Consider the following 72,089-nt stretch of genomic DNA (forward strand, 5'->3'; position numbering starts at 1 on the left):
TAAAGGCCCAATTGGTCCCTAATTAAGTTAGTGAGATTACCTCCCAATTCTAACTTAATCTATACTCTAACTATGACAAATACGACATGACTATTACAATTCTATGTTCCGGTGCATCAATCGCTCTTCCGGTGAGCTTCCGACAAACATCCGACAAACTCTCAGCGATTCTCCGACGGACTCCCGGCAGGCTCCTTGACTTTGCGACGATCTTCTTGGTGAGTTTCGACAAGCTTCTTTGGCAAGCTCCTGGACTTCTCGGATGGTTCCCGCAGAACTTTCGACGAACGTCTAGACTTTCGACGAACTCTTGAACTCCCAACATGATCTTGGTCTTGACTCCGGCTCAACACCTGCTGCATGTTTTTACTACCATCGCAGTTAATCCTGCACACTTTTCTCAATATATAGATTAGATAAACAAATGTCAATTGACTTCATCATTAAAATCCGAGATTCAACAATATCCCTCTTTTGTTAAGTTTCCTTTAATCTCTTATTTAATTACTTTTGGCTAACACAAGGGTTGCAAGGTTGCAAGGTAGCAAGCATGCATGAAAGGGGCTAGGTGTCATCTTTAGAGCAAACATAAGTGGCACCAACCTTAGGTTAGCTAGTGACACATGTCAATCATTTTTTTTTCTTTAACTTAAATCTGAATCTTTCCTAAATCATATCAAATTTCTAATATTTACTCTTAGGTCTCTAGCCATAAACTTTTAATATAATATCATTTAATATAAAAAATATTAAATAATCCTCATATTTACAAACAAGTATTTACTAAATTTTCAAAATTAGGGGATGTTATAGGTACCATCGCTTAGCACCCTTTCACTAGGTGGTACCATCACCTACTCTAGTGGTTGACAGCCTTGGAGATTGAGTCTGGGTGGTACCACCGCCTAACATAGTCTCGGAGATTGTGCCACGATGGTGCCACTTGTTGGGTCATTGTTTGGGCCCAACATAGTCCATACATGGGCCTAACTAGCCCCTAATTAGGTTGGTCCAATTTCAATCCCAATTATGTGCTAACTACGAATTCTAAGGCACAAACTAAGCAAATCCATTCCAGTTAGTCTTGGTTTCTTCTAACAAGCTTCCGACGATCTTCCGGCGAACTTCCGATGATCTCTCGACAATGTTCCAGTGGACTCTTGGCAAGCTCCTGGACTTCATGATGATCTTCTTGGCGAGTTCCGATAAGCTTCTCTGGCAAGCTCTTGGACTTCTCAATCAATTCCAATAAAACTTCCGACGAACTCTCGAACTCTCAACGAAGTCTCGTTCTTGACTCCGGGATTTCATTTTTCTTTATGCCTTGATCACTATCGTAGTTAATCCTACATAAATAAAACCTACATCAATCTAGATAATTATTACAAAGCTTGAATCATGTTGTCTGGCATGTCATTGGTTCATCGGCGCTTCATTCGAATCTTTGGCCTGATGCCCGAACTCATGGCCCGAAACTTTCTATCGATACATCGACCGATCCTCCAACTCAACATCCAATCTTCTAACATGTTCTATTCTGGCCCAAGAAGATTATTCCTATTTTAATTGTCTCTCCTTGATCGAAGCTTCCAGCATCACTCATACACACATTAAATCATCAACACATATCAAGTGGTTTCATCATCAAAATCTGAGATTTAATAATCTTTCGCTTTTTGATGATGATAACCAATTAATGACGGAGTTAACCTTAACTCCCCGTATCAAGATGACATATGTGAGATGAACCTTGAATTCAAAATGAATTCAAGTCAAAGAAAATTTAACAAGAATATTTACATCATGTCATCATAAAATCATGCATAATCAAATTTACAATATATCATTTCATGCATGATCATTATCATAACTTCTCCCCCTTTGTCATCAACAAAAAGGAGAAGTGCATTTAGCAAGTTTTAAATCATTGCATTATAAATATAATCTCAAGTTTTATCATCATGCAATCAAGTAATTTTCTTTCTTCTCTTTTGAGAAGTGCAATGTTTTGCTTTTCTTTGCAATGTTTAAGCTAGCAAGTTTTCAAAAAAGAATGCAAGATAGAATTTTTGCTTCTTCTTGAAGTGTGCAAGCTAGCAATTCTTGCTTTCTTTTGGAATGTGCAAGTTACAAATTTTGCTTCTTGAGATAGGCAAGATAGTACTTTTAATTCTCTTGAGATTGCAAGCTAGCAATTCTTGGTGATGTTCAAGATAGCAAATCCTTTCTTCTCTTTTGAGAAATGTAATTTTTTTCTTCCTTTGTAAAGAGCAAGCTAGCAAAATTTTACATCATTTTACAACATGCAAGCTATCAATTTGGCAAGTGTTACTTCTCTTTGAAGTATGAAGGCTAGCATGTTTTTAAAAAGAATGCAAGATAGTAAGCTAGCAAGATAGCAATGAATCATTTTAGAATATGCAAGTTAGCAAATTTTATATCATTTTAGAGCATGCAAGCTAGCATATTTTACACATATGAAAGTTGGCAAAAAATTTTTGCATCTTTTGAGATGAGCAAGCTTTTTGCTTCTCTTTAGATATGCAAGTTAACAAATTTATCTCCCCCTTTGTCATTATCAAAAAGAAAGAAAGAATACAATTTTGTAATTTTTTTTCCCTTTACAATAATTTTTAAATCATGACAAAGATAAAGTATCAATCTTATATCAATATGTTTGTGCATCATTATAGTTTCAAATTAAAACATGTACAATTTCAAAACTTTACATTTCATCCTTACTTCATGCATAATACCAAATAAATCAATCATCACTATGGGCATATCATACATGATACTAAGACATTAAAATTTTTAAGCATTTATCACTTCATGCATTAAATCAACAATTTGATCATAATACCAAACATTCATCATTTATTTTCTCATGCATGATACTAAAGCATTCATGATACCAAACATTAAATCAACATTTATTAGCATTTATCACTTCATGATTGTTGGTACCAAACATTCATCATTTATTTTCTCTTTAGTAAATCACAAAAAGAAATATAGAATATCAAATGATATAATATCTTGATTTATGCATAAAAAAATTTAAATTATAAATCTCGAAAAATCAAGATAAAGCTTATTTAGATTCAAATCATCAAATTAAGATCATTTTCAAGAGATTCATAAAAAAAGATATAGATAGATTCATTAATCTCTCCCCTTTTTTTTTTCATCAATGATTTAATTATATTATGAGATATACAAATAATAATTACAAAGGAGTCATATAAAAATCATGGCATAAAGGATATTGATATGAAAGATCAATTCGTGAGTAATTTATCTTGACAAATCTCCTCTTAAATAATCAAAACGAAATCTTAGGAGATCAAATAGCAATGATACCAAGATTCATTTTTATAAATATTTTCTTTAATAGAACAAAAGAATCATGGTGAACGATCTTGATTTACATAAAGTTTTAAAACGTAATTATTAAGATTATTGTTAGTTTCATAAATCTCCTCTTTAGTAAGAAATATAGGAGATATAAGATTTTGATTCATAAATCTGAAGAAAATGTGAAAGATTTGGATAAAAGTCATGCAAATTTAAATCATCAAAATCATTTTCATAGTCCAAGAGATTTATAAAATAACATAAATAGATTCATTAATCTCTTTTTTGAAAAATCGATAAAGTAGTGAAAAAAAAAAATTTCAAGAGGAAAGCTTTCTTCTTTTTAGTGTTTCAATTCATATGATTGATTTCATACAAGCATGCCCAAATTTTTATACAAAATAAAAATATGCATCAATGTTTAAAAACGAAAAAGAACTTTTATTATGGCAAATATCGATAATCCATAAATCATAAGAATTATCATGCATAATTTCAAAGGATAAACTCATTAAGCATGATCATTATGCATTATTACTTTGGGCATAATATCAAAACAGTACAAAATTTTAAAACATCATTACTTGGGTATGCATGATACCAAAACATGGTTTTGAGTTTTCACACATTTTTAACTATAAACTCATTAAGTATGATTTTAAATCATCAAGCATGGTTTCGTTGAACAAAAAACATTTTCAATCAAAATCAAAAAACAATATGGAAATCATCAAGATACACATTATTACTTCATTACATCATTAAAACATCAAGCATGATTTCATTAAATATAAAGCATTTTCCATCAAAATCATTTTGTTTGTTGTAGTTGTGCATTTTTCTTTTTAGGTGAATCTAACTTTTCATGCTTAGTTTTCCATACAAAAGTCATGCATCATCATTTATAATCGAAAGGTAGTATGAAAATCATTATTGCTTTTTAAAACATGCAAAGAATTAATATTTTATTATATTTTCATAAAACATACAATTATCAATTTTAAAATTAATAGCATGATCCCAATAATTTTTTATTTATTTCTAAATTAAAAAAATAACTCATGAAAAGCATTCTGTAATTTTGAAATAAAGTAAAGGGGTTTCGTTTGAGTTGTTTACCTCGTTGACGAAAGTTATCAAAGCGTAGTTCGCCACTTTGCACTTGTCGGTTTGCGCCTCATCTTCGGAGATATTCGTTTCGTCCCAAAGTGCTTTCTTCTTTTTACGTTCATAGCAAGTAGTTGCATTCTTTTTAAGTTTACTTTTAATTTTTTATTCTTATTTTAAAAACTTTTTATTCTTTATTATGAGAAGTTCAAGTTCACCATCACTTGAGCTTTTGCTTGAGTGGTCTTCTTTTATTTTAAGTATAAAATCCTTCATGTTCTTTGGAAGGTTATTCTCAAGTTCGTCATGTGCCACATTGGTCATTTCGTAGGTCATCAATGACCCAATAAGTTCTTCGATCGAAAAAGTATTCAAATCTTTGGTCTCTTGAATGACCATTACTTTAGGATCCAAAGTTTTAGAAAAATATCATAAAATTTTGTTCACAAGTTCAAGGTTTGAAAAACTTTTACCAAAAGCTTTTAGACTATTGATGACATCTGTAAAACGGGTGTACATGTCTCCAATAGTCTCGCTTGGTTCCATTCGAAACAACTCAAAATCATGTATCAAAATATTAATCTTCGAATCTTTAACTCTACTAGTGCCTTCATGTGTGATTTCAAGAGTGTACCAAATATCGAAAGTCATTTCGCACATAGAAACCTGATTGAATTCATTTTTGTCTAAAGCATAAAATAGAGCATTCATAACTCTAGCATTTAAAGAAAAAATTTTCTTCTTCAAATCATTCCATTCTTTCATTGGAGTAAAAGACTTTTTAAAACCGTTTTCGATAATATTCCATAAATTCAAATCCATTGAAAGTAAAAAAAAAGCAAGAAAACTCATTCGAGTTTTCCAATAAGTGTAGTCCGTCCCATTGAACATGGGAGGACGAACGATTGAAAAACCCTCTTGAAATCCGAAAAGTGCCATTTCTCTTAGGTGTCAAGCCAAATGAGAAATAACGTGGCTCCGATACAAGAATGAGTCAGCACTAAGAGAGGAGGGGGGGGGGGGTGGGGGGGTTTGGGTGAGGGTGAGGGTGAAATAGTGCAGCGAAAAAATTATGTCGATTTAAAAATTTCTTCATACAATTAAAACCGATTTCGACGAAAGCCATTTCGGAGAGATGTTAACTTTGAAATCATATTCGTAAGCATAATGAAAGTAAAGCAAGTAAAACAGTTTGTAGTAAGGGAAAATAGCAAGAACAGAAATGCAAACCGTTTTATAGTGGTTTGATCATCGTGACCTACATCCACTCCACTGATTCCCCTTCCGTCAAGGCCACCAGTATCCACTAATGATCTTTTTTCAACGGGCGAAGATCAACTGCCCTTTTACACCCGTCTTCTCCTTTTCACAGGTTTAAGAATCAATCTTTTACAAGCACTCACTCCTCCCTAAAAAGAATTCTAAACTTCAAATTAAAGGAGAGATTCTCTCAAGTGATTTCTAAAGTGTTTTCTCACTTTTAAGCTCTCTATGCTTATATATCTTAACCAGGGATAAGAGAGGTATTTATAGGCCTTAAGTGGATTCAAACTTAGAGCCTAAAAATATATAATCCCGGGTCCTTTGAGTACTGGTGGTACCACCGCTTGTGCTGGCAGTACCACTGCTAATGCTTTTTGACACTAGGCGGTACCATCACCTGACAAGGGCGATAGCACCGCCTCGCACCTTGTCACTGGGCGATACCAATGCCTGACAGCCTCGAAGACTAAGTCTCAGTGATACTATCACCTAGACTAGTGGTTCCACCGCTTGAGTCTTGGAGACTATGCCACGTTGGTACCACCTATTGGGTCATTATTTGGGCCTATCATTGGGCCCAACACAATCTATATATGGGCCCAACTAGCCCCTAATTGGGTCGGCCTAATTCCAATCTTAATTATATGCTAACTACGAATTCTAAAGTATACACTAAGTAAATCTGTTCTAGTTAGTCTTGGTTTCCTCCGGCGAGCCTCCGACGATCTTCCGATGACCACTCGGTAATATTCCAACGGACTCCCGGCAAGCTCTTGGACTTCACGATAATCTTCTTAGCGAGTTCTGACAAGCTTCTCTAGCAAGCTCCTAGACTTCTCGATCAATTCCGATAGAACTTCCGACGAATATCCGGACTTCCGACGAACTCTTGAACTCCCAACGAAGTGTCGTTCTTGACTCTGGGACTTCATTTTGCTTTATGCCTTGATCACTATCATAGTTAATCCTGCATAAATAAAACTTACTTTGATCTAGACAATTATTACAAAGCTTGAATCATGTTGTCTGACATGTCATTGGTTCATCGGTGCTTCGTCCAAATCTTCGACACATCGTCCTCTCTTGCGGCCTATTGCCCAATCGGCCAATTGACCTTCGCAACTCCGATATCCTTGGCACAATTTTCGCTTTTCTTGGCTCAATGCTCGAACTCATGACCCGAAGCATTCTACCGATATGTCGACTAATCCTCCGGCTCGACGTCCAATCTTATGACATATTCTACTCCGGCCCAACATGATTCTTCTTGCTTTAATTGTCTCTCCTTGATCGAAGCTTCCTGCGTCACTTAAATGCATATTAAATCATAAATATTATCAATTGGTTTTATCATCAAAATTGGAGATTCAACAAAGAGCGAGCTTAGTACAGCCCACCATATGAGCTGGAGGGAGAGAATTGTTGGGTCTAGCCCTAGGTGGGCTTGGACTGGACAATAGGAGGATTGAGCCCAAATCTGATCAACTATTTAAAAAAAGAAAAAGGAAGAAAAAAAGTAGGGTCATGTGCGACATCAAAGGTGGGTGAACAGAAAAAGAACGGTATAGAAAACAAAACAAAGAGAGAGAGAGAGAGGGGAGAGAGAAAGCTAGGGTTTTGAGGATTTTGCTAGATGATCAAGAGGCTAAACTTCGTCGGTTTTAACCCAAATTTTATGTGAAAAATCCTTACAACAAGCTCTACAATCCTAATAGTGCTAATCTACGATTTGTCCTCCCTAAGGTTCTTTTTTGATATACCTACTTGGTGAGACCTAAACCTTTTCTTTGATGAAATATATGGTGATGATGATATGTTATTGTTGAGTTAAGATTTATATTCTTGATGTTATTGTGATTTTTTATTAGTGATAGTGGAGGTTTGAAGTGGACTACGATTTCATAGTTTTTCCCATGGATTTTTTATATAAAAATTTATCTTACTTTGTGATTGATTTATTGTTCTATTGTTTATGCTACTTTGGTTAATATTATTTTTGGTAATAAGTTGATATTTTGGTTAGGAATCCATTTTGATACACAAAGAGGAAAAATAATTATTCCACTATAATAGTTTTTCTTAACAAAGTGGTATCAAAGCCAGGTTTTTTTATTCTAGTTTTTCTTATATGATTGAAATAGAAGAGTTAAACAATGTGATTAAATTGAAACATACTATCATGTCATCTATAGACACTTCAATATTCCTCCTAATCTAGTACTTAAACATCTTGTTCACTTCCTTTGGTATGCCGCCCTTACATTTTTCAACCCAAATGGTATGACTCAATAATAATACGTGCATCGGTTATGATAAAGGAAGTTTGTTCTTGATCCTCTAGTGTCATTAGGTTATATCTCAAGAATGCATCTATAAAGGTAAGGAGCTCATAACCTAAGGTAGCATCAACCAACCGATCAATATAGGAAAGAGGATAGTTGTTCTTTGGGCATGCATTATTGAGGTCAGTATAACCAACACACATCCCCTATTGAGGATAGAGATACTGTACATCATCTATAAACCTTGCTTCTAACAGCTTGTCTACCTCCTTATCAATTGCTTATTGGTGATCAAGAGCAAACTTGTGGGGTTTTTGTTTCACTGGCTGTGCCTACGAGAAATGTTTAATTGGTGCTAGGCCATGTTTGGTTTGATTCCTGGCATATCTTTTGACAACCATGTGAACACCTCGGCATTCTCCCTAAGGAAATTGATGAGTTGCACTCATTTCTCCTCGAGAAGTATTACCCTAACCTTGACAACTTAATCATGACGGGCTTTATCTAGGGGTGCCTTGATCAATGATTCCACTAGCTTCGGGTGCAGGAGGGATTTGACAAAACTTCAAGGGTCCATAGGTAGGCCTCAGATCGTGCCTTCTTTAGTAAGGAGACCACCATAAGGTAGCACTAGCATGACTCCCTTAAGTTGCTTCTTAGCTCTCTATTACCAATTCTAATTGAGAACTTCATCATTATATGGTAGGTCGACACCATTGCCCTTAGCCTATTCAATATAGGTTGACCTATGATTATGTTGTATACCAAGGGGATATCAACCATAAAAAAATTTGATCATCACCATTTTGGAGTATGGCTCATCTCTAAATATGACATGTAGGTTTACAGTGTTGAGAGGGGAGATCAAATCACTAGTGAACCCTATCACCGAAGAAGTCATAGGGGTGAGGTCATTAGTTGAGAGTTTGAGTTTTTAGAAGTATTAAGATACAGGACATTAGCAAAACTATATATATCAATCATGACACTTTTTACTTGAGCAATGGTGGACATTAGCAAAACCTTTGGCCTATGGGTGTTTGGTTCTCTCTTATTTATAGAGGCCCCTATCAACTTAACCCTAATGGATCCTACCCTATTGGGTACTGGATCTTCATCCAACTATCCAAGCCTCTTAGATAAGTGGATCTCTATCTAATAATCTCTCATTGGCTCTTGTTGGATCTCATCTATAGGATCCAATAATTCAGGGGCTTATTAGATATCCCATAAGATAAGGGGTCTGGCGGATATCTCATATTTGAACCTCTACTCGTCATAATTCCTACCATATGTGTATGACCCTCTAGGCCTAATATCGAGCTGGCCATGAGTCATACTTGTTAGAACTCCTTCTAGCACAGTGAATTATTATCTCCATAATAATTCACTCAACTCATCGATTGAAGACGTACTAGGCCACTACGCCGCAGTCCTTAGACGATATAGGAAAATCCAATCCTTTGGACCTATCTGTCCTCAATTACCATGTATCTAAAGTCCATCATCTATCTAATAGGCCAAAGACCATATATCGGGTATGGTACTGTCAAGCCCATACAGTTTCTACTCGGGTCTCGCTCTAATCGGATTCTTACATATAACTCTCTCTCTCTCAATTTGAATGACCCTGGCTAGGGATTTGTTTGAGCAAGAATACATAGGATATTTCTCTCATAACACCGAAAGCGGATGATCTTCTATCGATACTCAAGAGCCCTCGTAAGGTTGACTACCACTCCTGATGACCAATTGTGCTAGATTTGAAACTTCCAAAACTATAAGTCTGGTATCAAAGAGTGGAGTACTCATATAGGACATCTTTGGTGTCTCAAGTCTAAGGACCAGGTACACCACTAGAACAACGGAATCGCTATTTGACAATAAGGCATCATCAACCATCCAGCATTCTATGAGTAAATCAATTAGTGAACTCATTCTTCAATGAGCACCTACATTGTATCCCTAGTGTCCCCACATGAGCAGCTATGAGATCAGTTGCCTCTATCATATGGACGAGTATACGGTATACTAGTATGTCCGGTTATCTCGATATCCTTTTTGAGTAACTAATGACTAGGATTATTTAGGGTTCATGTTTAAAGGTGAATCTGTCTCATTATCGTGATCTTATCATGATCTGATTGTCATTACATAGATCCATGGACATCACAATATATATATATATATATATATGCAATAAGCAATATAAAGTGTTAAAATGTCATAATATAATAAGAAAAAAGAATGCATATCATGTCACATGTGCCATCACTCACATGATTGACTTGTAGGGCACCTATAACTAGCAGTTGACTTGAGCCTCGAATGAGGTAACTCGGGTAGGTCACTTCTTCGCCACGACAACCTTGGGGTCGATGCGAATTGTAGCTTATCTTATATCGGTCTTTTGCATATCTCTTCGTATTTACCCGGGACCATTGCCCTAACAATAATGTATTGATTAGCCCACTAGAGTATCTCGAGTACTATCATTAGTGGCCTCTCTACTAACAACTAAAAAAGATTAGAGGACTTGAGTCCCATCATAAAGGTCTATATTATAAGTAACGGATAAACATCTTTGTACACCTCAGATCTCGTTGGTAAACCAAAAAATATCATTACCCACTTCAGAATCCCAAGGGCCCTTATCACCAATAATAAAACACTATTTAATAATATGAGGTTCAAGGAATTCTATCAATCTTATAAGATTTAACTAAGGTTTAGCTTGGTAGCTCATTCTTAAACTAACAATCTTATTGAAGTCACCAACCGAGTCATTTTTTAAGGGTTAAAGATGTGGGTAGACGGAGCTAAGGGTACTTGAGTGGACGAACTATTGAGTATCCTATGGGCCTCCCAGATGACACCTAAGATTAGATTGGGAGAGTCACCATTCAACTTAACCTTTAGCACCGAGGCTATCCTACCACCCAAAATAGTCTTCTTGATACCTCGGGTTGAGAGCTTTGACAAGAAAACCTCCAAAGAAGGACTTCGAGTCGGACTTGACCTAATCAACGAAGTCAAAATATAAGCACATACACAAGCACTAAGATAAAAAAGGTGGTAGCTAAGTTATATAACTAAAGTGTTTGCTCTCGATGAGTTGTATTATGGGGCTTGGTGGTCTATAAAGCTGAAGTTAGTGACCCAACCAGGTCTCGAAGAAAGTTATCATCGAACTAGGAAGGGCTATATCGAATCATCGAAGTCATTCAAGATGGAACATATGCGTCAGACGTTTGAGAATGTGGCACATTACAAACCTAAAGAAGTTTTACCCCTAAGACCTATCTCGGGATCAGGTTGGGGAAGACTATACCTCGAGTATCAAACGTTGATCTACAAAGCCCAAGACACCAATTGTTGAGTGTATCTTCTATTGAGAAACTACAGAGAGCATCACATGCACAACAAAAAAATAAAATAAATTTTTTTTTTCAAAAGAATCATATCTGATCTTTATGCGACAATTGGGAGTAAAAAACTAAAAAATAAAAAACTGATAGGATCGAGTCGGCACTAAGAGGGAGGAGGGGGTGGGGGTAAATTAGTGTATTGATAAAAATCACGTCGAGTCAAAAATCTCGTTCAATAAAATCGTTTCGGAAATATATTAAACTTGAAAACACACGGAAGCATAGTGAAAGTACGAATTTAGTTTGTAATTAAAATGAAAAGCTTAAAGTAAATGCAAACCAGATTTTTATAGTGGTTTGGTCGTTGTGACCTATATCCACTCTTGATTTCTCTTCCATCGAGGCCACTGACTTCCACTAACGATCTTTCTTCAACGGGCGAAGATCAACTATCATTTTACACTCTTTCTCCTTTTCACGGGTTTAGGAGTCAACCCTTATAAGCATCTCTTTCTTAGACCTCATTTCTCCCTTTAGACGAACTTCTAAATACTAGGAAGAAGTGATCCTAAATCCTAATAGAGTTTCCTTTTTTTTTTCTCAAGTATTCTTTCCCCCTTTTTCAACTCAATTTTGTACTCAATTCTTACTACTCCATGCAAGAATAGCTGAGGTATTTATAGACCCAAAATGATTTTAAAATTAGAGCTAAAAAAGTTCTCATCTTAGGTTTCCTGGGTCCTGGCGGTACCAAGCCCAAACAATGATCCAACAGGTGGAATCTTCAATGGCACAATCTCCGAGATTGTGTCAGGCAGTGGTATTGCCAATTTGGGTGATGGTATTACCCAGACATAGTCTCCAAGACTATGTTAGGTGGTGGTACCGCCTAGTGTAAGAGAATATTTATCAAATCGTGAAAAGTTGAGATTTTCTTTATGTGAATCAAGATTTTTTATTATTCTCCTATGATTCTACTTGTTATATATTAAAGAGAAGCTTTATTGAAGTTATGATCTAGATTTCTCGCAATTATAATTTAAATTTTCTATTGAATGAATCAAGATTGTTTTCTATTTAAAAGGAGATTTATTAAAATGATTCATGGACTTTTGGGTTCATGACTTGATTTCTCATTTATGTGATGGTTAAAATATTTGTACCTTTGAATTCTTCCCTTCTTTCATTTTTTCCTTTAATAACAAAATGGGGGAGAAAAATTGCTAGCTTGTACATTTCAAAGAGAAACACTTGCTAGGAAGCAAAATTACTATCTTGCCCATCTCAAGAGAGGCAATACTCATGATGTATGAATATCTCAAAAAGTTGCTAGCTTGCATGTTGTAAAATTATGTAAAATTTTACCGGCTTACGCTTTGCAAAGGAAGTAAAAATTTACACTTATGATTCTGCTGCTTTGATAATTTACCCTTCAATGGTTTGAGTTTATAATCGAAGTATTTTTTACGTTACTTATCTTAAAAATATATTAGTTCATAAACTCATCAATTGATTTCATCATCAAAATTTGTAATTCAATAAGGAAGACCGAACTACTATAAATCAATTTTCATTTCTTCTCTTGCTTGTGACTTTTGTTTGTGATTGCTTACTTATTATTATTCACTTTACTTACAATCCTTACTTGCAATCAATATTTGGTTAGTTATGTTTTTGATACAGATTTTACGATCAAGCCTTAAAATCGGTTAAAAATTTCTATAGCCCTAATTCACCACTCCCCCCGCAAATGCCGTTGAGATCCTAACACCTATTTCACTGTCAACTACTAGAAGGCCTAAAAATCTTCCTACCCCTCTATCATAGCCTCAAGAGGAGGTCTTGATAATGAAGATCCCAGCAAAGTAGCACCCAGGCCAGCAATAACCGATTCTATCAAGAGATTACTTTATTTAGTAGTACTTCATCTTCATCTCCAACGTCCAAAGACACAAAAGCAACTTTGATGTCCAAAGACGCAAAAGCAACCTTGATAGAGGACATCCCTTTTATAGCCCCTGTTAGAGATGCTATTAGATTGGTGAGAGGAGGAAAGAAAAGAACGGATAGCAAGCATTTTGTTATGATCTATCTACATATGTCGAACGAGAACTTTCGAGCGATTATCGCTTGAAAACTCTTTGCTTTAGTTTTTTTTTTATTTTAGGTGTTTTTAAGTTCATAGCAAGAGTGGATTAATTTTTCATTCTAAGTTATTTTTATTGCAAAATAAGTTTAACTTCTCTGTCTAAAATTTTCATTTAAGAGATGGTATGAATCATCGAACCTAAACTCCATATGAATTAATGAAGATAACTTAAGCTTTTCCATTTAAGGGCTACTTAGTCCATCTATGATAGTTAATTATGACAAGATAGTGAGAGGAAACTAAGAAGCTAACATGATTCAGGGCATGTTTCATGTAATATTATAGAAACCATCGTGACCTACTTTTCTAGTCTCTAAGGGTTTCTTATCACCACTCTTCATCTAACAATATATTGAACATATTATATTTTAATTTCTTTTTGGCTCGAAAGATTAAGTTTGAGGTGCTACAAAACTACAATCACTAGCTAATTAAGTTCACCAGGATTTCTGCCAGGAACTTGACGATGCTTAGATAAATTTCAAGCTTGAGAAGGCACTACCTTGGAAGCCGATTTGAACTTAAAAGCTTCTAAGCACTTTTGAGTGAATCGAGCAAAGCAATTTTTACGTGTAAATCGTAATATTTATGCCCAAAAGTCACAAGCATGCTTTGAAAACTGAATTAAAAGTGTTGTAGCTTGATAGTGCCCATGACAATTCTGGAAAGTTTGGTCTATGTCGGTTCAGGTGTCAGGAAACTCAAAAGAAATTAAAATTATTGCAGTAGTCAACAATAGCATTTATCATAAAAAACGATGAACTTCTTGTTTGGTACTAAAAGTTCCCATTAATATATTTTGAAATGTCCATAGTCCATAAACAGTGAGAACACCAAACATATTAAGTGATCATAAGTACTAAGTTGACTTTGGTGTTACAGAGTAATAAGAAACTCAAATTGTGGCAAATTGACATATCATTGCCTAGACAATGCCTTCTTGATAAATAGATTAGGAATCCATTATGGAACAAACAACTCATAACATAATTGTTTTGATAAAAAAACCAAGGCAATAAGATTCTTTTGAACTTCGGGAACGAAATTATCATTAGGAGATTGTGTGTCAAAAATAAAAGATCACAAAATTAGCAGCTTCATCATAGTTTGAACCCATATAAAGTGATTGCAAGTTATCAGTACAAAAATACTTGTCATATAGCCATCGAGATATATTTAGAGCATCACCAGAAGCTTTCACTGGAAACAAATTTCTACTGCTTTGCCACTTGTTGGTAAGGCCTATCCAGCCCCTCCTCCAGTCTTCTAATGGGAAACTCTCCCCCTTCGCCAAGCTGTCTATCATGTACTTGAAATATATAGATGCTCTTGGCCCATAGTAGTCTAGTAGAAGACCACTCCAGTACTTGTTTCCTGCACAAATGAGATTGTCGCAAGAGTATTACATTAAAACAGATTGATGACACCAAAATAAAGGGGATAAAGAAAATTGTTTCTGCATTTGTATGTACCATAATCACGAAGCAAACTAGCTTCAGTCTCAGTGTTATCAAACCACATGGTTACTTGAGTCCTTGCATTCCATTCAAACTGCACCATAGAAGCATGACAATGGCAGAATCCTACATAAATAGGCATACAAGTATTCAAATTTGACGAGGGCAAACAGGTGACAACAAGAATCTTACCTGTTGCTCCTGTTCTGGGTATCTTGAAAGGTGCTTAGCACTTTCCAACCAGGGTCCAAGCAGAAATCCATCATGGCATGACAAAAGCATGTCCAAATCTTTCACAAGGTCAAGAAAGTGCTGCCTATATATGGTCACTTGTTTTAAATTACTGAGTTGGTACCCTTCTATAATCTTCAAGAATACTTTGTTTGCATACTTTGCTAATGCCTGACGGGTGAGATCCACGAGATCATATCTAGAATAATAGGAAACTAAAATTCATATAAGATCCATTATCAAAATATAGTTGTATGTTAAAAGCTCCTAATATTGACATGATTTACAAAAAATTATTATTGATGGGAATAAATATTTGAATTGTATAATATTGTTTGTAGCTAACTTTATGATAATATTGAACTATATAATATTTTTATGAAGAAAGGGAGAAAAAATGGATAAGGATGCAGATAATTTACAATGTTTATCATTTTATATAATTATCCGTTAAGTTTATCGCATGAGAACAACAAGAATTGATAGAAAGAGTCATACCCATTGAAGCAGCAAAAATTTACATGTATCATAACAAACACAAGCCAATTCTAGTCATGGAGCTGTAGTCTAGACTGCTTTACATGGGTTATAACTTGATAAGCTTTCATTGTCATAAAATAATGTACAACTGGATAAAGAACTTGCAATTATGGACATTGAGAGCAATATGAACAATGTAAATTTACATGAGAAAGGAAGTATCTTTAACCATAAAAGAAAATTGGTTATTGGACAATGATTTAGTAAGTGGTTGGGACGATCTAAGCCTCAATGTTGCATATCATGCCAGTTTCACACCTGCTAAGGACCAAAGACCAAATTCACATGCAAAACCTCATTCTCTAGCAACATGTACAAGATCTTGTTTTAGAAACAAAGACATCTTAGTCACTTAGTAATTGGAAAAATAGAACAAATAAGAGATAAAAAGACAAAAAGAGGGGGAATAAGAAGGAAAGGAAAATATACTGACTTCATCCAAAAGTTTCACTGAGCAATTGACTCATCATAATTTTGCAGTTACAGAACCACAACCGTCTACCAATGTACATTGCTTAAACCTGTCAAATCGGAACTCTACTTGGATTTTGCCACTACCATCAGTCAAATTTCAACTGCTTTTGAAACTAATATTAAGATGCAAATATGCTGATTTAGATGGAAGAGATGAATACCAACAATATGCAAGTCTAACATATAAGCAGATAACTATCAGAGTGTGTTTCAATTCCTTGCTCTTGTCATGGCAAGCTTTACGCAAAAACAAATGAATCGCAAATCACCTGAAAGTCTGACTATCTGATACGTCATACCCATTTTCTAGGAAAAGAACTAATGCGCGTGTGACATCAGCAGTTGAATACCATAAATGTGGTTGATCATAAGAATTAGATGTTTCCTTCAGTGGCTCTCTTTCTGATAATTGTCGACTAAAATGCACAAGCTTTCTCTCTTCAAATATCTCTGGTATCAATATGACAGATGGATCAACATCTGGAAATGCAACAATTACATCTCGATTTTTGTCCTGTTGTTGAGCAGTTGAGACATATAGATACATCAAAAAGCATTAGAACTAATAACTAGTAAGTAAATGCATGAAAGCACCAAAAGTGATGCACTTAATTATTGATAATAATCTCAAAGAGGTAAAACTGTAATTCCATGTGGTAATTTAAACCAATTCAAGCAATGGTTTACCCATTAGAATCTGGAAGAAAGCTTAGCTTGAACCACTTCAATTTGGACTATGGTCTAGTTGCGCAATCCAATCACAAGCAAACTTTAAGTTTCTAATGCCCTTGATCATGAAATTCTCTCTCTTTGGTCTTTTAGCTCTCAGCACCTCTTTCTTTGCCTCTGCTTATCAAACTATTTTTATTTGCGACTTAATTCATAGTCTTGAAGCCATAAAAGCGACAAAAGATTTCTAATGCTCTGCTGGGACATTAACCATCATGACCGATAGTAATGATGAAGGCCATAACAAAGAAGATAAGGAAGAAAAGTAAAATGATAATAAAGAGAATAAGAAAACAGATAAAAAGATGTAGAAGCAAATGACGTGTTTCACTTAGACTGATACGAAACAGGCAGTACGTACTGGTTCAGACATCAACTGGTATGTGGTATGCAGATCGCCCCTGTTTAGGGCGATTCAGTTCATCCATATATAAGGAAACTAACCTAATTGTTTCTCACGCACAGCGCAACCTTTGCTTCTCAATGTGACCTCCACTTCTCAGGCACACCAGGGCCTCACTGCACACCACCACCAAACACCACCTTTGGCCTAATTGCTTCTCATAGGAATGCCCATTTTCCTCTTCCTCTTCCTCCTCTTCACCATAAAGCTGGTTCTTTTTTTTTTCATGCCTTTGATATTTGCTTTCCAAATGAAAATAGTTTTCGTTATAATTTCCTTATCAACCTTTATCTAGAAAGTAATTAATCTAAAGCCAGGTTTGTAAGTACCATCATTGATGTATTATCAACATCAGTGGTAAAATCTCTTTGATTCCTCAGACTTAAGTTGCAGCACTCTTTCTGCTGTTGTCAGAGAGGAAGAGTGTAGATCTCCTTTTTTACTAAAATCCAAGTGTTTCTCTGAATACCAAATCCAATAAGGATAGAAAACATTGAAGTTACCAATAGTGATGCTGCAACTAAAGCAGCTTAAAACATCATGATCTTTTGAACTAGAAAGTCAATATAGGGCAATATCTAATTGTGATATTATTGAACCAATTGACAGAGTAATGATTAATTCAAGTGATCAAATATTAAAAGATTTTCCTTACTGGTACCTTTATGGTTCTTGATCACATCAATGTGATCACCACCGATGGTGGCAAGCTTTCACAATATCTTCGTCTTTTGACTTATTTGGTGTTATTGTGCCAATTGTCAAGTTTCTTATTATCAAAAGAAGACAATTGGATTTGTTTTCCCTGATCCTAATTTTAAAGAAAGTAAAAGAAATATGGAGTCCTTTCTTGGTTGCATGCATACAAATGATCTTTGGCATTCATAGACTGTGACTTCTATTGGCAATTGACAAAATTATGGATGAAGAATTATTTGTATTTGAACTCTCTTTTTGCAATCCTAGATTGTAACCTTCTGTGAACAATTATATCCCTCCCAAAGCCATCAACTTTGGTCACGAAGACTTAACTAAACCCTATTTTTGGTATTCCAAGTAGAGCAATGACAAAAAATGACCTCAAGTTTGCTTGATTCAAAAGTGGTACATAATTTTATCAAAAACCATAATTTACAAAAAATGGAATCATCTTTTGTAGTGAACACTTAGAATGGTTAGTTTTCTAAAGCCACAATGCACCACATTTCAAGCAAGAAGATTCGACTCTGAAAACCTTTAGATGAATATGAAGTTTATATGTGGATAATGAGGATCTACTGAGTCATAAATTAGCCTACAATAGAGAAAACAAAGATTAAACTCACATAGGCACCATCTGTGCAATTATATAGAGTATGATATAGTATCTGCCAGGCATCTTGTAGTGTTGGAACAGACCTTCCATATCTCCTTGTTGCATATAAGTCAACCCAGATCTAAAAAGAAAATGATAAAAGAAAAGCCAAAACATTTCTTGATGGGTCTGATCTAAATTTTGAAATAATCAGTCAGTAAATCAAGCTTTCATATGCTTATCACTTAACAATGTATATAATGAATTCTAAATCATTAAAATTCCATCAAATTTACTTCTCAACTAAAATTGTTCATTGACAAAGAACAAAAAAGAACGTTAGTTGTAGGAAATTTAGGCAACAATCAAACTAGATGATCTAATTATTTCTACCAAATAAATCAGCTAAAAGTGAAATATGGATCTTTTTTCACATTGTGATTCGTCCTCATTAAGCTTCTAGTTCCATTATTCTTTTTCCACAAGTAAAAATAGACATGCTTTTAACTATTATCAGATTCTGAAATCCAATTACTAAGCTGTCCTGAATTGATGGAACAAACTATTTTGCTGAGTTTGCATGATGACTAAGAAACTATATCTTGCTACATAATTGGAAGAATGGCAATAAGCGGATTATATATCCTAGAACAGAAAGAAAATGCTAAATTTTGTTCTACCAAAAAATGATCACCTAAGCTCCTCAATATTAAAAATGATGCATAAAAACCCAGAAATAGATCAAGTACCTTGCATATTTAAATGTATCCGACCTAACAAAGGTTAAATGAAGGATCAAAAAGAAAGTAGGCAAAGTGAAGAAGTGAAAACTAATAAACAGATACGCAAATCACATTTGTACAATCAAAACACATGCACAAAGAAAAGAAACATGCTCCATCTGAGATCACATTTGGTCAAAATTTTGTTCACAAGGCAAGGTTTAATCTACAGCTTGCAATTTGACCTACAATAAACAAATCAAAATTAAATTCCTATTTGCCCAATACAACAAAAATGCATTTAACTTGATATTGTCCTTCACAAAGTTCCAAATTTTAATTAAATTTCTTTTCTAGTGCTACTATTCTAGTTTATAGATTACTAGACTTAATCTGCCATTGAAGCAGGAACTACTTAACTGCTGAACCGAAAAAAGAATCTTAAATTATATATATACCTGTTTGGGAAAACTATTTGAACTTATTCTATGTAACTAACCTATAGGATATATTCAATTTATACATTACACCATATAGGAGGCGAGAAAGGAAAATTATAGCTTAAAACATGTGGGTGGTATTCAATAAGGTAAAGAGACGGGTATACAAAAGTAAATATTACCTTGACATCTACTGGTTTATGATGAAATGCCATTTCAGACATCAGATCATAAACAACAGGATTTTGCTAGACATTCCAACGCCAACCTTTAGACCAGCGAAACATTAGACAAACATAAAACATACCAATGATATTCCTCAAGGATATATATGGATTAAGAGATGATATTAATATATAGCTCCTTCTAAATTCCATAACTTATAACAGAAATCACAACAAATTTTGCTACAACTTTTACTTGTTGAAAGCGACAGGGAACATTTTTTTAGCTAAAAATAAAAATTTTAAATCTGCAAAAACAAACTTTATTTTATCCAAGTAGTCAAACTCATATCCTTTGATGCTCACAAAAAGGCTTCAGCACCGAAAAATATATTTTTTGACTAATAAAGATATGTTTGAGAAAAAGATTGACACTACCAGTTTATAAGACTTCCTTTAACAGATAGCACAGATTTTGTTCGTGCTTCACCAATCATTTTCATAGTGAAAACATGAGATGTGATTCACTACAGATTTTACAAAATTAAAATTGTGAACACTGTCATAAAATGGTGTTTATATATTCAAACATTTCTCAGTAATTTTCTAGAGATGCAAGAAATAATATAATAAACTATATAAATAAATTATAGCTACCACACCTAGATTAAGGAATAATTTTAACTCACTAATGAACTAAAATAACAAATTCCAACAATCCTATATCACTGGTCAGAAGCACAACACTAACCACTGTAATGGCATGTTTTAAGCTGTTGAACCTTGATGACATTTGACACAACCAGCAAATTCACAATGTGGAACTAGCCCAAATAATGGTTCAAAAGGAAAAAAAAATGTAGGTAACGGTCGAAATCAACCGTTACCGTGCTATGTCGAGCGGTAACTGTGTCGGGCGATAACGATCGAAATTTCAATTGTTACCGTTCGATATGCTCCTGTTTCATCTGATACGCGACGATATTGAGTGTTCCGCCCGATAGCGGACGGTCCATGTACCGGTATGCTATTAGACCGGTACGTATCGCCCGTACCAGACAGTATTATTTGAAATTAAAAACCCTGGGACTAGGTACCATCTATCACAAAATAAGCTGCACATAATAAATTATATTTTAAGTACCACAAAAGGGCAACTAACCATGGTTGAATTTTCACTTGTACGATCTTCAATAGGTCCAAGTGCAATTGCATCGAGAATACCATACATCTCAATATTTCCAGCAAAATTGTGTAGCATGCACCTGCAAAAAATTAATATAAGTTGCTGCTGATCAAGATTATGGAAAAAAGGAATCTTTACATATTGCTACAAGAAAATTAACGAAAACCAACATTTTGAGAAATAGAGAACTTTCCAGATGTATGGAACACCATAAAACTGTTTTGATGTAATCCATATTGGTTTTACTTCAGCGAATAGATCAAGAACTACCATCCGCCCAATTGGAACTGAATGCAAGAGAGCCTAACAATAAAAGAAAAGTTAAATTGCAGGTTCTGAACCAAATTGTGGCAACAATTTATAAGTTTAACATCTTATGATGGTATAAGCCTAACAATGATAACAACTTAGAAGTAACTAGTTCTGATGATAGCATAAGTTTAACATCACTTTACTGTCAAAACGAGGTGTAGATAACTATAAAAAATTGTGCCAATATCGAGAAAAAAAGTTTTGATGCACCAGAAACAATAGCGTTGATGTAGTTCAAGAAAACTCTATATAGTCAAGTGACAGGAAATGATCGACAAATTCAATCCCAAAAAGTTATTCAATATTACATTGTGTGATGCAGTTTTGCAGTTGATAGGACCATATGCTTCTTTTCTTGTTTGCCTTCAATTAAATCAATCCAGAGATACTTGATAAGCATTCTTCAATGCCGATCTCTCACTTCTCGAGAACATCTTATTTACAATCTCATCCTAGTTATAAACCTATAAATCAGTTCAAAAGATGGCCTACTAAAATTTATACAAATAATCATCATAAAACAAATTCTCAAATCATATGCCATTTTATTCGTTGTCATAGTATATTAAATAAGCACACATGATATTTCTAAATTGATCCCATGATTTTGCCAACCTCCATATACAAGAACATTTGCAACATAATTGCAAATCAAGGAAAACTTTATTATAAGGATTAACATAGGTATCAAACATATTTGGTATAAAATGGACATGAACACAGAATTTCAAGTAAATAAAAAGATAATGACAGAGATAAGTATTAATAAAATCTAAACTAGCAGGTCAACAAAAACACTACCTTCATCTGAGGTGGTTTCCAAAACGGGCCATATTAAAATAACCAACCCTGTAGAAGTTTAGAACCCAAAAAGATTATTTGATGTTACTGTGAAACCAAGAGCATCACGCTTGACCATGAAAGAAGCCTAAAATCTATTAATTCATGGAAAAAAGAATTTAAGGAACTGGCATATTGTACATGTTGGCTAATGCAAAGTAGTATGTATCACCCCAACAAGGTGCCCACACATGATAATGAGGGTATCATGCCTCATAAAATGTTGATATATGTTTATTATAAAACCACAAGAAACTCAAATAATCACTAGGCATCATCTAACTGAAATAGGAAAAGCTTCCTACTCCAGGATTTAATGCTTAATATTCATTGGCAACAAATATGGTACAATAGAATGCATCTTAAGCAATAACCTTGAAATTCTTTCTAATGACAAAATATCTATTACATGATACATAAGTTCTTAGTGTTCAAATTGGATCAATAGAAACAGGGATAAAAATTAACAAAACTATCTATTTGTTCTGAAACCCTATCAAACCTTGACTTTATGCAAAATTTATGACCGCCACGTTTTTTTACGAAGCCCAGCATATACGACTTCCCGAAGGCAAATTTATTGGGAATTGTCAATATTTTAAATTTTTGAGAGGGAGCACGAAAAACCGATCGAACCTTAACTCTTTGCAAACTTGATGACCGTCACGTCTTTTGGCAAAACCCAGCTTAAACAACTTCTCTAGAGCTAATATATTTGGAATGGTCAATATTTTGAATATTTGAGATGGTGCACAAAAAACTGATCGAACCTCGACTTTGCGTAAACTTTATAACTGTCATATTTTTTTGAAAAACTAAGCTTAAACAACTTCCATGGAGCTAATATGTTGGGAATGGTCAACATTTTGAATTTTCGAGATGGTGCGCAAAAAACCAATTGAACTTCGATTTTTCGTAAAATTTATGACTGTCACATCTTTTTCCGAAACTATTATTATATTTACTACCCTAGGGCAAATATGTTGGAAGTGATCAATTTTTTGAATTTTTGATATGGTGCGCAAAAAATCGATCGAACCTCGACATTGCGAAAACTTTTAACTATCACGTTTTTTTTCTAAAACTATGCTCGTACGACATCTCATGGACAAATATGTTTGGAATGATCAATTTTTTGAATTTTCGAGACGGTGTGTACAAAACCAATCCAACTTCGACTTTATGCAAAATTTATGGCTATAAGTTTGTTTCTGAAACCAAGCTTATATAACTAACTTCCTTTGGGCTAATATGTTGGGAATGGTTATTATTTTGAATTTTCAAGATAGTGCGCAAAAACAGTTCGAACCTCAACTTTGCGCAAACTTTATGATCGTTTCGTTTTTGCGAAAACTGAATTATACAAATTCCATAGGTCTAATATGTTGGGCATGATCTATGTTTTGAATTTTTGAGATAGTGCTAAAAAATCAACCAAACCTCGACTTTGCACAAATTTTATGATCGTCATGGTTTTTTGCGAAACTAGGCTCACGCAACTTCCATAATGCTAAGATGTAGGGAATGGTCAAAATTTTGAATGTTTGAGATGGTGCGCAGAAAACCGATTGAACCTAGACTTTGTGCAAATATTATGACTGACATAATTTTTTATGAAAAAATGCACAAACGACTTCGCCCGGGCAAATAAGTTGATAATGATCAATTTTTTGAATTTTCAAGAATGTGCAAACAACATATCAAACCCCGACGTTGCACAAACTTTATGACGGCCATGTTTTCGTGCGAAACTAAGCTTATAGAACTTTCCGAAAGTTAATATTTGGGAAATTGTCAAAATTATAAATTTTTTATAGGGTCCACAAAAAACAATCGAATCTCGGCTTTGGGGAACCTTTATGATCCTCTTTTTTTTTTTGTGAACCTAAGCTTATACAACTTCCCTTGGGTAATAGTAAATATTTTAAATTTTCGAGATAGTACACAAAAAACCAATCGAGCCTCGACTTTGCAAAAGCTTTATGACCATCATAGGTTTTTCCTGAATCCATGCATATACAATTTCCCTAGGGCTAAAATCCCAGTGATTGATAGTTCTCTACCAGAGAAGAGGTAGGGAGGCGACCCTTGCGATAGGAGGCGAGAAGAGACTGAGGGCAAGGGCACCTCATGGACAGCACACACTCCCGTGCCTTTAATGGCGAGTGCGAGGGTGACTTAGGGCAGGGGCGACAGTTGCTTCTCCCTAGGGCTATCTACTTGGCTTGTACAAATTTTCTTGAGATAATATGTTGGGAATAGTCAACATTATGCCCAAATTTTCTTGAGCTAATATGTTAGGAATGGTCAATAAAATTTCGAGACGGTGCATAATAAACCAATTGAACCTCGACTTTGCGCAATCTTTATGACCGTCAAGTTTTTCTATGAAACCATTCTCATAGGACTTCACTAGGGCAAATATTTTGGGAATGATCAATTTTTTGAATTTTTGAGATGGTCCAAAAAGAATCTATCAAACCTTGACATTGTGCAAAATTTATGACCTCCACGTTTTTTAACGAAGCCCAGCATATACGACTTCTCGAAGGCAAATTTATTGGGAATTGTCAATATTTTAAATTTTTAAGAGGGAACACAAAAAACCGATCGAACCTTAACTCTTTGCAACCTTGATGACCATCACATCTTTTGGCAAAACCCAGCTTAAACAACTTCTCTAGATCTAATATGTTTGGAATGGTCAATATTTCGAATATTTGAGATGGTGCACAAAAAACTGATCGAACCTCGACTTTGCGTAAACTTTATAACCGTCATATTTTTTTGAAAAACTAAGCTTAAACAACTTCCATGGAGCTAGTATGTTGGGAATAGTCAATATTTTGAATTTTCGAGATGGTGCGCAAAAAACCAATTTAACTTCGATTTTTCACAAAGTTTATGACTGTCACGTCTTTTTCTGAAACTATGCTTATATTGACTACCCAGGAGCAAATATGTTGGGAGTGATGAATTTTTTGAATTTTTGAGATGGTGCACGAAAAATCGATCAAACCTCGACATTACAAAAACTTTTAACTATTAGGTTTTTTTTCAAAAACTATGCTCGTACAACATCTCATGGACAAATATGTTTGGAATGATCAATTTTTTGAATTTTCGAGACGGTGCGTACAAAACCAATCCAACTTCGACTTTATGCAAAATTTATGACTATAAGTTTGTTTCTTAAACCAAGCTTATACAACAAACTTCCTTTGGGCTAATATGTTGGGAATGGTTATTATTTTGAATTTTCAAGATGGTGCACAAAAACTGTTCGAACCTCGACTTTGCACAAACTTTATGACCGTTTCTTTTTTTGCGAAAACTGGCTTATACAACTTCCATAGGTCTAATATGTTGGGCATGATCAATGTTTTGAATTTTGGAGATAATGCTCTAAAAAACCGACCAAACCTCGACTTTACGCAAGTTTTATGATCGTCATGTTTTTTTACGAAATCAGGCTCACACAACTTTTATAATGCTAAAATGTAGGGAATGGTCAAAATTTTGAATGTTTGAGATGGTGCGTAGAAAATCGATTTAACCTAGACTTTGTGCAAATATTGTGACTGAAATAATATTTTGTGAAACAATGCACAAACGACTTCGCTCGAGCAAATAAGTTGATAATGATCAATTTTTTGAATTTTCAAGAATGCACAAACAACTGATCAAACCCCGACGTTGCACAAACTTTATGACGGCCATGTTTTCGTGCGAAACTAAACTTATACAATTTTCTGTAAGCTAATATTTGGGAAATTATCAATGTTGTAAATTTTTGAGAGGGTGAACAAAAAACAATCTAATCTCGACTTTGGGCAATTTTAATGATTATTATTATTTTTTTAACCTAAGCTTATACAACTTCCCTTGTGCAAAAGTGATGGGAATGGTAAATATTTTAAATTTTCGAGATAGTGCATAAAAAACCAATCGAGCTTCGACTTTACAGAAGATTTATGACCATCATATTTTATTCCAGAATCCAGGCATATACAATTTCCCTAGGGCAAAAATCCCAATGATTGATAGTTCTCAACCAGAGAAGAGGTAGGGAGGCGACCCTTGCGATAGGAGGCGAGAAGAGACAGAGGGCAAGGGCACCTCGCGGGCAACACACACTTCCGTGCCTTTAATGGTGTGTGCGATGGTGATTTAGGGCAGGGGCGACATTTGCTTATCCCTAGGGCTACCTATTCGGCTTGTACAAATTTTCGTGGGCTAATATGTTGGGAATTGTCAACAATATGCCCAAATTTTCTTGGGCTAATATGTTAGGAATGGTCAATAAAATTTCGAGACAGTGCATACAAAACCGATTGAATCTCGACTTTGCGTACTCTTTATGACCGTCAAGTTTTTCTGTGAAACCATCCTCATAGGACTTCACTAGGGCAAATATTTTGGGAATGATAAATATTTTGAATTTTTGAGATAGTGCAAAAAGAACCTATCAAACCTTGACTTTGTGCAAAATTTATGACCACCACGTTTTTTTACGAAGCCCAGCATATACGACTTCCCAACAGCAAATTTATTAGTAATTGTCAATATTTTAAACTTTTTAGAGGGAGTACAAAAAACCGATCGAACCTTAACTCTTTGCAAGCTTGATGAACATCACATCTTTTGGCAAAACCCAGCTTAAACAACTTCTCTAGAGCTAATATGTTTAGAATCGTCAATATTTCAAATATTTAAGACGGTGCACAAAAAACTAATCGAACCTCGACTTAGCGTAAACTTTATAACCGTCATATTTTTTTGAAAAACTAAGCTTAAACAACTTCCATGGAGCTAATATAATGGGAATAGTCAATATTTTGAATTTTCGAGATGGTGCGTAAAAAACTAATTGAACTTCGATTTTTCGCAAAGTATATGACTGTCACGTCTTTTTCCGAAACTATGCTTATATTGACTACCCTAGGGCAAATATGTTAGGAGTGATCAATTTTTTGAATTTTTAAGATGGTGCACAAAAAATCGATCGAGCCTCGACATTGCAAAAACTTTTAACTATCACGTTTTTTTTCTAAAACCAGGCTCGTACGACATCTCAGGGACAAATATGTTTGGAATGATCAATTTTTTGAATTTTCGAGACGATGCGTAGAAAACCAATCCAACATCGACTTTATGAAAAATTTATGACTGTAAGTTTGTTTCTGAAACCAAGCTTATACAACAAACTTCCTTTGGGCAAATATGTTAGGAATGGTTATTATTTTGAATTTTCAAGATGGTGCGCAAAAACTGTTCGAACCTCGACTTTGCGCAAACTTTATGACCGTTTCTTTTTTTGCGAAAACTAGCTTATACAACTTCCATAGGTCTAATATGTTAGACATGATCAATGTTTTGAATTTTTAAGATAATGCTAAATAAACCGACCAAACCTCGACTTTGCGCAAATTTTATGATCGTCATGTTTTTTTGCGAAACCAGGCTCACACAACTTCCATAATGATAAGATGTAGGGAATGGTCAAAATTTTGAATGTTTAAGATGGTGCTCAGAAAACCAATTGAACCTAGACTTTATGCAAATATTATGACTGACATAATTTTTTGTGAAACCATGCACAAACGACTTCGCTAGGGCAAATAAGTTGATAATGATCAATTTTTTGAATTTTCAAGAATGCGCAAACAACTGATCAAACCCCGACGTTGCACAAACTTTATGACGGCCATGTTTTCGTGCGAAACTAAGCTTATACAACTTTCCGAAAGCTAATATTTGGGAAATTATCAAAATTGAAAATTTTTTAGCGGGTCCACAAAAAAAATCGAATCTCAACTTTGGGCAATCTTAATTATCGTCATTTTTTTTTTTTGAACCTAAGCTTATACAACTTCCCTTGTGCAAAAGTGATGGGAATGGTAAATATTTTAAATTTTCGATATTGTGCTCAAAAAATCAATTGAGCCTCGACATTGCATAAGCTTTATGACCATCATATTTTTTTCCAGAATCCATGCATATACAAATTCCCTAGGGCTAAAATCCAAATGATTGATAGTTCTGTACCAGAGAAGAGGTAGGGAGGCGACCCTTGCGATAGGAGGCGAGAAGAGACGGAGGGCAAGGGCACCTCGCGGGCAGCACACACTCCCGTGCCTTTAATAGCGAGTGCGATGGTGACTTAGGGCAGGGGCGACGGTGGCTTCTCCCTAGGGCTACCTACTTGGCTTGTACAAATTTTCTTGAGATAATATGTTGGGAATAGTCAACATTATGCCCAAATATTCTTGGGCTAATATGTTAGAAATGGTCAACATTATGCCCAAATATTCTTGGGCTAATATGTTAGGAATGGTTAATAAAATTTTAAGACGGTGCATAAAAAACCGATTGATCATTGACTTTGCGCAATCTTTATGACCGTCAAGTTTTTCTGTGAAACCATTCTCATAGGACTTCACTAGGGCAAATATTTTAGGAATGATCAATTTTTTGAATTTTTGAGATGGTCCAAAAAGAACCTATCAAACCTTGACTTTGTGCAAAATTTATGACCGCCAAGTTTTTTAACGAAGCCTAGAATATACGACTTCCCGAATGCAACTTTATTGGGAATTATCAATATTTTAAACTTTTGAGAGGAAGCATAAAAAATCGATCGAACCTTAACTCTATGCAAACTTGATGACCGTCACTTTTTTGGCAAAACCCAACTTAAACAACTTCTCTAGAGCTACTTTGTTTGGAATGGTCAATATTTCGAATATTTGAGACGGTGCAAAAAAAACTGATCGTACCTCGACTTTGCGTAATCTTTATAACCGTCATTTTTTTTTTTAAAACTAAGCTTAAACAACTTCCATGGAGCTAATATGTTGGGAATAGTCAATATTTTGAATTTTCGATATGGTGTGCAAAAAACCAATTGAACTTCGATTTTTCATAAAGTTTATGACTGTCACATCTTTTTTCGAACTATACTTATATTGACTACCCTAGGACAAATATGTTAGGAGTGATCAATTTTTTGAATTTTTGAGATGGTGCGCAAAAAATTGATCGAACCTCGACATTACAAAAACTTTTAACTATCACGTTTTTTTTCTAAAACTATGCTCATACGACATCTAATGGACAAATATATTTGGAATGATCAATTTTTTAAATTTTCGAGACGGTGCGTACAAAACCAATTCAACTTCGACTTTATGTAAAATTTATGGCTATAAGTTTGTTTCTAAAACCAAGCTTATACAATTAACTTCCTTCGGGTTAATATGTTGAGAATGGTTATTATTTTGAATTTTCAAGATGGTGCACAAAAACTGTTCGAACCTCGACTTTGCGCAAACTTTATTATTGTTTCGTTTTTGCGAAAACTGGCTTATACAACTTCCATAGGTCTAATATGTTGGGCATGATCAATGTTTTGAAATTTTGAGATAATGCTCAAAAAACCGACCAAAACTCGACTTTGCACAAATTTTATGATCATCATATTTTTTTGCGAAACCAGGCTCACACAACTTCCATAATGCTAAGATACCGGGAATGGTTAAAATTTTGAATATTTGAGATGGTGCGCAGAAAACCGATTGAACCTAGACTTTGCACAAACTTTATTACGGCCATGTTTTAGTGCGAAACTAAGCTTATACAACTTTCCGAAAGCTAATATTTGGGAAATTGTCAATATTGTAAATTTTTGAGAGGGTGAACAAAAAACAATCGAATCACGGCTTTGGGCAATCTTAATGATCGTCATTTTTTTTTTGTGAACCTAAGCTTATACAACTTCCCTTGTGCAAAAGTGTTAGGATTGGTAAATATTTAAAATTTTTGAGATAATGCAAAAAAACCAATTGAGCCTCGACTTTGCAAAAAGTAATATGATCATCATAATTTTTTCCAGAATCCAGGCATATACAATTTCCCTAGGCCTAAAATCCCAGTGATTGATAGTTCTCTACCAGACAAGAGGTAGGGAGGCGACCCTTGCGATAGGAGGCGAGAAGAGACTGAGGGCAAGGGCACCTCGCGGGCAACACACACTCCCGTGCCTTTAATGGCGAGTGCGAGGGTGACTTAGTGTAACGGATAAACTTCTAAACAAGATGTTGGATGTAATGCTTATGTGTGTCCGTGTCTTTTGGCATGTTCATGCCTTGTACAGCATATAAAGGGGCGGCCGAAGGCTTCAAAGTCCCATTTGAGTTAGGTTGGTGGCCTCTTTAGGCTTGTAAATAAAGGTTATATCATGTGGACACGTGCGAGAGCTTTTCGGTCTGTAATGGACCATTTTACCCTTTGTTGTGCCACTGTTCAGAGCTTGTAAAGTCTGTTTGTAATTTGCATTGTCTATAAAGTGTTTTTCGGACATGTTTGCTTGTGGATCCCGAGTGAGGCGTTCTCTTTAACCCGTTCTCTCTTTGGTTGGTCCTAAAGGACAATAGGAGGCTTCGGGGAGGCTGACCTTTGCGGACGGACGCGCGAGGGTGCCGCACGACTTAGGCAAAACCAGCTAAGTCCGTGACACATGTATCAGAGCGGGACAAGCACTCATAGAAACACTTAGCATGCAAACGTGGGGGACCTAGCGGGACTGCATTGAGGGCAGTCAGCACACGCGCGACCGTTTGGGGGAAAACAGGCATGGAGATGTAGGGAAAAGGAGTCGCTCAGAGGAGCGGGCATCTGAGATTGGCATTCAGAGGAATGGCCAACCCTTCGCGCAAGAGGCACCACAAGAACAGGCAAGCTTGGAAGAATGTGGAGCGTACAAAGGTTGGGATGGCTGAGTTTGAGCTACGGCTCAACGTTGACAACCATACTTGATGGTGCTCAAGCCAAGCGAGGCGCTTGGTAAAGGATGAGACCATCCAAGGTGGAATAAGTTGCTCAACGACCAAAAGAGTTATGCAAAGCTCACAAAGGTGAGGGGAATTGCGAACTCGAAGAATTTGGTACTCATGCATGGGCTTATATGCGGACGATGGAATGTTCGTGGCCATCCAAAGGCGACCGAAACTCGGCGCCATTGAGCATTGAAACTTTCTCTTCGGCATGTGAAGGATACGTCCGTAGGAGGCTGAAGTGTGCAATGAGTTCAGCATGTTGCTAGGCCTTGAGGGGTGCAGCGGGGGCTGTATTGACGGAGAGTCGCAATCTAGTAAGTGCATTTGCAGGAGGCAGAACAATGCACAGTTTGTTCAGCAGATCGGAGTAGTCCAAGGGGATGGTGGTCTCCGAAATGAAGAAAGATATTGCTCCAATGGGACAGTTATCCAGGAGGGGTAAGTCCCGGCTCTCTAGAGGGAGAATCATGTGAGACGGACCTCACAAGTTGAGGAGGAGTACCTCAACAAACAACAACTCCACGAAGCTCAATGGACTGAGTAAGCGGCGAGGAGTCGTCGCATGATCTCGCTTGAGAGAATGCATTGGTGGATGCATGGCGAGATCAAGTGGGGGAGCGACCCAAAGCAACTTAAATGAAGGCACACTTGGAGTCGATGTGGAGATCGGACTCAAGGGAGGGCTAACCCGTGGAATGGTGGGCGCGAGGGCCACCATCGACTCAATGCAAAAACGAGGAGCGGAGCAACTTGGGTGTAACTTGGCGAAGTACCCAAGCCGCATAAAGGGAGCCAGCATAGAAGTTGGAACGTGGAGCAGAGGCACAGTGCTTTCCTTAGACAGAGGTCAAGGACATGAACTCTTGCAGAGGCAAGAGTAGGATCATGTTGTTTCATGGGTCCTTCATTCTGACGGAGCGGACTCATCTTGCATGGTACCAAAGACGAAGGGAGCTTCGGGGCACATGCACCTTATCTCGGAGAAGCATTTGATGGAGGAACTAAGGCGACTCAATTTGCGGAGGCAAAGTTGGGTTCAAAAGGCCTTAGCATGGGGCAAGAGGACGCAGAGATGGGTACTCTTGAAGAATATGTTGTGGCAGCGGAGATTGTGCAGGTAGGGGCAGAGGCCCAGGATCCAGACAATGGTGCACAAATTACAATGAAGTCGGTGGACTTCGGGAGCTACTAGGCGACGGACTGTCCTAGAGCGGTGCTTCATCTAGGTGTGACCCAAGAGTCGGTGGATGAAGGTCGATTGCCAAAGGAGCGAACAAAATCGAAGGTGGAGGAGACCCTGCGATGTATTGGCAGAGGCCACACATGTAGGGTTCACAATTCGAGTTTATTCCACAAGGATCAGAATGCAATGGAGATGTCACCAGGAGGCGACATGGTGCAGCGGATCGTGGTGGAACAGTTCGTGGCAATGCGATACACACGACTTAAGTCCCGGGAGGGACTTGATCATATGGAGGTATGATCGGGAGCTACTGGGAGCTCCACTTCGGTGAACAACACGACGGCAAGAAGGGCTATGGATTCAAGGAGTGAAGGCCATGGTACCGCAGAGGCGGGTCTTCCGTACGTGCATCGAATTTTGCATCGGATGAAAACCTTGGCCATCAGCATATGGGGGCTGGGTTCCACCAAGGGAAAAGTTCGAATGCAAGTACCAGTGAGTTCCATGGGAGGAACTTGATCATGCAGAGGTATGATCGAAGCAGCTGGAGAGTTGGACTGCTCCAGAGCTCACATTCGCTTAAGGGAGCCCGGCAAGTCAGAGGACAAGGCCGAGTAAGCGAACGTTGCTACTAAGGAAGCTAAGGAGAACAGAATCAGTGCAAACCCTACAACGTGATGGCAGAGGCCATGCATGGGAGTTGCAGTCTGTCTTTCCATCGACCAAACGGACTGCTTGGAGAACACAGAGGTGTTGAAGCAAGGGGTCGAAAGGGGCGAGGAAGCGACGACAAGTCCAGAGGGACTTAGCTACTCAAAATCAAGCATCAGTTAGAATGGAGGTGGACTCAGAGGAGTGCCACGGAGACATATCTACTGATCGTGAAGAAAAGGGATGCAGATGCGAGGCGACGGATAGTAGGGCCATGGGCATGGCAGCGCCATGGTACCGTAGAGGCGGGACTTCCGTGAAAGTCATTGATCCCTTGCTCTCATGGAGGGAGAGCGCTTGGTCGTGAAAGGGGCCGAGGAGGTGGAGAATGCAGAGGCAATCTCCAAGTACCGAGACAAGGCTAAAGGGCAGAGGCCGAAGAACTTCGTAAGACCGGTGTCAATGTGCTTCTCATCAAAGATAGCCGAAAGTGAAGGACTTCGGGTCATGCAAGAGTGCATAACCAAGGAACGAAGCAGGCAGTACGCGGTGCTGTACCTTTGCTACTCAGAGGAGTAGGCGGCAGGGTTGATGGAGAAGACGGTACAATCCCAGAGGCGACCAAACCTATGAGAGAATTACTCCAAGTTGGGGTGAAAACTTCCTGCATTCCAGAAGTTCAATGGCATTGAGAAGGTGAATCAAAGTAACTAACTCAACGCAAGGAGTGCAAACACTTCAAGTGCTTCAGAAGTGTGAGCAAAGAGCAGGCGAAGGCCAGTAACCAGCTCGATGCATGAAGTACAACCTCGAGGAGGCGGGCGAAGTCAAGTAACTTTTGCCTTCTCAACCCTTAAGAGAATGGGCGAAACCGAGTATCCCAATTCTCTTATCTATCCAGCAGAGGAGCTCTGCACAAGTTCAAAGACCCTTCGAAGATAATGGAAGACAATAGTTGTCAAATCCTCACCAATGGTGATCAGTGCTACTGAGAGTAGATTGTCCGCTTCATTTCCCAACGAAATGCCAATCGAAAGCGGAAGTGATGCGAACCTACTTGGATGTGACAACTAAGTGAAAGAAGAGTCAATGAGCAAATTTTGTGGAGGAAGGACCCAAAACTTCAGAAGTTTGCGAGATGATGCTCGTTAAAGCTCCAACAAGCATCCACCCAGTTCAAGCAGCATGTGGCATTTGAGAGACTAGCGCAGTAAGGATGGTCTTTTCCTTCATCTGGGAGATCCACAGGAATCAACAAGGATCAACACAACTCAGCCAACCCCACACCAGAGTCAAAGTCATTGGCGAGTTGAAGCAGCATGGCGGATCAAAGGTTCGACTACTCAAAAACAGCAGCGGAGAGCAACTGGGAGCCAGGAGGCGCATTGCAGCTGGAGCGAAAGATTGAAGACTCAGCAAAGGCAAAGATTTGCAGTGTTCACAAAGGCTTCGACGAGGACGTCGAAGGGATAAGTAGGGGAGAATGTAACGGACAAACTTCTAAACAAGATGTTGGATGTAATGCTTATGTTCATGCCTTGTACAGCATATAAAGGGACGGCCGAAGGCTTCAAAGTCCCATTTGAGTTAGGTTGGTGGCCTCTTTAGGCTTGTAAATAAAGGTTGTGTCATGTGGACACGTGCGAGAGCTTTTCGATCTATAATGGACCATTTTACCCTTTGTTGTGCCACTGTTCAGAGCTTGTAAAGTCTGTTTGTAATTTGCATTGTCTATAAAGTGTTTTTCGGACATGTTTGCTTGTGGATCCCGATTGAGGCGTTCTCTTTAACCCGTTCTCTCTTTGGTTGGTCCTAAGGGACAATGGGAGGCTTCGGGGAGGTTGACCTTTGCGGACGGACGCGCGAGGGTGCCGCACGACTTAGGCAAAACCAGCTAAGTCCGTGACATTAGGGCAGGGGCGACGGTGGCTTCTCCCGGGGGCTACCTACTTGGCTTGTACTAATTTTCTTGGGCTAATATGTTGGGAATGATCAACATTATGCCCAAATATTCTTGGGCTAATATGTTATGAATGGTCAATAAAATTTCGAGACGGTGCATAAAAAACCGATTGAACCTCGACTTTGTGCAATTTTTATGACCGTCAAGTTTTTCTGTGAAACCATTCTCATAGGACTTCACTTGGGCAAATATTTTGGGAATGATCAATTTTTTGAATTTTTGAGATGGTCCAAAAAGAACCTATCAAACCTTGACTTTGTGCAAAATTTATGACCACCATGTTTTTTATCGAAGCTCAGCATATACGACTTCCCGAAGGTAAATTTATTGGGAATTGTCAATATTTTAAATTTTTTAGAGGGAGCACAAAAAACCGATCGAACCTTAACTCTTTGCAACCATGATGGGCGTCACGTCTTTTGGCAAAACCCAGCTTAAATAACTTCCCTAGGGCTAATATGTTTGGAATTGTCAATATTTCGAATATTTGAAACGGTGCAAAAAAACTGATCGAACCTTAACTTTACGTAAACTTTATAACCGTCATATTTTTTTGAAAAACTAAGCTTAAACAACTTCCATGGAGCTAATATGTTGGGAATGGTTAATATTTTAAAATTTCGAAATAGTATGCAAAAAACCAATTGAACTTTGATTTTTCGTAAAGTTTATGACTGTCACGTCTTTATCCGAAACTATGCTTATATTGACTACCCTAGGGCAAATATGTTGGGAGTAATCAATTTTAAAATTTTTGAGATAGTGCGCAAAAAATCGATCGAACCTCAACATTGCAAAAACTTTTAACTATCATGTTTTTTTTCTAAAACTATGCTCGTACGACATCACATGGACAAATATGTTTGGAATGATCAATTTTTTTAATTTTCGAGACGGTGCGTAGAAAACCAATCCAGCATCGACTTTATGCAAAATTTATGATTGTAAGTTTGTTTCTGAAACCAAGCCTATACAACAAACTTCCTTTGGGCTAATATATTGGGAATGGTTATTATTTTGAATTTTCAAGATGGTGTGCAAAAACTGTTCGAACCTCGACTTTGCGCAAACTTTATGACCGTTTCTTTTTTTGCGAAAACTGGCTTATACAACTTCCATAGGTCTTAATATGTTGGGCATGATCAATGTTTTGAATTTTTGAGATAATGCTAAAAAAATCGACCAAACCTCGACTTTGCGTAAATTTTATGAGCGTCATGTTTTCTTACGAAATCAGGCTCACACAACTTCCATAATACTAAGATGCAGGGAATGGTCAAAATTTTGAATGTTTAAGATGGTGCTCAAAAAACCAATTAAACCCTGACTTTGTGTAAATATTATGACATACATAATTTTTTGTGAAACCATGCGCAAACGACTTCGCTAGGGCAAATGAGTTGATAATAATCAATTTTTTGAATTTTCAAGAATACGCAAACAACTGATCAAACCCCGACGTTGCACAAACTTTATGACGATCATGTTTTCGTACGAAACTAAGCTTATACAACTTTCCGAAAGCTAATATTTGGGAAATTATTAAAATTATAAATTTTTGACAGGGTCCACAAAAAACAATCGAATCTCGGCTTTAGGGAACCTTTATGATCGTCATTTTTTTGTGTGACCCTAAGCTTATACAACTTCCCTTGGGCAATAGTAAATATTTTAAATTTTCGAGATAGTGCCCAAAAAACCAATCGAGCCTCGACTTTACAAAAGCTTTATGACCATCAGATGTTTTTCCAAAATCCATACATATACAATTTCCCTACGGCTAAAATCCCAGAGATTGATAGTTCTCTACCAGAGAAGAGGTAAGGAGACGACCCTTGCGATAGGAGGCGAGAAGAGACTGAGGGCAAGGGCACCTCGCGGGTATCACACACTCCCGTGCCTTTAATGGCGAGTGCGAGGGTGACTTAGGGCAGGGGCGACGATTGCGTCTCCCTAGGGATACCTACTTGGCTTGTACAAATTTTCTTGAGATAATATGTTGGGAATGGTCAACATTATGCCCAAATTTTCTTGGACTAATATGTTAGGAATGGTCAATAAAATTTTGAGACGGTTCATAATAAACCGATTGAACCTCGACTTTGCGCAATCTTTATGGCCGTCAAGTTTTTCTGTGAAGCCATTCTCATAGGACTTCACTAGGGCAAATATTTTGGGAATGATCAATTTTTTGAATTTTTGAGATGGTCCAAAAAGAACCTATCAAACCTTGACTTTGTGCAAAATTTATGACCGCCACGTTTTTTAACGAAGCCCAGCATATACGACTTCCTGAAGGTAAATTTTTTGGGAATTGTCAATATTTTAAATTTTTGAGAGAGTGCACATAAAATCGATCGAACCTTAACTCTTTGTAAACTTGATGACCGTCACGTCTTTTGTCAAAACCTAGCTTAAACAACTTCTCTAGAGCTAATATGTTTGGAATAGTCAATATTTCGAATATTTGAGACGGTGCGCAAAAAACTGATCGAACCTCGATTTTGCGTAAATTTTATAACCGTCATATTTTTTTGAAAAACTAAGCTTAAACAACTTCCATGGAGCTAATATGTTGGCAATAATCAATATTTTGAATTTTCGAGATGGTGCGCAAAAAACCAATTAAACTTCGATTTTTCGCAAAGTTTATGACTACCACGTCTTTTTCCGAAACTATGCTTATATTGACTACCCTAGGACAAATATGTTGTAAGTGATCAATTTTTTGAATTTTTAATATGGTATGTAAAAAATCGATCGAACCTCGACATTGCAAAAACTTTTAACTATCACATTTTTTTTTCTAAAACTATGCTCGTATGACATCTCATGGACAAATATGTTTGGAATGATCAATTTTTTGAATTTTCGAGACGGTGCGTAGAAAACCAATCCAACTTCGACTTTATGCAAAATTTATGGTTATAAGTTTGTTTCTGAAACCAAGCTTATACAACTAACTTCCTTTAGGCTAATATGTTGGGAATGGTTATTATTTTGAATTTTCAAGATGGTGCGCAAAACTGTTCGAACCTCAACTTTGCGCAAACTTTTTGATCGTTTCTTCTTTGCGAAAACTGGCTTATACAACTTCCACAGGTATAATATGTTGGGCATGATCAATGTTTTGAATTTTTGAGATAATGCTCAAAAAATCGACCAAACCTCAACTTTGCGCAAATATTATAATCGTTATGCGAAACCAGGTTCACACAACTTCCATAATGCTAAAATGCTGGGAATGATCAAAATTTTGAATCGTTATGCGAAAACCGATTGAACCTAGACTTTGATACAACTTCCCTTGTGGAAAAGTGTTGGGAAAGGTAAATATTTTAAATTTTCGAGATAGTGTACAAAAAACCAATCGAGCCTCGACTTTGTAGAAGCTTTATGACCATCATATTTTTTTCCAGAATCCAGGTATATACAATTTCTCTAGGACTAAAATCCCAATGATTGATAGTTCTATACCAGAGAAGAGGCAGGGAGGCGACCCTTGCGATAGGAGGCGAGAAGAGACTGAGGGCACGGGCACCTCGCGGGCAACACACACTCCCGTGCCTTTAATAGCGAGTGCGAGGGTGACTTAGGGCAGGGGCGACGGTGGCTTCTCCCTAGGGCTACCTACTTGGCTTGTACAAATTTTCTTTAGCTAATATGTTAGGAATGGTCAACATTATGCCCAAATATTCTTGGGCTAATATGTTAGGAATGGTCAATAAAATTTCGAGACGGTGCATAAAAAACCAATTGAACCTCGACTTTGCGCAATCTTTATGACCATCAAGTTTTTCTGTGAAACCATTCTCATAGGACTTCACTAGGGCAAATATTTTGGGAATGATCAATTTTTTGAATTTTTGAGATGGTCCAAAAAGAACCTATCAAACCTTGACTTTGTGCAAAATTTATGAACGCCAAGTTTTTTAACGAAGCCCAGCATATACGACTTCCCGAATTGCACTGTAGCGCTGCAACCTGTTCGAACATGTATTTTTTTACAAGAAAAACACAAAACCAAGGCAAAACAGACTGTCATGTCTCTGTACAAGCATGCGAAAGCGACGAACGGTTCGTTGAACGAAGTTGTTGCGAGTGCACGACGATCATTCGTGACATAACGGTTGAACTAACTATTGGAACTGATTTGACCCAAATGTTGATTGGTACCATTGAAATCCAACTGTTACCAACCCGCATTGATCAGTAATGGTGACCATATCAGGTGATACATGAGGCATACCATCCGGTACACCAACCTTATAGTGTACCATCCAAAAATGGTTGGTCAGTGTATCAATCAACAGGTGAACCGATACATACCGCTCATCTTGTACCCTTTCAACTGGTATGTCAAACCATCTCACCAATGCTCATCTTGTACCATCCGAAAATGGTTGGTCCACGTACCAATCAGCAGTATGTACCGCTCATCTAGTACACTTTTAGGTAGTACATCAAACCATGCTCACCAATGCTTTACTATTAGGTAAAAGGGTAAAGAAGGAATGGTAGAAAGAAGAAAGTTTTATAGCTTAAATCAAGATGGTATCCAAACATAAAGGCTTGTTTGACCTTCATTTTCATATAAATGTGTAATAGTACTAGCCAAAATTCTTGAGGTTGCTTCAGCCCATCACTAGCACATAAGAGGATTTCTAAAAGCTGAATCAAATAGTGATCAAATGCAACTTTACCTGATATTTCAAATGAAAAAGATTGTCCAAAGCATAAATTATTTTATTGAAAGTTATTGACACACTGACTTGTTTTCTTCATGAGCTCAGACCAAGAGGCTCTGTTGAGACATCCTAATGGTTAGTACGTTATAGCACAATTGATAGATCTCTGATTTGACATCCTAATGGTCAGTGCGTTGTTGCACAATTGATGGATCTCCGATTCGACTCTACGTGTAAGTATCTTGAAAGTCATTTAATATAATGTAAATTTTAAATTTCTTCCTAATTTTCTTATAAAAATTAACAAAATTAAGATAAGACAAATCAATAAACTCTATATCATAAACAACTTACTTATTAAACAAATATTAGAATTTAGTCACTAACTATTCTGTTAAAATAGTCAGTAGTAGCAATATCATCATTGAACCATTGAATCATTAATATATTCGTATAATTTAAATATCCATTCACCAAGGCACATCTCAACACCATCAAGATAGTCACGATTTTATTATATACATCATTACTAGTTATTTTCAATTTCCAATAACCAATCCTTAGTTAGTAAAAAACCAATTTAAGGATTGTTCCTATTGCATTTTGTGTTAGTCAAATAGAGAGTTTGAATTATGTCCTCTTCCCTCGTCTTATTGTTGTTCATTCCCGGGTGTCAACATTACACAATTGATGACTCCGGTAATCAACTTATGTTGCCAATCCCACTAGCATGTAAGAAGGCATAAGTAATATGAACAAGTGAAAACAATGTTATATTTGTTGTGACAATTCTCAAAATATACCTTCAAATCTATTCCCCTTGTCCTTATGTAATTTTGCAATTGGAACATTCCGTAGCAAATTACTGTGTTAATTATGTTGTTTATAATACCATTTCAATCTGCAATAGACTTAGTAAAATTAACTGAGACAGGATACAATAGAATTTATGCCATACAATAGTACTTTGTTTAGTTCATATGATTGGTTTTGAACTCAAATTAAGTGTTATCCTCAAATATTTTGAGACAATAAATGAAAAAAATAATTTTTTTATTTGTTTACCTGTTTGTATAAAATTATATGGCTCAATGTCATTGGAATAAAGCACATTAACCTGTCCAATACAGGTTGGCTTTGTGAGTAAAGTTGCAGCAGGGCATGACATTAATCCCATTTATTCCATTGTTAAGAGTTATTGAACAGTCATGAGAAACAGCCTCGTGTATATGAGAGGAGGGCATACACTCAGTTTCCAAACCTCAACTAATGCAGTCTGTCACATGCATCACGCGATATGTTATAAAACCTTAGCGATTTACAAGCATCAACCACAAAGTAATCTAAACATATAAACTTCACATTACAATGAAAAATAATCAAAGATGTGATGCAAACAATTTTTTCTAATAAATAGATATATAACTTTTTAGAGTCAAAATGTATCCGTTAATTGTGCAAGATTGTGATCTTAAGGACGTTACCAACCTAAAATATTATATTAAGAGAACTTACTAAGATTCAAAATGTATCATGCAAGATTGTGATCTTAAGGATGCCTACAAATATAGAGGATTGAGTTTAAATATTCTTCTAAAATTACCCGGAGTCATTCCAAACGAGTACATCCTAGGAAGAATTTTCTTCTGAAGAACAAGTTGATCATCAAGCCAACTTTGAGGCAGGGGTCCACCCCATCTAGTATCAAGCACAGAAAAAGAATATAAAATAAAAGAATTTAAATTAGTATGTGGTCAAGATTATAAATTTTGCACAACATTTGATTACCAATCAAAACCATGTATATAATCCATTTCTACCATGTACTGAAACTAAAATTAAACAAAATAGTAAACTCACCCATGCAAGTTTCCCATACGTGACCATGAAAGAAATGCAGGCCCCCCGAAAAAATCATCCAGATCTCTACGGCTGATATTATACCTCTAAAAAAGAGTATGAAGACTGTTTAAAAATTAATAATAATTCCAATAACCTGCTAGAGCAATGTGACAAATCTTGATAATCACTATGCAGACAAACAACAAAGAACTCATACAAAACTTAAGTAGGTAATATCATCTAATGGAATTCATGGTAACATAAATTGTAAATATATCCTCTTCTGGTTAAATGATTAGAGATGATCACATGTCATCAATAACCAAGTAGCAAAATAACATAAAATAAAAAGCACATGAAGAGATTAAAGAATAAATGATATCATCCTATCCATGTCAAGCTGAATATCACAAGGAAAATTATTTGCAATGAAGTTTTTATTTTTGTTTTAAGTATTATACCATATGAAGCTTGACAAATTATAAGGGAGTTGCCTATATACCATGTAGTAAGATCACCAAGCATATAATTATTAAAACAACAAGAGGTTCACATTCAGGGATTTCTGTTCACTATTTTGTCAAAACTGCTCCCTATGTAAACTTCTAGACTCCAATATATGGAGTTTCAGCTTCTTGCTCAGTGATCGCACAAGAAAAGAATTGCTAAATGACAATCAGTGTGATAATTACTTTTTAATGCTAACTAGCTTATTAGGTTTTAGGGAAAATCTCTTTCCTAGAAGTATTATAGGTAGAATGGGAAAACTAACTCCAAAGCAGGGTTCTCAATTTCGATATGTACTGCCCGGTACAGGCGGTATGTACCGATCCGAGAGGATATCGGTATGCGGACCACCCTCTACCGGCAGTACCAATGTTTTAATCGGTACCGAGGCATACCGACCTATCATGGACTTAGCTGGTTTTGCCTAAGTCGTGCGGCACCGTTGCGTGTCCGTCCGCAAAGGTCAGTCTCCCCGAAACCTCCCATGGTCCCTTAGGACCTACAAAAGAGAAAACAGGTTAGAGAAAGCGCCTCACTCGGGATCCACAAGCAAACATTTCGGAAAACACTTCATAGCCAATGCAAATTACAAACAGACTTTACAAGCTCTAAGCGGTCCCACAATAAAGGATCCAAAATGGTCCGCTACAGACCGAATATCTCTCACAAGTGTCCACATGACACAACCTTTATTTACAAGCATAAAACGACTACCAAACCCAACTAAAATAGGGTTGTTAAGCCTTCGACTATCCCTCTACATACTGTGCAACACATGAACAAACCAAAAGACACGGACATACATAAGCATTACGTTAAAAGCCCTGTTTACAGTTTTGTCCGTGACATTCTCCCCCACTTATTCCTTCAACGTCCTCGTCGAAGCCTTTGCCGACATTGCAACTCCATGCCTTTGCTAAGTCTTCAATCTTCTGCTCCAGCTGCAATGCGTCTCTTGGCTCCCAGCTGCTCTCCGCTGCTGTTGTTGAGTAGTCGAACTTTTGATCTACCATGCTGCTTCAACTCGCCAATGACTTTGACTCTAGTGTGTGGTTGGCTGAGTTGTGTCGATCCCTGTTGGTCCCTGCGGATCCTTCATATGAAAGAAAAGACCATCCTTACTATGCTTCAGTCTCTCAAATGCCTCATGCTGGTTAAACTGGGTGGATGCTTGTTGGAGATTTAATGAGCATCGCCTCGTAAACTTTTGAAGCTTTCGGGTCCTTCCTCCACAAATTTTGCCTATCGACTCTTCTTTCACTTAGTTGTCACTTCCAAGTAGGTTCGCATCACTTCCGCTTTCGATTGGCATTCTCTTGGGAAATGAAGCAGATAATCTACTCTCAGTAGCACTGATCACCATTGGTGAGGATTTGACAAATATTGTTTTCCATTTTGTTTCTTCGAAGGGGCTTTAAACATATGCAGAGCTCCTCTGCTAGATAGCTAAGAGAATTAGGGTACTCGGTTTCGGCCATTCTCTTAAGAGTTAAGAAGACAAAGGTTATTTGACTTCGCTCGCCTCCTCGAAGGTTGTACTCCATGCATCGAGTTAGTTACTCAATACAGTCCCCGCTACGCCCCTCAAGGCCTAGCAACATACTGAACTGGCTGCACACTTCAGCCTCCTACAAACGTATCCTTCTCATGCTAAAGAGAAAGTTTCAATGCTCTATTGCATTAAGTTTCGGTCGCATTGGGATAGCCACGAACACTCCATCATTCGCATACAAGCCTTTACATGAGTACCGAATTCTTCGAGTTAGCAATTCCCCTCACCTCTGTGAGCTTTGCACAACTCTTTCGGTCACTGAACAACTCATTCTACCTTACATAGTCTCATCCTTTACCAAGTGCCTCGCTTGCCTTAAGCACCATCAAGTATAGTTGTCAACGTTAAGTCGTAGCTCAAACTCAACCATCCCAACCTTTGTGCGCTACGCATTCTTCCCAACTTGCTTATCCTCGTGGTGCCTCTTGCACGAAGGGTTGGTCATTCCTCTGAATGTCAATCTCAGATACCCGCTCCTCTGAGCGACTCCTTTTCCCTACCTCTCCATGCTCGCTTTCCCCTAAACGGTCGCGCGTGCGGGCTGCCCTCAATGCAGCCCCGCTAAGTCCCCCACGTTTGCATGTCAAGTGTTTCTATGAGTGCTTGTCCCGCTCTGATACCATCTGTCATTGACTTAGTTGGTTTTGCCTAAGTCGTGCGGCACCGTTGCGTGTCCATCCGCAAAGGTCAGCCTCTCCGAAACATCTCATGGTCCCTTAGGACCTACGAAAGAGAAAACGAGTTAGAGAAAGCGCCTCACTCGGGATCCACAAGCAAACATTTCGAAAAACACTTCATAGCCAATACAAATTACAAACAGACTTTATAAGCTCTGAACAGTCGCACAACAAAGGATCCAAAATGGTCCACTACAAACCAAATATCTCTCACAAGTGTCCACATGACACATCCTTTATTTACAAGCCTAAAACGGCCACCAAACTCAACCAAAATAGGGTTGTTAAGCATTCGACTGTCCCTCTACATGTTGTGCAACGCATGAACAAACCAAAATACACGGACATACATAAGCATTACATTAAAAGCCATATTTACAGTTTTGTCCGTAACAGACCGGTATCGAGGCGTACTGACCAATACCGCCCTAGATTTCAACTATTGTTGAGGCATGGTAAGTGGAGGTATTTTTAAGTTTTTGGATGTACCATCTGTATACCCTGGCATACCGACGGTATATACCGATACGTGCCGTACCGAGTGGAGCTCAATACGTCGGTACGGACCGGCATTTAAAACCTTGCTCCAGGGTATTGACATTAGATTGACAGCTAGTATCAAATACTGTCAAATCACCAAAGGAACTCCTCATTGTGAGTTGTACACCATAGTTGACCTATTGTTAGTAGAGTCTTAAATCGTCAATGGACTGATGAGAGAGCTAAAAATAATGGTACAGGGATGAGAAGCAAAATATTATCTTGTACAAAAAAACAGCACGCAAAGTTACATCCGTAAGGAACTAACATCTCAAACTATATAAAAAGGATTGTCTAGTGCATACTGGATGCATATCATTCCCTAGCCAGACCTGTACCGGTCGGTACCAGTACACTGGTATGTACGAGTGAAGATGAAGGAGAAGGCGAAGGCACAGTAAAGGAAGGAAGAAAAGGAGGCAATGGAGGAAGAGGAGAATAGGTGTATGCGCTAGGTGGTGCAGAGCAACAATGTACAAGGTCATGACGTGCACGATTAGGGCAAGGGTGCAAACATATTTTTTACATTTTATATGGGTAGGTTGAACTGTCCAAAACGGGGGCAGTCCACATACTGGTTCACACACCAGGACTGTTATGTACATACCAGTCCAGGCAAAACATCATTTGTTGCTCTATGTTTGATAGAAAAGGTACATATATTGAGGTATTATACCTTGACAAACTAATAGCAAAGGACACTGATAAAAGAAAAAGAAAAGTATTGTACCTCAAAAACTTTCTGCCAAATGGCTTCTTGCCCATTGAAAGCAAGTGGTAAGTTGACCCCTTGGAGAACCATCCAATCAATTTCCTTCTCCACCATGCATATGAATCTTAACACAATAAAAAAACAAAGTTCACAACACAGAAGAAACAAATATAAATAGCATACAACTGGGGTGTCATCCCCTAGAATGCCACCCGAGGCAGTTCCAAGGGCTGGCATTTCACATCATAAACTATGCATCAATATCTTAGCCAATTTATCCAAACACCGTAAAGGTTCTAGCAAAATCAAGGGTCGCAAGTACAAGCAACACAAACTCACACTAGAATGTTACCATCATGGACAAATATTAACACAAGGGCATGCCAACATTATGTAAAACGAGTACAAGGGCAGCGCAAAGTAGTAAAAAGCTCACGCAATGTGTCAGTTAAAATGCACTCAATGCACCATGGAAATGCTGGAGAAGTGAAAGCATTTACAAAATATAACCATAAACTAATTGAACTTGTTGTTATATGACAGAATTCAGTGTTTAAAGTAAATTGAACCATTTGCATTAAAAAAAGTTAACTGACAATTTAAATGGATTGACAACACTGATCTAACAACGTGTTGATGGCCGAACAGTTATGGATAGTTATCTGTTGATGACCGATAACTTGGTAGCTAGTTGCTGGAGGGGTCAATAACCAGGTAGTCAGCAGTCAAGAGGTCACCAGGAATGGAACTAAATGGCAACAAACATATGTCATGGTAACTGACTATATATTTTAGATGAGTTTAAGCATACAACAGATGATGACTCTCCATGGTCCAAAGACACTGAAATGACTATAAATCAAATGGCTCAAACTTGCCATTCTTGGAAAATGTCACTTCCTGCTGCCCAACTAATAGTGGAGAGAAATCTATTCATGAAATTAATGATTTATTAAGCATATCCTCATTTCTTTTGCGAAACAATTTTTTACTAGATGCATAATGAAGAAACATTCTAGATAATGTAATCACTAAAAATAGCTAATTGACCTAGATGGACTTAAGGACTATGACATTCTAACAGATTGACTATCTCTTAGCACATGTTTCAGTACGTCTAACTTTTATGATTGTAAAATGTTAGTTAGAACTTGGAGGCAACCACCATGATTGTACATGTAACATCTGCACCTATGTAGCTACTGAATCCACATACAGTACAAACATTTTCTGGCCCATCCAAATTTCAGTTAGAAACATATAGAAAGCACAAATATCCTGAGGCTAGATTATAACAAATTATGGAGTCTGACATGCTTATAGATGGTGACAAGCAACCATGTATAAAGCAGAAAGTGGAGCAAATTAGCACTCAGTTCAGCAAATTTAATCCAAAAAAATCAAACAAAAAAATCTATTTCATTTTTAAATGTGAACCTCCATTATATGCTCTGAAGTGAATGGTATAAAGAATGGAACTTCATGGAGGTTATAATCACGTTAATTTTACCTCTTTGTTCCAGCTTTCGTATTTTATTTTAACTAATAGCTATGTTGTTCAAATAACAATCAGGCAGCTGTTAGTTTGAGTTGGTGTCTAAGCAATGTTAAGAACCATTTTCTTAATTATTATCATAGTAAAAACAGTGAAACTATCCATTTATTTCTCTTCTTTTGAGGATAAATAATGTACCGAAGTACATAAGATGCTCAAATAATTTGTAGTAGTATTCACTAAAATTTACGAAACTAAAAGAAAAAATGTCCACATGCCCAAAGTTGGTTTCTTGGATTTTCATACTAGATTAAACTTGTTTCAACTTTATGTGTAGCTTTTAAGTAATATAAAAACTAGAAAGTGAATTTCAAATAATAGCTATCAAGATGAAAATAGATACTTCTGTCTCACATTAATGGACTTCTAGACCAAACTAAGGGGGCTATTGAGCGCCAAATCAACTTAAAAAATAAATAATAAAGTAACTTACAACTGGATGTAACAGCATTCTGGTAGTAACTCAACGGAACAGGTCTTTGTACCAAAATACCAGCCGAAGGAACATGCGGAAGGGAGCCCACTTTTGGTAGAGATGACAACTGTAGACCATCGGTTTTTTCCCAAGATATGTGTATCAGACACCAGTGTTTTAAGCAGTGTCTGCCGTACCGAATCGTATCGCCCGGTACGGGCGGTACGTACCGGTCCGACAGGCCAACGGTACGCGAACCGTCCGGTACCGGTCCGACTGTAGCAGCACAGTGCACCGTTGCAGTGCACTGTTGCAGTGCTCGGTACACCTGGGTGTACCGCTCGGTACACCGTACCGTACCGGTACCGAGCCCAGGTCGAAATACCGGTACGGTACGGTATTGCGAACCTTGGTTTTAAGTACCAATGGAGACCAGCAGAAAGTTCAACACCACTTGTCCCTTGGATTCTGTTAAAACATTGAGAGAGTATTTCAACTAGGAGGCACAATTACAGGATAAGCATCTGAAGTATTTTTTAAATACTTTCATATTTCACTAACAAAAAAAAAATGAAAAACCATATACAAAAACTTATAGTAGCATAATTCTGTACCAAAATTCCAATATCCATAAATCTTGATAGAAAGGAGTTCCATAAATTAGAAACAAATTTATTGGCCAAGACATCCAGATGTTGTCCCACACAATATCTTGATGGACACAGTCTAACAAACAGAACCATTAGAAGGAAGAAAGAAAGCCAACTAGATGGATTTTCAGCATCGACCAAGGAAAGCAGTAAGTAAAACCAATCAGATATAGAAGAATCAAGCTCCCTTTCATCTTTACCCAATGAATAAAAAATGTCAACAAAGTACAAAAGAATACCTCTGCATACTGTATCCAACACAACAAATGACAGAACATACAGAAAACACAACCAAGCTACATTTAAGTAATTTGACTCCCAACTTATTCACCCTGGTTGATGACTTGGTGCCAAATTAGCATTCAACAAGAATAAGAAGGTCACCCTCCCACATCTTATGAGGAAAAACAAAATAATAATGTAGTAAAAATTAGCATCCATCAAAAATAAGGAGGTTGCCATCATACATCTTATGAGGAAGACCAAAACAATAATGTAGTAACCAATTAACAATATTACCAATCTAGCCTTGTTTTACTAATCTTATACTTTAGCAATTTCATTGAGGACCATATTCTTCATGGATTTTTCTATATTTTGTCAGTGAAGTTCAATCTGATAAAAGAACAAAGCAAATAAGCATTTTAATCTTCAATTTACAAAATCACCAACCTATACCATCAATGAACAAAAGAATGAATCAATATAAATATGAAAAACAATTAATGGTACTTACAGTATTTCTGGGAATCCTTTTGTACTTAATGATGGATGGTTGCTAATACTGAAGCATGCTACTCCACCACATGTTTCCTTAAAAATAAGTCCAGTGAAGTGTTATCCATTTAGCAGAGAATACAGTGATGAAAAAATTGAACATTTAAATGATCTGGATGTTGACAATTACTGCAATCATATAGATACAAAAGATATCTTGATTAATATAAAACTTTGAAAGAGGATTGACACAATACTCCAATCAACAAATAGACGCAACTAAACGATCTAAAATTTCAAGTATTCATCTGCCACGTATCTCTATTGGATATTATATTCGCCTTCATCTAGCAAAAGTTTTTATACTTGTTTGAACCTATTACTGAATAGAATATATTAAACATGAATTAACTACTTGAACTTGTTACACATGTTAAGTTCCCTTACCCATGTCCCAATTTTCTTTCTAAAGATAAATGAGTTTGCAGAACACTTAAAAGGCATAATCATTGAGTATTGGCAAGATTCAATTGTCCATGACACATCAGAAAATGTTAGATCTTTTAATATAGTCTAATCACGAAGGAGTTAGTAAAATACACTAATGAAGAGTGCAGATCCAATTTAATTATCAGCCAAAAGCCAGTCCTTTGTATCTTGCTGAAAAACCTCCTATAAATCAATTCCCTTATGGATATTGAACAATTGTCTTTTTTGCTTTTCCCCACAAAATATTTACTAACTTGTAGACTCCTTTAATTAAGTTAACAGTAGCACTTTAACATCAACAAGATTGTTTTTCGATATGACCATTTGCTACTAATTTTCCATTTCTTCCAATTGCATCAACGAGGTCATGGTAGCTACATCCACTTGAAATAACAAAGTTCCTCATCAATTACTAAAAGAATATTTGAGGACCTAAGCACCAAAATAACCCAACCATATACAACAGTTACTTAAATCTCTATCCTTCTAATTTTTGTCTTTATGACCTTGATGCTAGAGTCGATTTAACCTTCGAACTGAGTCCTGAATTTTTCACGTTATCTGCACACTATCTGTCCTAGATTTTGCATTCTCAGATGTTTCGATGAGACAATGGCTTGTTTTGTTCTTCATGCATCTATACCATTTGCTGCTTCATTGATCAGTCTATCTTGTCGCTAGTCCAAATTTTCAATTTAACACAATATAGTGTTGGTTGATTTTAGATGTATTACTTAGTTCATCATAAGAACGACTCTGCACTTACCAAAAATGGTTCCTGAGAGTTCTTGGAAACAATCCAGCAGCTTCAGTTATGTTCTTTGCAATTATTTTCTGTTAATTGCAATTAGTTCTTGGAAAATGTTAATGCATCCTAATGTTAATCACGAAAACTAAAATGATCAACAGTCATCAGGTTCTAAACTGATGCATAGAATTTTCCTTGTAGAAACAAACAATTGTGCGACATGACCTACATCATTCTTGCTTCCACGTAATCTAACTATCAACTGAATCCACTGTAATATTCAGAAGTGTCACTGTTAGATACTATGTAGCCACTAGTTACTATTCTTACACAGGAGATCAACCGTTGATACAAATTCCTGCCTGTAATCCACCCTTAACAAGAAGTGGCAAATAAGCAAGGTGGTCAAACATTTGTAATAATTTTCTGTACATGTTTGAATGTGGAAGATGTTGCCAAAGTGCATGGAAATGCAAGAATTTCTTGAATAACATACCATGATCCTCTATACAATGACGCCAATACTTCCACTTGTCAATTTTTTCCTCCTTTGAAGATTCAGGTAATTCAACTCTCCCAAAGTAATCCAAGAACCAACCGTCTAGCACACTAGAGCACATCAAGAATCAAATCCATAAAAGCCCAATTCAGCAGAAACCTTTCAAGAAATGCAGAACCACGTAGTCCTATAACAAGTTTGGGCAATAAATTCTACGGAATCATATTATTTGATCGTCTGTCTAAGGTAAGAGAAATTAGCAATAAAGACGTCGGCGACCTTGGAAACCATCTCAAACTCGAAGTTGGAAACGTGATAAAGGAGGAGGCGGGCGAGGAGGTCAGGGGCGGCGGCCACCTGGATGACGGCGGCGAGGGCCTCCGTTCCTGGATGTCGGCAAGACTCTATATAGATTGGAGGACTCCAGCGGAGAAGAGCCATTCGTCCATGCGACGAGGCCTAGGAGAAAGACGAGAGAGAGGAAGGAACCCAAGACTCGGGGAAATGGACGAAGAAGGAAACCAATTCAGCAGAAACCAGATAATTTAACCCTCCTAAAGAAATCCAAGAACCAACGATCTAGCACATACAGAGCACATCAAGAATCAAACCCATAAAGCCTCGATTCAACACAAACCTTTCAAGAAATGCAGAAACGCGTAGTCCTGCAACAAGTTTAGGAAATAAATTCTACGTATTCACATTATTTGATCGTCTGTCTTAGTAAGAGACATTATCAAGAACTTGCCGACCTTGGAAACGATCTCGAATTCGAAGCTGGAAACGTGGAATAGGGCGGGCGAGAAGGCCACGGGCGGCGGCCACCTGGACGGCGGGCGGTAAGCGCTCCCGTTCTTGGATGTGGAGGACTCGATATAGGTGGGATGACTCCAGCGGAGAAGAGCCGGCCGCCCATGGGAGGAGAAAAACGAGAAAGAGAAGAGAGAGGAAGAGAGCGAAGAGGGGACGGACTCGGGGTAGCGGGCGAGGAGAAGCCATGGGAATGGCCGGCCGATCGGAGCATTTTTAAGTGGGTGAGTGGGGAAGGGGTGTGTCACCTGTGTCCGGTCCCATTCACCGCGCACGAAAGAATGCGCTACCAGAAAGGTCCTCATAACTCTCTTTGTTGGACCCACACAAAACAACCAATCGGAAGGTGTCTTTCGGTATCCCGGCTCACACTGGATACGGATGTAGGATGACGCGGTGCTTCCATAAGCCAGGAGAAGAGAACGGCGCAGGCCAGCAAGGGTTTTCGGGATTTTTGTATCATCCTCTACATTTAAGTATAATTTAATATCCATAATTCTTATTTATTCTTGTTAACCTAAACATCAGAAAATGAGATTTGATCTATCAAGACTTTATCCAATCCATATGATCTATCAAGATTTTATCCAATCTAATCAATATATTTTAAAAATTACACTAATATCCATCATGTTAGCCTAAATTGTTTCGTATATTAGATGAAACCCTAAAATTATAGAATTCACTCATCCACCTGTTTGGAGGGATGGTAAACATATATATTAAATTAAAATTTTATAGGAGCAAATATTTCATTATAAAACTTTGAATATGTATAATGGATTTGTCAGAATACTATTGATATCAAATTTTTTTTACCGATGGTAGCAAGTTAATTTTTATAATAGAATAATTTGAGATTCAAGTATAATTAGATTATTACATTATAATTGATAGGATATGTACAACAAGGATTATAAAAGAGACAATATTGCATATATTAGGATAAAATTCTTGATGATAATGAATATCTACATGCATGGCATGTAAACACATTTGAAGGAGATGAGGTATTAAAATTCTGACACGCCTTGTGTGACTTAAGGAAGCTCAGGATGTTTGCAATGCTCAACAACAGCCATGACGAGTCCATTAAGTCCTCACGAAGATAATGTAAACAATTTCTTGTTGCAATTTTTTTAAAAAAAATAAATATTTATTTATTAATTAAACTAATTACATCATAAACAAGGGAGAATGAAAATCTGACTTCTAAAAGAAAAAATTTCTGATGAACTCTCCGGAGGCCAATTAGCGATTGGAAACAAGTGTTAAAGGGTTATACTTATATAAGAAAATATATTGATAATGATTTCATGTATAATAGGTACCCTAGCGCATATAATTTATCATATAATTGTTAGGAAAGGTGTCGGCATTAAAAGGGGGGGTGAATTAGTGCAGCGGTAAAAATTACGTCTTCAAAAACTTCATTGCGATAAAACCGGTTTCGTAAAGATGTTAACTTGAAATTATACGGAAACGTAGTGAAGGAGAAATTCAGTTTGCAGTAAGGTAAATAGCAAGAAGTAAACGCAAACCAGATTTTAGAGTGGTTCGGTCGTTGTGACCTACATCCACTTCGTCGATTCCTCTTCCGTCGAGGCCACCGGCATCTACTATCGATCTTCCTTTAATAGGCGAAGATCAACCTCCTTCTTACACCCCTCTTCTCCTTTTCACAGGTTTAGAAGATAACCTTTACAAGTACTTATTCCTTTCTCAAACTTTTCTAACACTTAGAACTTAAGGAGGATTCTCACAAAAGATTTCTATAATGTTTTTCCCTTTTTGAACTCTTTGTGCTTGTGTGAGTTAACCAGGGATAAGAGGGATATTTATAGGCTTCAAGTTAATTCAAACTTGGAGCCTAAAAACATCTCATCCCAGGTTTCCCGGGCATGGGCGGTACCACCACCTGCGTTGGGCAACACCACCGCTAGTGTCAATCTGACACTAACACTACACTGGGCGGTACCACCACCTGGGATGCTGTGCTGGGCAGTACCACAACCCAGATAGGCGGTACCACTGCCTGGCCACTTGTCAGGAGCGGTACAATCGCCCAGACTAGCGATACCACTGCCTGACACAATCTCGAAGACTGTGCCACGATGGTGTCACCTCTTGGGGCATTGTTTGGTTCTCTCATTAGGCCCAACACAGTCCTTACAAGGGCCTAGTTAGCCCCTAATTGGGTTGGCCAAAATCCAAACCCAATTACGTGCTAACTACGATTCCTAAGACATTTGCTAAGCTAATCAAGTCCCTATGTCTTGGTTTCTTCCGACGAGCTTCCGACGATCTTCCAGTGAACTCTCGACGATCTCTCGGCAATGTTCCGACGGACTCCCAACAAGCTCCTGGACTTCATGATGATCTTCTTAGCGAGTTCTGACGAGCTTCTCTAGCTAGCTCCGAGAGTTCTCAGTGGAGCTGGTTCCGCTAGAACTTTCGACGAACATCCGGAATTCCGACGAACGTCCGGACTTCCGACGAACTCTCAAACTCCTAACGAAATCACGTCCTTGACTCTGGGACTTCATTTTGCTTCATACCTTGCTATCGTAGTTAATCTTGCATATGTAAAAATATACTTCGATCTAGACAATTAATACTAAGCATTAATCATATTGTTCGGCATGTCATTGGTCCCCTAACGCATCGTCCTCTCTTGCGGCCTCTTGCCCAATCGACCAGTTGACTCGCAACTCTAATATCCTTGGCGTAACATCTGCTTTTCTTGGCCCGATGCCCGAATCCATGGTCCGAAGCCTTCTATCGATATGTCGACCGATCCTTTGACTCGATGTCCAATCTTCTGACATGCTTTCCCCCGACACAACATGATTCTTCCTACTTTAATTGTCTCATCCTAATCGAAGCATCCTGCGTCACTCAAAACGTAGATTAAAACATAAACACTTATCAATTGGTTTCATCATCAAAATCTAAGATTCAATAATAATCTCCTTTAGTTGTTTTTAATTATGATATTTTTTTACTTTATATTATATAATCAATAGATTGTGATGTCTATGAATGAGAATTAAATTATAATGAGATACCAATTCACCTTTAAATATAAATTCTAAATATTTATGGTCATAGGTTACTTCAAAAGAACATCTAATCGGATAGATCGATATACTATATACTCATCCATATGATGGAAGCTATTGGTCTTATAGTTGTTTAACTAGGGATATAGTGTAGGTGTTGAGTTCATTGAATAATTCGCTTACAGAATACTGAATGGTTAATGATACATTATTGTCAGACAATGATTATGTAGTCTTAATTATGTATATGATCCTTAGACTTGAGGTATCAATGATGCCTTGTTTAAGTACTTCATTCTTTGATACCAGACTTATAGGTTTAGAAGTTCCGGATATAGTACAAAAGGTCATTGGGAATAGCAACCAACCTTAAAAGGTAATTAGGTATTAATAAAGGATCATCCACTCTCGGTATCATGAGAGGAATATCTCCTATATTTTCACTTAAGCAAATCCCTAGCTAGGGCCACTCGGATTGAGAGAGAATGAGTTCTCTAGGAGAATTCGATAAGAGACTTGGATAGATCCCGTATGGGCTTGACAACACTATGCCCAGTATACAATCTATAGGATATTAGATGGATGAGAGACTTTAAATACATGGTAACTAAGGATAGATAGGTCCAATGGATTAGATCCTTTTGTACTGTCTATAGATTATGACATAGTGGCTTAGTACATCTATAGTCTATGAGTTGAGTGAATTATTATGGAGATAATAATTCACTGAGTCATAAGAAGTTATGAGTCAAAAGGGGTTCTGACGGGTGCAACTTATGGCCAGCTCAGTATTAGGCCTGGAGGATCACACACATATGGTGGATGACTCGACGAATAGGGGATTAGATATGGGATATCCAATAAGCCTCTTTTACTCTTATTTTAATGGATTCATTATGTGAGACCTAATAGAGCATGGAGCTTAAAGGGGTTATTGGATGAGGATTCAATACCCATTAAGCCAGTAGTTATTGGATAGGGATCTAATACCCATTAAGAAGGATCCATTAGGGTTTTCATGAAGGAGCTCTCTATAAATAGAACTGGTGCTCAAAGGATCATAGGCTAGACCCCTAAAGTCGTCGGCCTCCTCGTCTCTTCCTCCCATCTCTCCCATGTTGTGAGCCCCCTATTAGGATCAAAAGCGCACTAAGAGAAGGGGGGGGTGGGTTGGGGGGGTGGGGGAGGGTGAATTAGTGTAGTGGTAAAATATCGTCTCGATTGAAACTTTCATACGATAAAAAATTATTTCCGACGAAAGACTAATTCGAAAACTTAACTTGAAAATCGAACTCAGAAGATAACTTGAAATCTCATTCTCGTTCGAATATAAAGTGAAAGTAGTAGGCAAGTAATGATTCAGTTTGCAGTATGTAAATAACAGGAAGTAAATGCAAACCAGAGAGCATGACAATTTTAAAGTGGTTCAACATCCACTAGAGGCCTTCCTTTAATAGGCGAAGGCCAACCACCCTTTTATAGCTTTTCTCCTTTTTACGGGCTTAGGAGACAACCCTTACAAGTTTCACTCCTCTCTTGAATGATCTCAATACTTAGAAGAAAGGAGTAGAACTCTAGCTTTTACAACACCTTTAAGCCCTCAAATACTCAAGATTAAAGCAAGATTTCGGTGCCCTTTCATGCAGGAAAGGGTGGGGGTTTATATACGCCCCAATGAGTTTGAAAATGGAGCTTAAAAATATCCATTCTCAGATTTTTGGGGTCCTGGCAGTACCACCACCATTACTGGGTGGTACTACTGTCTATCATCTGTCACTGAGTGGTACCACTGCTCAGTCTGGGTGGTACTACCGCCTGACAGCGCTCGAAGACCGAGCTCAGGCCGTACCATCGCTGGCAGTAATAACTGTCAGCGGTACCACCACCTGATAGGGGCGATACTACCGCCCAGAACCCTTGGGAGACCGAGTCTCCTGGGCGGTGCCACCGCCGACCAGGAATTCTGGGTCCGAATGGGCTATTCCATTCGGCCCAATTTGGGTCTGTTAAGGGCCCAGTTGGCCCCTAATTGAGTTAGTGGGATCACCTCCCAATCCTAACTTAATCTACATACTAACTACGATAATTAAGACATCACTACTGTAATTTGTGTTCTGGTGCGTCAATCGCTTCTTCCGATGAGCTTCCGGCGAACATCCGACGACCCCTCTGCGATGCTCTAGTAGACTCCCGGTAGGCTCTTGGACTTTGCGACGATCTCCTCGGTGAGTTTTGACGAGCTTCTATGGCAAGCTCCTAGACTTCTCAAATGGTTCCCGTAGAACTTTCGACGAACGTCCAGACTTTCGTCGAACTCTCGAACTCCCAACATGATCTCGGTCTTGACTCCGACTCAACACCTACTGCATGTCTTACTGCCATCATAGTTAATCCTGCACACTTATCTCAACATATAGATTAGACAAACAAATGACAATTGATTTCATCGTCAAAATCTAAGATTCAACAATCTCCCCCTTTTTGATTTAACTCCCACTATCTATATGTCATACTTCAGATAAGTCATTCTTGAATTCAAAGCCTTTGAATTCAAGAGACATATTGATAAGTTAATTTCATTTAAACTTATCAATACCCCCATCATGATTCCTATCATGATATAGCAATTCTGAAAATGATGTCGAGGCATGACATCTATTTTCAAGTCTTATATTTCAAATGTGAAGGATAATAATCATAGCAATTTATCATATGGTAAGATATCAATTTATAAAATTACAAATTAAGCTCTAGATATCTTATCATTAATGCAAACATTTCAAGTGTTTTGCGATTCATTCTATCATCAATGTCAGTTTCGGAATTAGTGTAGTGGATAAAAATGTCAGTTTCGGAAAATCTTTTCGTACATTGAAAACTAAACTAAAAAATGCTTAACTTTGAAGGTGAAGTAAGATCGTAAAGATAGCTTAAAGGCAGTAAACAATTATAGAGGTTTGCAGTAAAGAATGATGCTCAAAGTAAATGCAAATCAAGATTTTAGAGTGGTTCGGTCAATCATGACCTACATCCACTTTCGGCTTCCTCCTCCGACGAAGTCGTCGGCGTCCACTAAAGGCCTTCCTTCAATAGGCGAAGGCCAACCACCCTTTTACAGCTTTTCTCTTTTTGATGGGCTTAGGAGACAACCCTTACAAATTTCACTCCTCTCTTAAATGATCTTAACACTTAGAAGAAAGAAGTAGGAGAACTCTAGCTTTTACAATATTTTTAAGCCCTCAAATACTCAAGATTAAAGAAAGATTTTGGTACCCTTTCATGCAGAAAAAGGTGGGGTTTATATAGGCCCCAATGAGTTTGAAAATGGAGCTTAAAAGTGTCCATTCTAGGATTTCTGGGGTCCTGGCAGTACCACCACCATAATTAGGCAATACTACCGCCTGTCATCTATCACTGAGCAGTACCACTGCTCAGTCTAGGTGGTACTATCGCCTATCAACGCTCAAAGACCAAGTTCAAGTGGTACCATCGCTTGACAGAGGCGGTACCACCGCTGGCAGTAATAACTGTCGGCGATACCACCGCCTGACAGGGGCGGTACTACTGCCTAGAACTCCTGGGAGACCGAGTCTCCTTGGTGGTGCCACCGCCTGCCAGGAATTCTGGGTCTGAATGGGTTATTCCATTCGACCCAATTTGGGTCTATTAAGGGCCTAGTTGGCCCTTGATTGAGTTAGTGGGATCACCTCCCAATCCTAACTTAATCTACATACTAACTATGACAATTAAGACATCATTACTATAATTTGTGTTCCGGTGCGTCAATCGCTTCTTCCGGCGAGCTTCCGACGAACTTCCGGCAAACATTTGATGAACCCTCGGCGATGCTCCGGTGAACTCGTGGTAGGCTCCTGGACTTTGCGATGATCTCCTTGGTGAGTTCCGACTAGCTTCTATGGCAAGCTCCTAGACTTCTCGGATGGTTCTCGCGGATCTTTCGACGAATGTCCGGACTTCCGACGAACTCTCGAACTCCCAACATGATCTTGTTCTTAACTCCGGCTAAACACCTGCTGCATGTCTTACTACTATCATAGTTAATCATACACACTTGTCTTAACATATAGATTAGACAAACAAATGATAATTGATTTTATCATCAAAATCTGAGATTCAACACCCCCTCCCTAGTGTGAGAGGACAATAAGAGGGCCAACCCCTTCTTGCTTACTGTTGCTGCATGGTGGTGCGTTGTCATGAGGAGAGAACCTATAGTGAGGAAGAGGTGCATTTCCATTGTCGTCCACTATATGGATCATCGTTAGAGAGGAGTTCGATAGAACTTCTTTATTCGTTGGATCAGGATCTGTATTTTAGGGGATATACGAGCTCCCTTAGGTGAGAACATCTCACCCTCTTAATGTGGTTTTGTAATTTCAAGTTTTATACTCACGGTCATCACTCCTATGCATGTGATGCACCTTTGATGGTTTCCCAACAATGGTATCAGAGCCATGTTGTCTACATGATGATCATTTTTTAATTGCATGCTATGTATGATCAATTTTTGTTATGATCGTAATGGCACTAAGAAGGGGGGGGGTTGGGGTGGTGGAGGGGTGAATTACTACTATAAAAAGTTTAAATCAATTTCAAAAAGTTCAATCGATAAATCCATATTGGAAATGTGATTAGCAAAAAGAGCGAGTAAGGGTTGCGAGTAAGTAAATCAGTATGCAGTAATGAATTAATGCATGAGAAGGAATGTAAACAGATTTATAGTGGTTCGGTCATCCCCACCTATGTCCACTCTCAATTCCTCTTTTCTTAAGGTTATCGGCTTTCACTATTGATCTTCTTCCAATGGGTGAAGATCAACTATCCTTATTATAACACTTCTCCTTTTAACAAGCTCAGGAGAGCACCTCCACACTCGTTCTTTTATAAGAGACCTCACACCTCATACATTTGAGAATCACTTTTAAACTTAAGGAGGAGGAAGAGACTAAACCAATGCTCAAAGAGAGTAACAACCCTTACAAACTTCATAACTTATTTCTTGCACCAACCAAGCTTTAGTCGGAGGAAGAGACTCAACCAATGCTCAAAGAAAGGATTTGACACTTAGAACAAATGAAGACCACTTGAGTGAAAGCTCAAGTGATGAGGACTTTGAACTCTTAACTATAAAGCTTAAAAATTCTTAAAACAAGAATAAAAGAAGAAAAATGAACCTAAAAAGAAGAAGCTATAAAAGAAGAAGAAAACACTCAAGGTAGCCTGGGACAAATCGAGTTCATCTGAAGATGAAGAAAAAAACCAACAAAGGCGAGGTGGCAAAATATGCCTTATCTGCTTTCGATGATAAGGTAATCAAAATCCCCTTAGTTTATTTTGAAATAACTTGATGTTTTTTCATGAGTTATTTTTTAAATTAGTTAGTAAAAAATAAAAAAAATTATAAAAATATATCATTTTTTTTGTTAATTTTGAAAATGATAATAAAAATTGTATGTTTTATGATAAAGGAACAAAATGTTAGATTTAATGATTGTACACATAATAAGATTAATCTTATGTATGTTTTTAAGAAGCAATAATGTGTATCTTAATGATTTCCATATTGCTTTTCGATTTTGATTAAAAATATTTTATGTTTAATGAAATCACACTTGATGATTTAATGATGCATAATGATTTAAAATCCTATGTTTTTAGAATTATGTGTTATACTTTTGATCTTATATCTTTCATGACATGATTCCTTTATATTTATGATTTGTATATCTCATGATATGATTGAATTATTGATGTAAAGAAGGCAAATGCATTACCACAACAGACAAAATAATTTTAATTAAAAATATTTTATGAAATTCTGCTTGATGAAATAATGTAATGATGATTTGAAATCATACTTAATAAGTTTATATTTCAAAATTATGCTCGATGAGTTATGGCTTATTAATATTTGTCATAATAAAAGTTGCTTTTTTAGTTTTAAACATTGATGCATGTTTTTATTTGGCATAAAATTTGGGCATGCATATATAAAATCAATCGTGTGATATTGAAACATGTAAATCACATAAATTAAAACACGTGAAGAGAGGAAAGCTTTCTCCTTGAAAAATTTCTTTTTCTCTATCTTATCGATTTTTTAAAAAGAGATTAATGAATCTATTTATTTTATTTTATGAATCTTTTGAACTATTAAAGTGATTTTGATGACTTAGAATTGAATGAGTTATTAATCCAAATCACGATATTGAAATATCGATATTTGATATTTGAAATCTTTCTATGAATTGAGATCTTTTTCTCCTGGTTTCTTTTTATGTTTTACTAAAGAGAATATCTTTTTCGGAATTCATGACTTAAAATTTCTTTTGAAAAGTAATCTCCTAAGATTTCTTTTTGTTATTTACTAGAAAAGGATATTTGTTAAGATGAATCATTTAGAAATTGATCTTTCTTGATCTTTCATCTTTCATGTCATGATTTTTATATGATTACCTTTGTATTTATGTAATGCTTAGTGCATTGATGTAAGAAGGAAATGAATTGCACCATTAAAAAATTTTCCTCTTCTTCTTTCTTATTTACAATGACAAAGGGGAGAAAGGAAATTGAATGGGTTGAAAATAATGATGAATGTTTTGAAAATAAATGTTTGTATCATGTTTGATGATTTTACATTTTAAAATTATGCATGATGAGTTGAAGTGATGATGGTTTAAAAATATTTATTCAAATGCATGAATTGATAATCTTTTTGTCAAATGAATCATGATTTTTCTTGTATGATATTATTTTTACTATGCATAATTTCTTGTATTCATGAAGTATATCTCATCACTAAATTTTTCTTGTTATCCTTGACATGATGTAAAAATTGATGTAAAGAGAAAAAAATTATAATAGTGTATTCTTCTCTTCTTTTTGACAATGACAAAGGGAGAGCAAAACTTGCTAGCTTGCTTATATCAAAAGAGAAAAAAGAAGTGCTATCTTGCAAATCTCAAAAGAAACAATGTTTGCTAAGTTACACATTTCAAGAAAATGCAAAAATGATGCTATCTTGTACATTTTAAATTTACTAGCTTTATGTTGTAAAACTTGCATATCTCTAAAAATTGATAGTTATACTTCTCCTTTTTGTTGATGGCAATAGGGGAGAAGTTATGATGATAATCATGCATGCAATGATGCACTTGAATATTTTGATTATGTATGATTTTATGTTGTATGCAATGATATAATTAATTGGTTATATTCATGATGTATGCAATATTAAAGTACCTTGATTATATGATGTATTGCATTTGATGTGGATCATGATTGCTTTGACTTAAATTCAAGGTTCTATCAATGACATATTGATAGGGGGAGTTTAGTTTAAACTCCGTCATCAATTGGTTGTCATCATAAAAAAGGGGAAGATTATTGAATCTCAGATTTTGATGATGAAATCAATTAATGTGTTTGATCTTATCTATGTTTTAAGTGATGTAGGACTAGCTTCGATCAGAACAAGCAAAACGATTAAAGTAGGAGGAATCAAATATTGGGCCGGAGCAAATATGTTAGTAGATTGGACGTTGGGCTGGAGGATCGGTAGAAGGCTTTGTGTCATGAATTTGGGCATTAGGGCTAGAAGAGCGGACATTACGCCAAGGAGATCAGAGTTACGGAGTCAACATGCCGATTGGGCAAAAGGCTGCAAAAGAGGACGATGTGCCGAAGTATCGAACGAAGCGCCGGATGAATTAATAACATGACGGACTATTGAATCTTGTATTTTGATGATGAAATCAATTGTAAATTATTTGATCTAATATATATGTTGAGAAAAGTGTGCAGAATTAACTACGATAGCAGTAAGACATCAAACATGTGTTGTGCCGGAGTCAAGATCGAGATCTCGTTGGAAGTTCAAGAGTTCGTTGGAAGTCTAGACGTTCGTTGGAAGTTTTGCCGAAACCAACCGAGAAGTCCAGGAGCTTGCTAAAGAAGCTTATCAGAACTCGCCAAGAATATCGTCATAAAGACCGGGAGCTTGCCGGGAGTCCACTAGAACATTGCCGAGAGTTCGTCGGAAGATCGCCGGAAGCTCGCTGGAAGAGCAATTGATGTACCGGAACAAGAGTACTTTGATTATGTCTTAGTTATTATAGTTAGACAATAGATTGAGTTAGAATTGGGAGGTAATCCCACTAACTTAATTAGGGGCCAACTGGGCCCTTAACAGGGCTGAATTGGGTTGGATTGAACAGCCCATTCAGCCCTAGAAAACATGGCCGACGGTGGCACCGCTTGGTGACCCAATTCCCCAGGTGGTATAGGCGATGGTACCGCCTAGACTAGGAAGTGGTATCGCTACTAGTTAATATTGCCAGCGGTGGTACCGCCCCTGTCAGGCGATGGTACCGTCCCTATTAGGCAATGTACCACTCAGTGTTAGACTACAAGCAGTAGTACCGCCCAATAATGGCGATGGTACTGCCAGTACCCCAAATTTCATGGATGTGGCACTTTTTGGCTCCAATTTTAAAGCCATTGGGGTCTATAAAAACTCTACCCTTTTCTACATGAAAGGGCACGAAAGTGTTTAACATATTCTTGAATCTCTAGGGTGTTAAGTGTTGTCAAAGTGAGAAAGAGTCCTCCCCTCCCTCTCTTAGCTTTGTAAACATCCAAGAAAGAGGAGTGAGGCTTGTAAGGGTTATCTCTTAAACTGACAAAAGGAGAAAGAACTGTAAAAGGTGGTTGGTCTTCGCCTATTGAAGGAAGGCCTTTAGTGGACGTCGATGACCTCGACGGAGGACGAATCCGAAGTTGATGTAGGTCACATCAACGAACTACTCTAAATTCTAGTTTACTTTTCTTTTTGTGCAATTTTCATCACTTCAAACCTCTTTAAGCTTCTCTTTACATTTTTACAAAATCTCTCAAGTTCAACATCCTTCCGAAACGATTTGAATCGAAATGAATATTTTACAAAATCGATGATTTTTCACTACACTAATTCACCCCCCCCCCCCCCCCCCCCCTCTCTTAGTGCTGCTCTTGATCCTAACACGAACAATATGGGATTCGTTTGTAATCGTTTATGCTTAGATCAAATTAGTTTAGGTCTAATTGAATCGGTATTGGGGTAAAACAATGTCAACTCAATTAGGGATTAATTGGGCCTAAATTGGGAGTGATTAGGGCTCATTGTGAGGCCCATTCAATGACCCAAATGTTGGGCCAAGCGGTGGCACCGCCTGTGAGTTGGAAAACTCGAAAAACTTAGTCTCTGAGGCTATCAAGCTATGGTACTGCCAGACTGGGTGGTGGTACCACCCAGTGACAGTGTGTTAGGCGATGGTACCGCCATACTAGGCTGTGGTACCACCTAGTGTCAAGCTGAAGGCGGTGGTATCGCCCATACCCAAAAGACCTGAAAGTTTAAATTTTTGGCTCCATCTTTGAAACCATTTAGGGCTTATAAATACCCCACTTGGCTAGCAAGAAAGGAGCAAGAATTCTAGAGAAAAAAATTAAGTAAACTCTGCTAAAACATTGAGTTCCCTTCTCCTAGTGCTTAGAGTTAGTCCTAAGGGAGGTGTGTGAGGGAATACTTATAAAAGAGTGACTTATAAATGTTATCTCCTAAACCTATGAAAAGGAGAAAGTGTTATAAGAGGATAATTGGTCTTCACCCATTAAAGAAAGACCGATAGTAGATGCCGGTACCCTCGACGGAGGAGGAATCGGGAGTGGATGTAGGTCACGATGACCGAACCACTATAAAATCTGGTTTCCATTTCTTTTAAGGTCTTTACTTACATTGCAAACTACTTTACTTATTATGCTTCTGTACGCTTTCAATTTCAAGCTATCTTTCCGAAATCAGCTTTAATCGAACGAAAGATTTTCAAAACCGACGATTTTATCCGCTACACTAATTCACCCCCCCTCTTAGTACCGACTCATTCCTAACAGTTATTCTGTAGACGATCATCATCAAAATCATAAACACTATCATATACTGTTAGGAACGAGTTGGCACTAAGAGGGGGTGAATTAGTGCAGCGGTAAAAATTATATCGGTTCTGAAAATCTTTCGTACGTTAAAAGCTAATCGGAAAGATATTAACTTGAAAGCGTAGGGGAGTGTAGTGAAAGCAATAAGAAGGCAGTTTGTAATTAAAGTAAATTGCTCAAAAAAAATGCAAACCAGATTTTATAGTAGTTCGGTCGTCGTGACCTACATCCACTCCCGATTCCTCTTCCGCCGAGGCCACTGGCATCCACTAATGGTCTTCCTTCAATGGGCGAAGATCAACTATCCTTTTACACCCTTCTTCTCTTTTTCACAAGTTTTGGAGACTACCTTTTACAACCCCCTTATTCCTCTCTCAAACTACACTAACACTTAGAGATTTGAGAGGAGTTTCTCACAAGATTATAACATCGTTTTTTTTCTATTTTGCTCTCAATTCTTATATATGTTAACTAGGGATGAGAGGGGTATTTATAGGCCTCAAGTGAATTCAAACTTGGAGCCTAAAAAGACCTCATCCCGAGTTTCTCGGGTCCTGGTGGTACCACCGCCTATAAGCTTCTTTAGCAAGCTCCTAGACTTCTCGGTCAATTCCGGCAAAACTTCTCACGAACGTCCGGACTTCCAACGAACATCCGAACTTCCGATAAACTCTCGAACTCCTAATGAAATCACGTTCTTGACTCTAAGACTTTATTTTGCTTTATGCTTTGCTATTGTAGTTAATCCTGCACACTTAAAATCCACTTCGATCTAGACAATTATTATTAAGCTAATTAAATATTGTCCGGTATGTCTTTGGTTCATCGATGCTTCGTCTGATTCTTTGGCGCATCATCCTCTCTTGCGGCCTATTGCCCAATCGACCAGTTGACCTCCGCAACTTCGATTTCCTTGGTGCAATATCCACTCTTCTTTGCTCGATACCCGAACTCATGGCCCGAAGCCTTCTGTCGATATGTCGACTGATCCTTCGGCTCGACGTCCAATCTTTTGACATGTTTTTCTCCAGCCTAACATGATTCTTCCTACTTTAATTGTTTCTCCCTGATCAAAGCATCCTACGTCACTCAAAACATAGATTAAATCGTAAACACTATCAATTGGTTTTAACATCAAAATCCAAGATTCAACAATCTCCCCTTTTTTTTATGATGACGGAGTTAACCTTAACTCCCCCTATCAATGTGTCACATTGATAGAAACTTAAATTCTAGCTGAATTCAAGTCAAAGCAAATTTCATCATAAATATTTGCAACACTTCATCATAAAATCATGCATATCATGATTATACTTCTCCCCCTTTGTCATCAACAAAAAAAGGAGAAGTACATTTAACAAGTTTCAAATCATTGCATTATAAATCTCAAGTTTTATCATCATGCAAGCTACCAATAATTTGAGTTTTCCAAGTTTGTAAATTTTGCTAGATGTGCAAGTTAACATATTTTGCTTCTTGAGATAGGCAAGATAGTACTTTTGCTTCTCTTGAGATTGCAGGCTAGCAATTCTTGGTGATGTTCAAGATAGCAAGTTCTACATCATGCAAGCTAGCAAATTTATATCATTTAAAAAAATATAAGCTAGCAATATTTGTGATGTTCAAGAAGGCAACTTTTGCTTATTGAAATATGCAAGTTAGTAATCTTTGCTTCTCTTTTGAGATAAGCAAGTTAGCATATTTTTGTATTTTCTTGAAATGTGTAAGCTAGCAAATATTTCTCTTTTGAGATGTGCACACTAGCAATTCTTTCTCCTCCTTTGTCATTGGCAAAAAGAGAGGAATAATAAAACAATGGTATAATTTATTTCCCTTTATATCAATTTTTAAATTATGACAAAGATAATGTGTCATTCTTTATTACAATATGATATCATTTTAGAAAATGATAATTGTTGACTTTCACATCATTTAAAAAAATCATAGTATTGCATGCATCATTCCAAATCATAAATATTTCAAATCATGATGGTATAAAAATGTCAAATTATATTGAACATCTTACCATGCATGTGTTAGAATCAAGAGCCGCACTAAGAGAGGGGGGGGGGGGGGGGGGGGGGAATTAGTGCAGCGAAATACTTTCCTGATTAAACCTAATTCTAGAAAATATTCATTTCGATTCAATCCATTTCGGAGAGAATTTGAACTTGAAAGTTTTCGTAAAAGTGCAAAGAGAAGATTAAGGAAGTTTACAGTAATGTAAATTGCACAAATGAAAAGCAAACCAGAATTTAGAGTGGTTCGGTCGCTATGACCTACATCCACTTTCAGATTCCTCCTCTATTGAGGTCACCAATCACCTCTTTATAGCGCTTTCTCTTTTTCACGGGTTTAGGAGAGAACCCTTACAAGTCTCACATCTCTCTTGAATGATCTCAACACTTAGAAAGGGAGGAGGAGAACTCTAGCACTTTTACAACTCTTTAACACTTCAAAGACTCAAGATTATGCCAAATACTTTTGTACCCTTTCATGCAAAAATGGGTGGGGTTTTTATAGGCCCCAATGGTTTCAAAATTAGAGCCTAAAAGTGTCACATCCCCGGATTTTGGGGTACTGGCGGTACCACCACCATTACTGGGGGGTACCACCGCTTAACACATGACATTGGGTGGTACCACTGTCTGACAAAGCTTGGAGACTGAGCTCTAGTGGTACCACTGCTTGATAAGGGCGGTATCACCGCAGGCAACATTAACTGCTAGCGGTACTACCACCCAGACCACTTAGGAGACTGGGTCTTCCAAGTGTTGCCACCGCCGGCCATGATTTAAGGTGCTAAATGAGCTATTCAATCAAGCCCAATTCAGCCCTATTAAGGGTCCAATTGGCCCCTAATTAAGTTAGTGGGATTACCTCTGATTCTAACTTAATCTACTGTCTAACTACAATAACTAAGACATAATCAAAGCACTCTTGTTCCTGACGAGATTCAATAATCTCCCCCTTTTTTATGATGGCAATCAATTGATGATGGAGTTAACCTTAACTCCCCCTATCTATATGCCATACTTGAGAAAATATATTCTTGAATTCAAGGCCTTTGAATTCAAGCATCAAACCGATAAGTTAAGTTTATTTAAACTTATCATTATACACATCATGATACTTATCATGATTTACCAATTCTAAATACAATACCACATATTTGTCAAAATAATGTCAAGGCATGATATTCATTTTTAAATCCAATGATAATCATCATTGATACGAATTTCGAATATAAAATTTAGCAAGATAGCAAGTCATCATTCTATGACAAGATGGTAAGTTATTAAATTGTAAAATAGCAAGTTAAGCTCATAATATCTTGTAATGGAACGTTTCAAGCATTTATGATAAGTATATAATCATATAAGCATTTTAAACATTTCAAGCTTATGCGATGTTTTACGCTCTTTGTTTTGATATGTTTCAAATGATAAGCACATAAGCATTTACGATAAGATACATTGCATACATTGTCCTCAATTTACCACATTTTGATATTATTTCTCCCCCTTTGTCATAAAAAAAAGGAGAACAATTCAACAATGTAAGTGTGGTAAAAATTCATGCCACATTTCAATTTGTATTCAACGATACCAATCATATTTCAAGCATTCATGACATGGTATCATTCAAAAGTTCTCAACATTAAAAGTTATAAACGTTAAAGAGATAGCTAATACCAACTTCTCCCCCTTTGTCATCAAAACTTTGCATGAAGAAGGAAAGCAAGGAGGAAATCCATTAAAAACCAACTTTGTGAAATGATTTGAATCAAGTTAAAAACAATAAAAGAGTTTCATTAAATCATGCTTCAATTTTAATAAACAGAAGGGATTCATGAAAAGGATCAAGATATACATGTGAAATCAAATCCTCATTCTTGCAAGTGATTATCATGTACTAAAATTTATCTTTCAAGGATCAAGATATCCATTAGAATTTATAAAATTCATCTTTCATGAGAGGAGCATCATATGAAAAAGAAATTCATAAGTCAAATCCATTTCTCATTAAAAATTCACAAGAGATAAACCCGTAATAGATGTATTTGTCAATAAAATCCATAGATGTATTTGTCAATAAAATACATGAAGTGATTAAGTGTATCAAAAAGTGATGGAGCAAGGATATGAAATAAACTCGATACCAAGGAAGATAAAAACGAAATAGACTCATGAAAGCCCCATTCATGAAATACATTAAGATAGTCCGAAAAATATAGCAACTCATGCATTTGGACATTTTAACATGCCTATTTCTCTTCTAATGAAATCAAATTGTTCTTCAATTAAGGGTTTTGTAAAGATATCGGCCAATTGATGATTCGTATCAATGAATTCTAATATTATATCATGATTATTAACATGATCTCTTATGAAATGATGCCTAATGTCAATATGTTTAGTTCTAGAGTGTTGAATAGGATATTTTGTTAAACATATTATACTTGTGTTATCACATTTTAAGGGAATATTCTTAAGATAAATTCTATAATCTTCTAATATGTTTTTCATCCATACGACTTGTGCACAACATGCACTAGCAGCTATGTATTCGGCTTCGGTTGTAGATAGTGTAACCGAGTTTTGTTTCTTGGAAAACCAAGAGACAAGTGCATGACCTAAGAATTGACATGTTCCGGATGTACTTTTTCTTTCTAATCTACATCCACCAAAATTCACATTGGCATAAGCAATTAACTCAAGGTTTTTGGATTTTGGATACCATAATCCTAGATTAGTGGTTCCTTTAAGATATCTAAATATTCTTTTAACTGCTTTAAGATGAGATAGCTTAGGATTACATTGAAACATAGCACAAATTCCTATACTAAACATGATATTCGGTCTTGTTGCAGTGAGGTATAGTAAACTATCTATCATACCTCTATAAGCTTTTTGATCAAAGCTTTCTCCACTTTCGTCAATGTCTAACTTAGTGGAGGTACTCATAGGAGTATTGATAGCCTTTAAGCTATCAATATTAAACTGTTTTAGCAAGTCTAATGCATATTTTGTTTGACTAAGAAAAGTATCATTACGAAGTTGTTTGATTTGTAAGCCTAAAATGAAGATTAGTTCCCCCATTACGCTCATTTCAAACTCTAGACTCATGCTTTTAGCAAACAATTCACATAAGGATTCATTTGTAGAGCTAAAAATAATGTCATCAACATAAATTTAAACAATAAGAAAATTATTTTCAAAATTTTTGATAAACAATGTAGTATCGACCTTATCTTAAGAGAAATTATTTTGAATAAGAAAAGAGTTAAGTCTCTCATACCAAGCCCTTGGGGTTTGTTTTAAACCATAGAGAGCTTTAGTTAATTTACACACATGATTGGAGAACTTACCATTCTCAAATCTAGGAGGTTGTTCAACATAAACTTCTTCCGAAATAAAGTCATTAAGAAAAGTACCTTTAATATACATTTGAAATAACTTAAAATTATTACTACTAGCATAGGCAAAGAGCATCCTTATGACTTCTAATCATGCCACAGGAGCGAAGATTTCTTCATAATCGATACCTTCTTCTTGGTTGAAACATTTGGCCACTAATCTAGCCTTGTTTCTAACTACGATACCAAATTCATCTTGCTTATTTCTAAAGACCCATTTAGTACCTATAACTAAATAGTCATTTGGCCTTGGAACAAGCTTCTACACCTCATTTCTCTCAAATTGATTTAACTCTTCTTGCATTACGATGACCCATGAATTATCTTTCAAGGCCTCTTGATGTGTCTCATATGATTAGCTCCTTAGGATGAGCATTTACGTACTTCCATTCCTTGCATAAGGATGTTTCAGAAGAAGATGCATCCGTGTTGCTATTTGGAGAAAGAGTTTCATTTAAATTCAAAGCATCAAAATCAACATCATTATTAAGTTTATTTTTCTTAACTTCAAAAACTTCATTAAAAATAACATGAATAGACTCTTCTATAACCAAAGTTCTTTTGTTAAAAATACAAAAGACCTTAGAAATAGAGGAATAGCCAAGAAAAATTTTTTCATCAGATTTTGCATCAAATTTACCTAAGGCATCTTTTTCATTTAAGATAAAGCATTTACATTCGAAAACTTTAAAATATGAAATATTGGGTTTTTTGTTGTTTCACAACTCATAAGGAGTTTTGGAAAGTAATGGTCTTACTAGAACTCTATTCATGACATAGCATACCGTATTTATGGCTTTGTCCCAAAAATATTTGGGTAGGCTATGTTCATTTAACACGATTCTTGTCATTTCTTGTAAGTTTCTATTCTTTCTTTCTACTACATTTTGTCGAGGATTTCTTAGAGTAGAGAAGTTGTGATTGTATCCATTAGATTCATAAAATTCTTGGAAATCATGGTTTTGAAATTCACCACTGTGATCACTTCGAATTTATGAAATCATAAAACCCTTTTCATTTTGAACAAGTTTACAAAACTTAGAGAAATACCTAATGCAATCACTTTTGTGTGCCAAAAAGTAATTCCATGTGTATCTACTATAATCATCCACGATGACAAATGCGTATTTGCTACCTCCTAGGCTTGATGTAGCAATTGGTCCGAATAAGTCCATATGGATCAATTGCAATGGTTTAGAGGTGCTTATTTGGTTCTTTGGTTTGAAACTATATTTTATTTGTTTTTCTAGTTGACATGCATCACACACATCATCTTTAACGAACCTAATATGAGGAATTCCTCTTACAAGCTCTTTAGATGAGATTTGAGAGATTAGTTTCATGCTAGCATGACCTAATCTCCTATGTCAAAGCCAAGCATTGTCATTCAAAATCGAAAAATACATTTCATTACAAAGTTCATCAATATTAATAGTATATATATTATTTTGTTTTAAGGCAATCATAGATATATTTTTGTATGGTTTTTCAATAATGCAAGCATTTGGATTCAAATCTAATAATATATCCTTTATCACACAATTGATTAATGCTCAAAAGGTTATGCTTTAAGCCATCAACTAATAACATATCTTTAATAAAAAAGTTGGATTTGTTACCTATGATTCCTTTGCCAATGATTTTACCCTTGTTGTTATCTCCGAAGGTGACATATCCTTCGTTTAGGCTAGTGAGCTTAGAGAATTGAGATGGATCTCTAGTCATATGCATTGAGCATACACTATCAAGGTACCATCTCTTGCTTATCATGTTGAATTGAGTTATTTGAGAATTGGGTGTCTCAAAAATCGATCTACATAGCTTATCATGTTGAATTGAATCATTTGAGGTTCTTTTAGCAACCCAAATCAATTTATGTAGACTATATCTCTTAAGTGGACATTTATAGGCAACATGTCCGAGTTTGCAACAAAAGTTGCATTTGGTGTGAGGTGATACATGCAAGGTAGAGCCTTTAACGAAGGTAGTTGGATTTTGGTGAGAGCTATTCACAAATCCAATTCCACCTCTCTTATGAATGTGACCCTTATTGGCAAGGATCATGTTCAAGGATTTGCTACCAAACTTAATTTTTTTTAAGGTTTCCTTAAGTAGCCAGTTTTCCTTTTGAAGTATTTCTAGTTCATCACATTTCGTACATGGAGCTAAACTATCATTGTGCTTAACTTTTAATCTATTGAAATCACTAACAAGAGAAGCATGCTCTTTTTTCAATAATTTATATTTTTTACTAATTAATTT

General features: G+C 36.8%; 1 protein-coding gene across 6 annotated transcripts; it reads right to left on the reverse strand.

Annotated features, from left to right (window-relative positions):
• Positions 1-14,467: 14,467 nt before the first annotated feature.
• On the reverse strand, positions 14,468-51,585 carry LOC135632116 (alpha-N-acetylglucosaminidase-like). Of its 6 annotated transcripts, XM_065140524.1 has the most exons (15): positions 51,296-51,585; positions 51,181-51,208; positions 50,541-50,653; positions 48,827-48,903; positions 45,489-45,594; positions 41,501-41,586; positions 41,244-41,338; positions 22,280-22,327; positions 21,359-21,469; positions 21,143-21,244; positions 18,686-18,796; positions 16,498-16,742; positions 15,176-15,413; positions 14,999-15,077; positions 14,468-14,900 (listed from the first exon to the last, which is right to left on the reverse strand). In XM_065140524.1, exons 8-15 carry the CDS (start codon positions 22,283-22,285, stop codon positions 14,593-14,595), a joined length of 1,200 nt encoding a protein of 399 aa, XP_064996596.1. In that variant the 5' UTR covers positions 22,286-22,327; positions 41,244-41,338; positions 41,501-41,586; positions 45,489-45,594; positions 48,827-48,903; positions 50,541-50,653; positions 51,181-51,208; positions 51,296-51,585; the 3' UTR covers positions 14,468-14,592. The 6 variants fall into 6 exon arrangements, with proteins under 6 accessions (XP_064996596.1, XP_064996597.1, XP_064996598.1 ...); XM_065140525.1 differs by lacking the exon at positions 51,181-51,208 and having other exon boundaries at positions 21,143-21,245; positions 21,337-21,469; positions 51,296-51,584; XM_065140526.1 differs by lacking the exons at positions 22,280-22,327; positions 51,181-51,208 and having other exon boundaries at positions 21,143-21,245; positions 21,337-21,469; positions 51,296-51,584.
• Between the last annotated feature and the right edge of the window lie 20,504 nt (positions 51,586-72,089).

The sequence above is a fragment of the Musa acuminata genome, chromosome BXJ3-2 (assembly GCF_036884655.1).
Source record: "Musa acuminata AAA Group cultivar baxijiao chromosome BXJ3-2, Cavendish_Baxijiao_AAA, whole genome shotgun sequence".
Taxonomy (NCBI): Eukaryota; Viridiplantae; Streptophyta; class Magnoliopsida; order Zingiberales; family Musaceae; genus Musa; species Musa acuminata.

Coding starts and splice junctions, on each gene's coding strand:
- LOC135632116 (XM_065140524.1), bottom strand. Junction 18,797..21,142: donor CAAGTGAAAATTCAACCATG/GTTAGTTGCCCT, acceptor TTTTCTTTTTAG/ATCTGGGTTGACTTATATGC. Junction 15,414..16,497: donor TCAGATAGTCAGACTTTCAG/GTGATTTGCGAT, acceptor CTATTATTCTAG/ATATGATCTCGTGGATCTCA.